We start from the raw sequence: 72,089 nt of genomic DNA, 5'->3' as shown, positions 1-72,089 counted from the left end.
GTCCATTGTGCCAGAAAGTTTTTGTCCAGTTGTATATCTTCCATTGTTAAGAGCGGTAAGGACCCCACTGCTTGCTCTATTTAACGTCCTATCACTGTGTCTTGTTTTGTTAGTAAGCTATTTCAATATGTGCTGCTACCGGCCATTAAATCCAAGTGCGATTTTACGCCCTTCGAGCTTGCTTTTAAAAAGGTATGTGCTGCGTTCAAGCTCACCATATTGTGGATCGGCTAATGAAACAAACTGTTGCTCAAAAAAGTTTCCTGTATTATTTGACCGTTGATATATCTAGTGTTTTTGACAATGTAATTCAGTCAAATGCTTTATTTTCTCTTGCAGCTTCTGGCGTTAACCTTTCTGTTGTTTCCGTGCTTAAGTATCTGTATGCTAATTCTTCAGCTAGGGTGAAGTGGAATGGTACTGTAGGGGAGCATATTTCTGTTAAAAACGGCGTTAGGCAAGGTGCCGTGTTATCTCCGAGTATATTTAAATGTGTTTTAGCTTTGTGTCTCCGACGTCTTCAACCGTCAGTTTTTTACAATGATAGTTTAAGCATTAGCCACTTTTGCTTATGCTGATGATGTTCTGCTTCTTAGCCGGATAAAACAAAGTCTAACTGCAAACTTTGACCTGCTTTCAGCCGCACTGTCTGCACCAGCATCGCCTCTGCTTAAGTTCTTCAAGTATGCCATGTTCAGAAAGTATTAAATGGTTTGGCCTATCTTTTCCACGTCACTTTCGTCTACTTGCTCCGCTATTACGTCCAGCGTGCTGAAAAGTATGCGGGTTGGTTACGGAAAAATTTCACCCAATCGTGGTCGGTACAACAAAAGGACTTTGCCATCTTTATTTTAGTTTTTGTGCTCCTGCTGTTTTTTATCTTTCTGGTTTTGCTTTCCTCCTTCGGAAAAAGGATAGGAAGAAAATACGCTCAGGATATTTTAAGCGTTGTAAATATCTGCTGCGTCTGCCTCGGTGGTACGGGAACCATAGAGTCGTTTCTAAATTTTACATCGTTGATGTGCCCTCGCGACTGAAACAAATATCTGCAGATCTATGTTTTAAAACTCAGCAAATGATTGGTGTTTTTGAACCTCTTTGGCCATTTTTAGAATTGAGTTAATTTATCTCTGCTGTATTATAGAATCGTATGTTTATGGTTGTTTTTTTTTTGTATTTTGTTGTTGTTGTTTACTCCACAGTTTTTCATTGTAATTCGTGGGTTAAAAATAAATATTATTTTATTATTAATGATATAATGTCAGCTGTTGTCCACGATTTACCCGGGGAGGAGTTTATTGAAACAATCTTAGGAGGAGTATGAAGGTACGTTTACATTTCTAGCTATTTGGAGGAAACTTTTCTTAAACTATTCCAGAAATATTCTGCTAAAAGTGAAATAAGTAGATATTAGAGAGCAAGGGCGTATCCAGGATTGTTGTTTGAGGGGATGCGGGAGGGAATCTACCAAAAAAAAACTCCAAATATGCATCAAAATTTGTTTTGATGCAAATTATGTTTTTACGAATCGTACTAAAATTTTGGAATGAAGGGGTTTCAAACCCCATACACCCCTTAGATACGGCGTTGGTGAGTAGGTTTCAAATAACGATAGACTTTATTTCTGTGGTGATCTAAAAAAAACGCAGTCAAAATTAACTGTTAGGATGTATGTATGTATGTATGTATTTCCAAAAAAAGCCATCGGGCTTTTTATTTGATTACCAAAACAAAACATAAACAGGGTTCGAACTCGCCTATAAATTCCAATAAATTCCTATATTTTAATGCACTCCTATAAAATGCTTATGTTTTGGCTAAAATCCTATTATTCCTATATTTTCGGCTGAAGAGCACCAAGAACATTGCTCATGATTTGCAATTTTCACTGGCTCTGCTTGTAGACTGTGCTGTCTTTCGGTGTAGATCGATAATTAATTACAACTGTTGAGCTGTTTGAACTTAACTAATGCTTTGTGTTAGGATTAGTAAGCTGCTTCTGCCTGGGCTATGCTGTTGTGTTGACTTAATAGCCTATGTTTTGTTTTTTTGTCATGTTGGGCCTGTCCGAAATGAGCGAAGATCAGTATATAGGCTAGTAGTCTCTACTTAATGAGGCTATGAGTCCTCGTGACTTATGCATTTCCTGACTGACGCTGCAAATGACTGATGCGAATACGGCCCAGTTTTATACATATCCACATTTTTTTCTTTTTATGGCCTTTTAATCGCGGGATGCTATTCTGCAGGTGATGCTTGGTAATTAAGCATAGGGCCTACCAAGTTCAATAGTTCATGGCTTGCTAAGACGGATTGCAGCGGTGGAAAGATTGGCGAATGATGTAAGACTGGGAACGACCAGTACTCGTTCTTTTGCAAACTGTGCTTGAAAAATCTTGGTTGCACAGCTGGGGTTGCTCAGCTAAACCAACATATGCGATCGGTAGAAGACAAAGCCGCAGTTACTGCTCACCTTCATCCACTACAGCTTCACCTGACCGGACAATCTCGAGTTGATTAAACAACCAAGGATAAACCATTAGTTGGTACAAACATGTTTTGTGAGCGTGATGCCGCTTATAAATCTGAGTTAATATGGGCAGTTCAGACGGTACAGAGTTCCATATCTGCTAACTCTTCAGACCATATTGTCGCAACCTTCCCTGCGATGTTCCCCGGTAAGATCCCCGACAGAATGTCTCTATGTGCGAAGAAACTCACGTATCTGATCACCGATGCGCTGCATCCTTAATCTAAGCAAATGCTTGCGAAGGACATTCAGTCATATTTAATACTAGAATATGACGAGACAACCAACAACGCTGGTATGAAAGAGTTGCAGATACATGTTCGATATTGGTCCTCATACGAAAACGAAATTCAGAGCAGATATTTATGCCCAAGTTTTATGGGCCACGTGACAAATGATGACCTGTATAGGAAGATTATGTCAGCCATTGACCAAAATCAGCTGCCACTTGAAAAACTGATCACGCTTGGGAGTGACGGACCAAACGTCAACAAAAGCGTTTGGAACAAGTCCAATGACGAAAAAAGAAAGTGACGGGAAAGGAATGTTGAATATTGGTACTTGCAACATCCATATAATTCATAACGCTTTCTTGAAAGGTCTTCCGGTGTTCGGAGAAGAAAGTTCCGACTTTGTTATTCTTGTGCATTCATTTTTTGACGGCTGGCCTGCACGTTGTGAAGACTATCGAAAGTTCTAAAAGAAAGTGGGAGTGCCAGAGAATTCTTTCATGAAGCATGTCCCAAGCCGCTGGCTGACGATCGGACGTGCCCTTGCTAGAATCATGCAGCAGTGGCCGGCAATCTTAGAGTACTTCCTGAACTTCGTGCCGAGAGATAAAAAATTGAAGAATCTTTTTTTGTCCACTCCCAAATTTCTGAAGATTGTGGCTTATATCAAAAGTGCGACGATGAAGGCCCAACTCAAGTTTGTTCTAGCCTCAGCAGAACTGTTCATGAGTTTCGCCCAACTGTTCCAGAAAGAGGAGCCTCTCATTCATGTTCTGCACTCAGAGATCAAAAGACTAGTTTTGGTGCTTTGTGGACGGGTCTTTACTCCAGATTTCGTGACCGAGACTGAAGATTTCTCACCAGAAATGTTGAACCTTGCTGAAATATTTGCAGAAAGGCCCATAGTTTCAGAAAATATGGAACGAGCTTTCGGTGAGAAAGCAACACTGAAAGACAAGGCCATTTTCTATGTCAATGTGCGAAAACATTTTATAGCGGGTATTCGCCATATTTTGAACAAATGTCCTCTGGAAAAGGATGGTTTTCTAGAGGTTTTACGCTGTTTGAGTACGATCAACATGAAGGATTCAAGAAGCATTGCAGACGTAGTGGTTGTGGCACGCGACATTGCGATTGGAGTAAGCTCAGACGTCGCCCAGGCTGAATGGCTACTTTTGCGAACGGAAACTGGACCCTGTGAGGACGTTACTCGGATAGATCATTTATGGAGCCATTATTTTGGACTGGTGAATGAGCGCAGGGACAACAAGTACCCGGAACTTACCAAGCTTATCAAAGCGGTGCTGACGTTGTCGCATAGCAGCGCAGATGTTGAGCGTGGGTTCTCGCGTTCTGGTAGTATTCTCGGTGAAGACCAGGCCTTGATGTCTGAATGCATTCCGGATGCGAGACTCATGGTATATGACACATTGAGGCTTTATGGAGGAAAACCAGAACGGTTTGTTATTACAAAAGAGCTGTTGAATCTTGCACGTTCCGCACGGTCTCGGTATCAAGAATATATGGATGAAAAGAAAAAAGAAAATCTGTCCAAAAAGGAGAAAGCAGCTTTCAAGGAGGACAGCAAGCGGAAGTTGCAGGAGGTCCACGACAAAAAGAAAGAAATAGAAGACCTGGAAAGCAAAAGGAAAAAACTTAGAGCATCAGAGCAAGAAAAGAGAACAGTACAAGATACTCTACTTCAGGAAGCGACCGACAGAATGAAGAAGGCTGCCGAGTCTAAGAGTTCCATAGACATTGCCCTAGCTGTTTCTTTGCTCGAAGCAGCTTTGAAGTCCAGAACAAGTGAAAGAGAGCAGATGGTGGGATCTGTGAGAATGGAGCAGTCTCTTGCAAAGAGAAAGACTGACCTCAAATCGAAATTGATGCCCAAGAAGCAGCAAGAGAGATTCCAAATATTTTACCTGTATCAGTCAATCGTTGGCACAGTATGTGTATCTGATTTTTTACTGTTATTTACTATTTGTACAATTTGTATTTGAAATAAAATAAATAAATAAATAAATGCAAAAACACAGGAAATGACCAATTTTTCTGAGCAGGCATCCAGCGTCATCTACCACAGATCTGATCCCGAGGACTTCCGAATCCTATATTTGGCCTATATTTGGGCCCGGGAAATCCTATAAAAATAGGACAGAGCCTATAGTTTGAAACGAACCGACCTGTCCGAACCCTGCATAAACATAACAAAATGTACATAAACATAACAACAACATAAATATAACAAACATAACAAGATGTTTAGACTTTAGAGTCTAACTTAAGGTGTTCGACCAATTAAATTTTCAGGGAGAAAATTACAAAACATGGTTGAAAGGCACTGTATTTCATTTTTCCTTTTTCCTTTTAGTTGTTCAACAAGAGATTCACGGAGCGTTTGAATCAGGGTCGAACTTCAAATATGCACTTGGATCTAATGGATTGGTAACAGATGATGGCCATAAATCGAATGAAAATTCGCTTGGTAATGCCGATGTAGTGACAAACTTAGTTGCTATACAGTCTATGGATCTCCTTGATAACTCTATCCAGTTTGAAGGTGGTTATTTTTTTAAGTTCATTTAGAAAAACAAAATACGACATCCAAGATTAAAAAAGCTCTGTCATTTTTAGCCTTCTTTTTTTCATTTCTACTAGTATCTTTAAGAAAAATGTAACAACTTTTAAAAAAAAGCTGAAATTTACAAAAATCAGTGGATGTTTCGTAAAAAATTCCTTTGTTGACATTTGTTCAATATATACAGTATCTTTAGCATATTGGCATTTATGTTAAATTTTAAAGGATTGATTATTTTCTGCTACATCTTGAAGGTCACTGCCAGTTTCTATAGCAAGCGCTACTGTGAAGATAAGTCTTTTATTATATCCCTGTGTAGCATCTACCCTAGTTTTATCATTTTCATCAGTAAGATTTTGTACTTCTACAGAATAATTGGCCGATCAAACAAAAATAGGACTTGCAAAATGTTTTCATTAGATCACACTTGTGGATAAAATCAAAATTATCCACGACTACACCCATTTATTTAGGCCGATCGCCACCGTGGAAACAATGGGGTAGCATAATAGCAATGCCACTTGGCAGCTTTCATGGCCTAATGAAATTTGTTGGTGGATTTGGCATCTTTCGGAATTCTGTTGAATTCTGCTGCTGGCAGTTTTGGAACTTTTTCCATGCCTGGCCGCTCGTATTTCCTCAAGTGGAAAAAGTACAAAATTCGTTTTGACCAATCAGAGTCAAGAGTGAAATCGAAAATTTTCAAACTAGAAAAGGTGGAAGTTTGCAACAGCAGTTCTTCTTTGTGCACGAATTTTCAATGATAACATTCCACAGGAATCTGGAAAATGTTATCAACACATGTCTTAGTAGTATTAGCCAATTCATAAATTGGCCTAAGTATGGGGAGCTTTTTTTGAAGAGCAGAACTCTGAAATGCACCGAAGAACATAAAACAATAAGCTAAAGTAAGCTGTTATGAAGAACATAAACGATTAAGCTGATGTTTTTGTAATCAGAAACTCACGAGGGATTTTCCAAATCAATAAAATTTCAATTTAGTTCGACGAAGGACCTCTTAAGGCAAGAAAGTTGGGTTCTAATTTAATAAATCAGCAAATTAATGGAACAAAAACATCTATGTAAAAATATCTACTGAATTTAAAAAGCCTACAACCGAATTTCGTTGAAACATATATGGGCCACGAAATTTTGGCAAGGAGTAAGTGCTAAGACTGACATCAATTTAACAATTTGTAAACATTTTCTCGTGATCTGATCGAATAGTTTTATTTTATTCCTTTTTTGGGCAAAAGAAGAACCCCCCCCCCTCGACGATACAGATCCGGGCTATTTCTTTGGGAAAAAGAAAAATTGTGCTGCGAAAATGCGCTTTTTTTATGTACCTCCTGTTATGAAAATCTCCTGACTGCTTCTAAAGACTGGACCTTTCTGTACTAATATATTATAGTGTAGATGCCCGGTGTCGACTTTTTATACAACCGTTAGAGGACTTTTCCTAAGAAGGTGGGGGCTCTGAAAGACCAATAAAGCGCAGTTTTATGCCACTATTTTGCAATTTTTTCTGGGAAGGTGGTTCTTCATACCAATCTATGGAGAGGAAAATTTTTGCTACCCTTCCAGTGTTTGGGTATCTTTATCAGCACAAGGACTGGTATCTCGGCATAAGCAAAAGTCAATTTCGGGTCTTTTTCAGGCTTCTTCAGAGCGGCAAACAAAAAGTAATTTTGTTGCTATCGCCTAATAAGAGCGACTCTATTGGATTGTCATATTTCAGAAGGAGGAGAGTAAATAGAAATCGCACAGGTCTTGCCCTGTCCTTCTCCTAGGTCACTTTCAACAAACCTGGGCCAGTGGAGTATCTTCTATGAGTTCATCTTCGAACTTCGAGAGGAACTGATTATTTGGTGCGAGGCCTTACACGAGGCAATTTCAGTAATGCTAAATTCGTGCAAAAAGGTGAAGAGTTGACATTTGTGTCCGTATTGAAATTAGTTGAAATTTAAACATTAATTCATGCCACTTTATCCCTTCGATTCATGTCGAAAATTTTGTGTGAATTGCGGTTAGGGCAGTGCAGACAGAAATAGCAGCCCTTAAGATTTCATCACATTCAAGAAACGGGCGTGATGTTGTGGTAAGCTCACGTCTTTGATTTATGACTGCAACCAGACTAGTCGTGCCAAAATTCATATGGGTATGGGGTGCGGTGATTAAATTTGTGCTTCAGGTAAGGTTGGATTGAACCACACTGTATTAACTGTAGTATAGGGTCCGTACATGCACGTGTGCAGATTTTTTTTTGGGGGAGGGGAGGTAGTGGTCTGAGAGGTTAAATATGAAAGAAGGTGATATTTAAACTAAACGAGGAGTGTTTTAAGGATCCTGGGATTTTTGATGGAGGGGTCTGATTGGTCTAGAGACGCTCCCTCCCTTTATATTATCCTAGGCCCTGCTACCTGTTTTTTTTTTTGTAATGAGTGAAACCTGCTACACTGCCGGATATCAACTCCAGAAGTAGAAAAAAATTAGAACTAGACATAGAATTGGGAAACACATTTTTTGAATAAAAAATAAGTTTGATTAATTTTGGAGAAATTTAAAAATGAAAAAAGGGTTTTGGAACTTACACATATTACCGAAATATTAAGACTTATTGTATTTTTACTGGTTTTTGACAGAATTCTCGGATGTTTTTTTGTTATTTTGGTGGTTAAGATCCCCCTCCCTGGCCAAAAAAGGAACCTTTTAAATACATACTCTGGAAATGAACCTTGGCTTTTGTCTGAATTAGCAATTAGTCGGGGCTAGTTTTCAAAGTATATACATCTAAAACATAATTTTAAATTAGAAACGTCTGTTTTGAGGAATTACACTTGAAGTATAGAACATCTTGGTAAGGTTTAGTTCAGAGTCATTGGTCCATTTTTAAGCTCCTTGTTCTTGACGGGAGTCTACTTTGATGTCCATGTGAAAAGAAGGTGAGACCGGATCCTTATGGAGTCGAGTTAAAAAATATAAAAAACATAAATTTAAAAAATCTTGTTTTCCGGCGAAGCATTAAGAAGAAATAGTAGAATTAAATAGGCAAAATATTTCTTAATCCTCATTAAGAAGTGGCTAAATTTGCCCCAGCGGACTGGGGAAAGAAGTTGCCAAATCAATTTAGAACTAAAACAAAAATATGAATTTCAGCGATATGATTTTTATTGAAGTTTCCAAAATATGCCTTCGATAAAAACGAGATGAACTGTATGTATTTATTTTGATGCAATGGCTCTTGGACGTTTTCTCTTTTGAAGTTGAGTCAAAAAATTTAAGTGCAACATAAGATTTACACTCTTTCTCTTCATAAAGTTACATTTTCTTCTAAGCAAAGTAGTCTTCACTCCCTTATTTCTTTAAGGAAAGACTGAAATTGTGTCAAATAACAAAAGTCAGTCTCTCATATACAGGTCGCTGGACGGAGCAAATACAAGAACACAATTAGTTTTCCGCTCACTCACCTGCCCAGTGAAAATGATAATAGAGCTTTAATTCCAGGATCTGATCTCATATCTGAATTTGAATCTCACGGAATGGAAACGGTTGATGTCAAGCTAGAAGAGCCCGACGAAGAGTCTCATCCTATTGTCTTTGTAGAAACAGGCGTAGTTGATTCGCTGCAAACCGATTTTCCTGATACCTCTGACCAGATTGAAAATGGTAATGTCTTGGTCTATTTCTGGGTTTAGTTCTATGGGATTTTATTTAAATATCTTGCAACTCAGCTGGGTAAATTTTTTGCAGTTCATATTATTGACTTAGAAATAAAGTGAACATACCACTCAATGCTTTTTTTATGCTCTTTACAAATATAACAATTGCTTCTATCAGAAATACAAATTTATCCACCCCCGTCCCTTAATGATCAAATATATACCCTGAATTGTAACCGCACAAAGAAGTTATCAACGCTAGTTAAGCTATTGAAAAGTGGTTGAAAACATATCACTAGTTTATAAATAATTTGTTCAAGACCAAAAATATTTATTTATAACAATTCAAACCTCATTTATTAGGCAACTCAATATAAAATGTTTTCCTACCGTTTTAAGTTTTTCGAATGCCATCGACAAAAATAGCGCTGAATTTTGCCATTCGAAACCTTACTGTGGACAATTCATGATATAGGCCAATTCCAATTCAGGGTAGCCTATATATTTGCACATTAGGGGGTGGGGTGGGTAAACTATAAGTTTCAATACAAGCGACTATTTATTCATAAGGACCATAAAAAAGGCATCGAGTGGTATGTTCACTTTATTTGTAAGTCAATAATATGAACTGCGATAAATTTACCCTCAGCTGTAGTCAGACAGTTTATCCCTAAAGTGCAATATAATAACGGAGCTAAGGGTAGTTTAGGTACTTTTTTGAGCGACCATATATCTAACCAGAAGCTGCTCGAAAATACGGTTTGATCCCACCATCCAAAGCTCTAATGAAAGAAAATTTAGGTGGTTAGGTCATATTTTACAGATGAAAGATAGTAGTCGGGTAAAAATCGTCTTTTTTGGTCGTTCAGCTGGACTCAAATGAAAAGCGGGCGTTCTCTAATAGTGTGGGAAAATTTTCCGAGAAAAGATTCCACTGAAGTTTGGAATTTTATCGTACGGCTTGAAGTGGTTACACCGATATGAAGGAGGAGTGTATGAAGCTGTGTTGACTTCAGGTAGCCTTATGCAATGAATTGTTAGTAGTTTAGGGTGGCGTACGTGGTCCAGTAGTATCATGTTTTATTTTTTAAGGTGGGTTTGCATAAAAATAAAGTTATTGATTGAAATGAGGGCTGATAATTTGCCACTGGGCCAAAGAAGATAGTTTATCGGGAGAGAAAGTTCAAAGGCTGGTCCTTATTTTTGTCCCATGTGTAGAGGTTTAGATGAGAGCGTTTATCACTTGATTTGTGAATGTGAGGAGCTGAGTGACTGGAGACTTGGAGTGTTTGGTAGGGGGGGGGGGGGTTATGATTTTGAGTGGTTAGTAAGAGTGTGTACGGATGAGTGTTTTATGGGTATCAGAAGCTTGGCACGGTTCCTTCGTCTCGCGATGAATCATAGAAGTAGATTTCTGTAGTATTAGGTTAGGATTTGTGTAATTTCTTTGTATTGGTTCTTTGTTTATATTTTTTTTTTTGCCATGGCCTTTGAGCTTTTAGCGCAAATAAAATCTATTCGATTCATGACTGTTTTAAAAATGAAACACATCAGAATTTGTATATTTGGCGAAAAGCATCCTTTAAAATGTTGCTGGAAACTTGAGGATTAAAAAGTGGGTCATAAGTGTCAAGTTCAAACCACGAATATGTGCTTTGACTCCATTTTATAAAGTGACAATAGAAAAGAAAGTTGAAAGGACAAGGTCACATTATCCAAGTGAAAGATATCTGATAAAAATTATCTTTTTTGGTTGTCCAGCAGAACTCTAATGAAAAACGAACGTTCTCTAATAGAGTGGAAAATATTTCTGAGAAAGGAGTCCACTTAAGTTTGGAACTCGATCGCAGGGCTTGAAGTGGTTATACCGGAATGAATAAGGAGCGTGTGAAACTGTATTGACCTCAGGTGGCCTTGTGTAATGAGTTGATAGTAGTATAGGGTGGCGAACTGGTTCCAGTGGCATCATGGTCATTTATAAAAAGGAACATATCAACATCAGTATATTTGACGAAAATTATCCAAAAAAATGTCACCGGAACCTTAAGGATTAGAAACTGCACCAGAAGTGTCAAATTCAAACCACAAAGATGTGCTTTGATTCGAATGTCTAACGCAGTAATTGAAAAAAAAAGTTAAGGGAGTAAGGTCGCAGTATCTAGCTAAAAGATAAATAAAGTCTGATAAGAAATGAAATTAAGTCTGGTAAAAATTGGGTTTTTTTGGTAGTCCAGCAAGACTCAAATGATAAGGGGCAACAAAATCACATGTTAAATGATGGATAAAATACACTATTAAGTAACCATGGTGTCTTCCCTTAAGAGATACCCCCGTGGCCCCTGAAAGGGTTGTGTGTATTTTTTATAAATTAAAAAATGATATAAAACATAAACTATAAAACTCTGTCAATTTCTAAACAATAGCTAAAACTATTTGAACAATTTTGACTTAATGGACACTGTATCCTGCTCCTCACTTGAAAAGCTTGACTTTGTAATGTTTCTGTGTGCTGGGGCTGTAATGTTAAATGCTTTTAACTTTTGAAAGGATTTAAGAAAAAACTAATCCGGACAAAGCTTACTTTAAACGAATTTAAGCCCTGTAGAACTCTGAAGTGTTTAAAATTCAGTAACGACTGCCTTATTTAAACACTTTTTTAAAAACAAACCGACGAAGCCTCCCCCCAAAAGATGAAAAGGAAAATATGAAATGGAAAATTGAAATAAAAATATGAAATGGAAAATGGAAATAAAAAGATGAAATGGGAATGTGGAAAATATGAAGCCCCCTCGCAACCAAAAAAAAAAGACGAAATTAAAAACTGCCATATTGAAGACAAAACCTAGATACCACTTTCCTCCAAAAATGAATAAAAGTTAAATTCTTTCCGGTTGCAAACTCAATAAAATTTTCGAATTATTGATTTAGGTCCTCATGAATTGAGTTTACACAGCTCATGGTGGATTCCCACACTTTGCACCCTTATGTTTTGCGTATTTACCTGAATGAGGAGAATGTCATTCTAAAATAAAAATAAAACCATTTAGTGTACCTAGCTTCATATGTTCGCAATAAGATTTGTTGGGCGTTCCAGATAACACAAGGAAAGATGCTCAAACTCCCTATCTCTCAGATTTCGACTTCAGTGGAAAGTGAGGATGAGGTTCTCTTGAAAACTAGAGATATGGTCGAGATAAATGTTAAGGGTATTAGGATAGTCTTAAGACGAAGTCACTTAGGTGAGGCTCAGAAGGAGACTGATCATCTGGGAAGTCAGATTTCTCAACCAGCTCGTATTTGGGACTGTCATATCCAATTGTGGTTGCCTTACCACGGCATAACCATCTCCAACTGTAATCCATGAGGAAATCACTCCCCCATCACCAGTTTAAATTTATTCTCCCTATATCTGTACTCCGTACTCAGTTATTCCCGCTACTAATTTTAAAGTCTACTGTTATGGCAGAGTTCCCCTTCTAGCTTAGGGTTGGTGTTATTTGTAATATGTGAGAGGTTAGGAGGTTTTGGAGTCATACCCTCAGAACTCCTGGCTCCTGGACGCTATTAAAATCCCAGTATAAGAATTCGATGCTTCGATACATCAGTCGATACTCAACCTTTTTATCTTTGTTCTCTTTCTTTTCAGATGGTACAAAATCAACCAACTTTCTTAATACTTTTACAAATGCAATAGATGAGTCCAGTATATCCTTGCAGAGTGCCGCAGACTATGAGTTGCTTTCTACTAAAGACTCAATCAATGTTACAAACACAGAGCTGGCTCAGGTAATTTTGAAATCCGAGGATAATACCGAATTTGAGGATGAGAACAGGGCTGAGGTTTTGTCTTCATCGTTAGATAGTTTGAAAACACCTGAGGAGACTTCTATGGATCAAGAGAAATCTCTAACAGCTGATGAAATATCTGATGAATACATAGGAAGTATATCATCCATCAAAGCAATGCTAAAGGGCCATGATCTTCCAAAACTGAAAGTGACTTATTCAGAAGACAAACAGAAAGTTTATCAATGCTGCTATTGTAATTTATGTTTCTCGAAACCATCTCATAGAAGATCTCATATTGAGTCGCACAACGTGAAGATCAAATGTCCAATATGCTACATTGAATTTTTTTCACATACAGTAGTCCAACATCTTGTTGATATCCACGGTAAAAACAGAAATACCAAGAGAGTAGCTCCCAAAGGAAGTATTCCGAAAATGGCAAAATCTCTGTTGAATGGCTTAGAACTCCCAGAATTGAAAACTGTTTACGATAAAAAGCTACATAAGAACGTCTTCCCTTGCTGTTATTGTTCAGATGTATTTTCTTCTAAAACAGAGAGGAAGAATCATCTTGAGAATCATGATGTTAAAGCACAATGTCCCTTGTGTCTTAAACAACTTGCCTCCCATAAGCTTGTCTCTCATGTGAAACGTGTGCATGTGAAAAGTGCTGCAAATAAACTGAAAGATTTTTGTGAGCTGTGTAATGGATTTTATCCAGATTTAAGCAGACATTGCACGGAAAGGCATTCGAAAAGCTCAGTTATTCGTCGGTTTTGTATATATTGCGAAAATGCTTCATTTGCAACTTCAAAAGAACTATTAAATCATTATGAAGCGAATCATGATGACGAAAAACTAGCCTGTAATATTTGTGACGAGCGTATCTTTTCATTCCAGCAGAAAAAACACATGATAGAACACAGGCCTAGGACAAAGAAGTTGTGTCCACATTGCGGGAAACTTTTTCGACGGGTTAAAGAGCACATAATGATCGTTCATCAGGGGCAAAAAAGGCAACCCGTGACACCTGTGCAATGTGATCAGTGTGCTAAGTTCCTTCACAGTAAACAGAAACTACAGTTTCATTATTTGTCATTTCATAGTCCTGATATAAAATGTGACACTTGTGCTCTAAAATTTGGCAGCTTAAGAGCTCTGAGTCATCACAAGCGCAAGTTGCACAAACCACAAGGTGACGGTAATTTGAAAAAACGAAATTATAACCATAAGCTAACAAAAAATAATAAAATAATGGTAATGGTACATTGTGCTGTGTGTAAAAAAGATATTGCTAGCGTTAGACTATTCGCTCATTTAGTTTATCATGTATGGAAGGAAATAGGACATATATATGATCGTCAACTACAGTTCGTTGAACAAGATGTAGCGTGCCCTACATGCAATGCACAATTTCAGTGCACACACCATTTAGCTAATCATATGACAAGACATCTAGATCCAGCAAGAGTCTATGAATGTCCTTGTTGCTTTAGAACTTTCAAGAATGCAGGACATTTCGATCTTCATAAGAAATTTTTTTGCAAAAACCTTGATGAAATAATCGCCTATACAATGCAATGTAGAGAAAAGAATCAACAATGTAAAAATAAACTGCTAAGACAACGTAAAGGCCTTGGTATTGACGCGAAGTGATTAAACATTCATTTCTTTGTTTCCAAATCCAAATTAAAATACCTCTGCTAATTTTTACTTTGGAATTGTATAAATTGGTCTGAAATATATGTGCCTTACAAAGGCCACTCTGATCAAGTCTACTTTTTACTTCTTTTCCATGTGTTTAGTATCAACTAACTTGATTGACTCGGCTATACGGAAATAAAATAAAATGTCAAATTTTTATACCTTCATTGACGATACGGTATGGTGTTTGCGTTACTTTAGACTACGCTCTAGCGTCGCCTGTAGTAAAGAGCCACAATCTACAATGTATTGTTTATCTTTTTTGTTATCCTATTTTCCCAGAGCCCCTGTATATGGAATGGATGGTTGTAGAAACTTCAGAGAGGGTTTATTTGATTGGAAATTAAAAGGTCAAATGTCTTTTTTGAGATTCGAGAGTGGTATGAGGGCAACCACCCCTCCCTTATTCTGTTTTGCAATTACCCTCTTAAACTCCAAAGACATCTAATCAAAATTTTACCACTTTTAGATGTATTAACAACCATTTTGTTTGCGAGGCACCACGAGCTAACTTTATGGATAACCCTCCGTGCTAGTGATGTTACGCTTGACTCATTTTCAGCGCAAAAAAATGTTTGTGTCATCCACAAGGATCACGAATCGTACTCTCTCTTATATACCATTTACTACGAGGTCGTTGATGAAGAGAAGAAACAGTAGCGGACCTAGAATCGACCCCTGGGAATATCCAATTTTTACAGGTAGACAGTGCCATTTGATGCCATCGATCTCTACATACTGATAACGATCTGAAAAATATGATTCAAACCACCGGAGCGAAACTCCTCTTATTCCATACTACTACTACTACTACTAACAACTCATCGCAGCACCAAGCCGCCTGAGGCCAACACAGCTACGCACGCTCCTCCTCCACCCCAATCCATTCATAGCCTCCTTTGTTACATCTATACACGGAGTTCCCATATCCTTTAAATCTTTCTTTATTACCTCCTCTAACCCAAGACAAGGACAACCTGCTTTCCGTTTCGCCCTAGACGGTTGGCCAAAAAAAACAATCTTGGGCAATATGTCATCCTTCGTCTATACAACGTGCCCTAACCACCTCAACCTTTTTTTCATTATAGACCTAGAAAGCGGTATTGAACCACATTTTTCGTATAGCCTATTGTTTGAAATACGGTCAGTCAGCCGGGTACCCAGAACAATCCTTAAGCAATTTCTCTGGAAAACATCTAGCAAATCTTCATCCGCTTTTCGGAGCGTCCATGCTTCAGAGCCATATTTGACCACTGTCATCACTGTAGCTTCTAAGTTTCTAATCTTGGTTTGCAGTCTTATCTTCCTATTCTTCCAGACTTCTTTTAGCTGTGAAAAAACACCCTGAGCCTTGGCTTTTCTACTTTTAACATCTTCACTGCTCACACCATCTTTACTAATAATACTACCAATGTAATTGAAGCTTCCCACCAGATCAATCTTTTCAGTACCCAACGTCACCTTTTTATCTTCACTTATTCATAGCATTAGTGACTTAGTCTTTTTAACTTTAATTTTCAAACCAATACTATCACCCTGAACTCGCAAAACCTCTAAAACTTCATTCATTTTGCTCAAACTTTCATCTAGAATGCTTAAATCATCAGCATAATCCAAGTCCAGGAGACTTTTTCCTCCCCATTTGATTCCGTGGTCTCCCATTGCCTTTCTTGTGCTCCTTAGATCAAAGTCCATCTAAATAATCCATATAAAGGGGGATAGAACACAAACCTGCTTAACTCCTGGTTTAATACAAAACCAGCTGCTAACCTCATTTCCTACCTTATCTGCAGCAGTGTTATTCTTCTACATAGCACTAATCACTTTAATGTATTTGACTGGTATACCATACAAGAATAAAACCTTTACTAAAGCTCCTCTATCAACAAAATCGAACGCTTGCTCGTAATCTATAAAACTGAGGACCAAAGGTGTTTGAAAACTTAGGCACTTCTCAATTATTAACCTAAGAGTGAAAATTTGGTCAACACATCCTCTACCTTTTCTAAAACCGCACTGCTCTTCTCTTAAAACTTTGTCGACGGCATCTCTCAGTCTAAAAAGTATCATATTGCTAAGCAATTTACTACCTACAGAGATCAAACTAATGCCTCGATTATTACCACACTCACTTTTATCACCATTCTTATAAAGTGGCTTACTTAAGGTGTTATTAAAATCGTTAGGTACTTCCCCGTTTTCAAAAATCATATTTATAATTTTCAGTAACTTATTTCTAACCTCAGAGCCACCATATTTAATAAACTCATTTATTACCCTATCAGCACCTGGAGCCTTATTATTCTTTAATCCTTTTAGTACTGTTGCTAATTCCTCCTCACAAAACAAATCTTCCTTCACATCCAAGGTATCACAAACTTTTTCATTTTCCTCTATATTTACATTCTAATTTCTGCAGCAATAACGAATGGTTGACCATATCGAAAATTTTGGAAAAATCCAGGAAAATATTGATAACTTTAAGTCCAATATCAAGGTTCCGTCTTATAAACTCAGTTGCATCTATTAGAGCGTACTCCGTGCTGAATCCAGCTCTAAAGCCAAACTGAGAGTCGGATAATATGGGGTTGCCATCCTCACACCTAACTGCCTAAAAAAAACGTACAAGTCTGTTATACATCAACTTTTCAAGAATTTTTGAGAAGACAGGTAGCAGAGAAGACCTATAATTTGAAATCCAAAATGGGTCATCCTTTTTGTGGAGAGGCACGACTCTTGCAATTTTATAAGCTTCTGGAGCACGACTAGAAGGGATTAAAAAACGATTAAGGAAAAAAAATACTCAACCAAATGAAATCAAGGAGCGATAACTGTTGTTTACTTTTAACTCATCAGTAATTTGCAGTCTTGAAATTTTCCTTTCGGAACAGAAAAAAGTAGTTGCTGATAACAGCACTTGTGAATATGTCTGCAGGAAGAAAAGCCAAAGTAAAACACAGACTAGTGATTTTGAAATATCGTGGTTTTGTTATGTTTTTTCTTGTCATTAACTGAAGTGGTTATTTATGTATTTTTTCAATTTTTGCACCTTCAAAGTTGGAGATAAAGTTGAAGGCTTTCAGGTTGAAACTCTTTTTTAATGACATAGGTTTTCCTGTTGCCTAATATTTTCTCAAATAATAATTTTTGGAGGAAGAAAGAGTCCTAAGCCTGGTATTACATGACAGTTTAATAAACTAATTCTGTAACTAAATAGGGAATCTGGAATGTAATCAAAAATCAGCTTAATTTTTCCATTTTTCAGAAAACTCAAAAAATAGGCAAAAACTATGAACTTGCAGAGATCAGTGACAATTTTAAAGACTAATTATATAATTTTTTTTCATGGTTAATTGGTAGATCATTCTTTGCGTGTTTTTGGAAAATAATTCCATAATTCCTTAGAGATTACTGTTGAGTCAACGTCCTATGTCCATGTTCTGCATCCTGTGCTGATTCATAATCTTTCCTTTTAACTGAATTAAGCGTACTATTAAGGTCAGAGCTATTTTCAGACATTTGGGGGGGGGGGTGCAAGGCAACTTGCAGCCACTATAGTAATAACGCGGCAGGCTTCTATATATGGATTCTCATTGTCGCTTGTCTTCTAACCTCAGACAATTTGAGCCTTTTCTTGATGTCATGACGTCACCACAGGTTCGACACAGGCATCCTGTAAAAAAATACGAATTCTTTCAAATTATTTCCGATATTGTGCATGGCTCTCAATTTTGTCTGTGATTACATTTACAAGTTATTTCAATAATTGAAAGATCTTGGATACATTGTGAGCTGAATTATCACCTTAATTGTTTACCTGAAACACATATTGTTTTTTTTTTACCAGTGCTACAGGGTCTTATTTGCTCTGGCCTTCTGAACAATAAACAAACAAAACCTTTTTCCCATCAAAATCTTAAACCTAGCTATTTTCAACTAGCTATGAATCGTCTTAAAGAATCAGATAATTACAAATCCCTATTATAGTAGGCTCATAGTGTTAGAATGTTAACTGGCCATTCCTAAACAACTTTTTGATGATAGTCGACGGTTTGGCAGAAGCACATAAAAGATGAACAGAAGAAGCATATCTCGAACACAGGCAAAAACATACCTTTTACTATGGGTTAAATCAAAGAAAGGGCGCTCCAAAAAGTGGATGAAGATTTGCTAGATGTTTCCCAAACAAATTGCCGACAGATTTTTCTGGGTACACAAAGCTTACTGACTGTATTTCAAACAGTAGGCTGTACGAAAAGTATGATTTAATCCCATTTTCTAGGGCTACTGTGAAAGACTGGTTAAGATGGCTAGGGCACGTTCTGTGGAGGAAAGATGACAGATTGCCAAAGATTATCCTTTTTGGCCAACTGTCCAGGGCTAAATGGAAAGTACATCGTCCGCGGTGGGGGTGGGAGGATGTCATAAAGAAAGTTTTAAAGGAAATGGGAACTTCTTAAGAGGGTGTAAAGAGGGACGCTTTGAATAGATTGGGACGGAGAAGGAGCGTGCAAAGCTGTGTGTGCGTAGCTCAGGCGGCTTGGTGCTGCAATGAGTAGTATGTTGGTAGTAGTAGTAGTTGAATTAAGAAAAAACCTACATAATTAGGTGCTTTTCTTACGCAGGGCGCAACATGTGTTAAAAATTTTGAAGGTTTTTCTCGAAGTTCCCATGTTCCTAGTTCCCATGAATAAAAAAAACACAATTGTTACAAAACCATTAATTTTCCTTTTTTCTGCTTATGAATTATATTAATACTTTTAAGGAAAAATAAACATAATAGGTCAACATTTTATTAAGTGTCGACTGAGGATACATGTGTAATTCAAGAAGATATGGAGATCAAACCTATTTTAAACGCATACTTACCTAGGAGTCCCAATTGGTACGTTATTGACGGCCACCCGTGAATTTATTATTGTCGATACCATTAGACAAGCTTGATCTGCTTATGGAAAGCTTTTCCCGAGCAAAGCAAAGTTTAGTCGCGATATTCTAACCCGACTGTATATTTTCGTGATCGTTTTACACGAACAGAAAAGAAAAATTTGTGTACAATTTTATTTTAGATATGCACTGTTTTTGCTTGTGCTTCCTGTATGATCCAAAAACCGGTATTTGGTCAAAAGATTCGGACTGATTGACCCCGCTTTGACAATTTTTACTTGAGTAGTGAATTTTCATAAAACGTCATTGACTCTTTGTCATCCTTGGGTGACTCTTCAGGGACAGACTTGAGATGAATCTGTCATTTACATGTCGCTGTTGAGCTAGAACAAATTGTTGTATATATTCGTTTTGAGCTGTAGTCTGTTTTTTATTATTATTATTTATTATTTTCTTTTACTCTGCCCCCACTGCATTTTGTAAAATTTTGGCAGGTAATAAATCTATATCATACCATCATATCATATTGTAATTGCACTGTTTTTGAACTAAAGGAAATATATAGAACTAAGGGAATAAATATTTTTGAATTAATGGGAAGTTTAACAAGTGATATTTAACATATTTGAATATAAAAATTTTCCGTGTGAACGAGCATTGAGCTTTTCCTTTGCTTATTAGCTATCTCTTTCCCCGTAAAAGCCACGATTTCAGTTTTTTTTTACAAGCATTCTTGTAACGAGAAGTATTATATTACAGGCTACAGACAGACAGCATTGGGGTTTTTGTTCAGTCATACATTAGATAGACATCTAGAAAGAAGAATAATCGTACACATAGACTAAATATAGGTAAATGCCATTTGAAAAGGATATGTAGCAAAGATTTTAAGAAGCTAGTTCAACCTAACCATTATAATATGGGCATTTCATCATTCAAATATTAGGGAGGGTTCGGTGCCCATCCCTTCCAGAAATCAAGAATCCCCTCTTCCTGAAATGTTTTTCTTGGCATTTGTCTTTTATCAGATATCAGATTTGTCTTTTATCAGATTATCCCTTCCATTTTAACCGTTTACCAGCCCCCCCCCCCTTCCTAACTTAATGCTTGAACATAATCTAAGGTTACAAGCAAACGTGTGTTGTTTTTCAGTAGCATTATGAATAGCTCCTAGTTAAAAATATTCTAACTACAAAAATGGTAGAAGCTGTTAAAGTGAGTTACTTTTCGATTATAGAAAAACCAGATATCAATATTCATTTATTAATGGTGTAAATTGGAGACAAGGCTACCCTCACTCCTTTGATTCTTTATCCCCTTAGATTTTGAAAAAAAGTGTTTTGAGGGATATTCATTTTGTGTAAAGCCCCTCGTCCTCTATAATTTTGGTACTTAATACCACACCCAAGGATTATGTGGGGGGGGGGGCTGCGGGGGACTGGGCATTGATTCAATCGGAGATGACTAGAAAACTAATAGATAACAATTTATGGGTAAAAGAATAGAATTGGGAATGTTCGAAAGGAAACACGTTACAAAAACAATTCTTACATCATAATAAAATACTCTTCCGCTGTAGATGAAAGTAGCTAAAATAGGTGAATCAAGTTCTCAGGAATCAATCCAGGGCTTGAAACCTATTTTTTATTCAACTTAATCATGACAAATCAATATTTGCGAATTGTGTAACTCACAGAATGGATTTATAATGCTAAAGTAAGTTTGAAACCAATATTTTAATAATTTTTTATAGGCCTACCCAAAAACAGATATCCACTCTTTGACTATAATTAAGTTTGCTAGGGAGGTTATTAATTAACTAGTTAGAAAAGGAAATTTCTGCTAGGCCAGCGTTTATTGGGAAACATAGATTTCTCCCATATAGATGGGCCAAATTTTCCAAATGGATGACTAAAATGATTTCAATTATAAGGAAATTGGATAGTACCATTCTAAATAAGCTCATAAAGTAATTTTTCCAATAGTCAAAGGGTGGAGGCCCCCCAGAAACTAGAGAAACAAATTGTTATTTTTAAGGGGCTGAATTTACAAAAAAGCAATTAGGCTATTTTGTTTTGAAAGAACATAAAATATGGCTGGTAAATTTGCAGGTGGCACTATAATTTAGCTAGGATGGAAGTGAAAACATCATTTGATGCATTTTTTTCATACTCTTTCATAATTCAATAATTGCTTCTGTTGCAAATTGCATCTTGAGCCCTTAAAGGACCAACAATACTTTAGTGCCCAGTGCCCAAGAACCCAAAACATTTATTTTAGCATCCTAAGTAAATCACAGATGGGGTTGGCATACATAAAAGAATTCTACTAATCACAAAGATAATTCAAATTATTTCAGCAAATCTAATGTGTCAGCAAACAAAGGGAACTTGACAAAGAGAGATCTTAAGAAGCTACAAGAGGGGAGATTTGGCTTCTGTCAGCAAACATATTTTGCAAACCATATCAAGTTACAGGAGAGATCAACTTTAGGTTCTTTCTGGGCATTCACAAATATTCCAAATATGTCATTCAGTTTTGGGTTCTGTTAAATTAAAAATGCTTATAATACATACATGGGGGCGTTGTCCTTGCTTGGGCTTATTATGCCCTATACAGTGTTTTTATGCCCTATACAGTGTTTTATTAAGTGAAAAACAGTACCCCTAGGATTTATCATAAAATGTAATATGTGCCCCATTGTTACAGCCCTTTGTGACTTTCTTATCTAACAAAATCAGTTTTTTTAGTGCCCAGGTCATAAAATTCTATCTTTAAGGTAAAAAAAATGAGAAAAAGGTTCCTATTCATCTCAAAGCATCGAATGCTATCTTCAGGCAGATGAAGCATTTAAAATGAGCTGTCACTTGCCACAATTCAGAGCAAAAACTCAATAAGTCAGTACAGAGGCAATTTTCAGGGGTGACACACTATTTTTGGAGACTAAACCATATCTGCTTGACTAGTAGCTCATTTGAAATCTTTTTTTTCTCTGATTCATAATATATATATGTCTTACAGTGTTTGAAAGTCTTGAAAGTCTAGAAGTCACATTTAAAAGTAATCAAAAATATATATTTTTGATGGCAGGTAGGTATTGGCCTTGCTTGAGCTTATTGGGCCATATAAAGTGTTTTTATTTGGTGATCTTATCCCTAGTAAAAATAGGATGGGGCTACTACAACAGGGTAGTTGTCATAGCAGTAGAAGCAGGGGCGCCATTTGGGGGGGGGGCAGGGGTGGGCCATTGTCCACCCTAATTTTTCTGGGGGCCCAAGCTTCCTCCCAAAAAGGCCTTTTTTTCTTTTACAAAATATACAGGAAAAAAATTATAATTAGCAATTAGTCAAAATTTTGAAACTGGTATCTTTATTTGTAGATTAACTTAGATAAGAGTGAGATTAATAGGGCAACTGGGTCGTGCAAGAGTTGAAGTGACAGATCAGTTTCTGATTTTATTGATTCAACATCTTTCTTACGTGCTATCATGAGCAGTGTTTCCACTTCTACTTATTTTGGTAGTAGAATACTTATTTTTGGACTATTCTACTTCCAAATATTAAATCTACTTATCTACTTATTTTTGGAGGCTTAAGTTTTTGTGCCAACCAAGTATTTTGGTTTTGATTCTGTTGAATTGTAATCCTATAATGTCTTATAGAATGGAAGGGTGCAATTGTTTTTAGAAGTGGCATCTTTGTTGGGAGAGGAATCTTTGTCGGGAGAGGAATCTTTGTCAGGAGCGGCAAAAAGGAAATTCGGGAAATTATAAAGATCAGTTTAAATGAATGAATTTGTTTAAAACCGTAAGACCATCCATATATAACCCATGTATTATTCGCCCAATTCGCCAGTTTACTATCTAGTATCAGCAGCTAAAGAGCCATTGAGAATTCATGAGTTTGTCAGGAGAGCTCAAAAGCGTAAATTGGCAGCATTGAAGAAGGAGAAAGAAGCAGAAAAGCAAGTTTCTCTGTACAGATGGATTAAGAAGCAAAAGCCAAGTGAACCAGCTTGGCAAGTAAGTAACCTACAGTATTTGTGTTTTATTAAGTCGTTTCTTTTTTTTCGCGATCTGGTGGACCAAATTTACTATTCTGAACCCCGCGGGGTAGTTTATATGGTGTTAATGGGATGCGGTACCTTAAATGTTAACCCTATCTCGCCCATTATAGAGTTTTTTAGTTTGTCTGGCCAAACTATTTAGAATTGATTGGGCAGTCTTGCCCTGGCTTGTAGAGCTTAGATAAGAGATTCGAATAATCGACACAAAACTAAAAGCCGCCACCTAATTTTCCGGAAATCTTAGAAAAACCATATAACTTCTCGCAGTTTGTCCTGGAGATAGAGATGTTCAGTTTTAATGAAACATATATCATCGTAAAGCCTATTTTTTATTTTTTCTATTAATCGGAGTAAATTTTCTTCTTCAAGTTCAAGAAAGGACAGTCCTTCAAAATATTTCAGCATACCTGCTAGGAAAACGCCAAAATCACCTCAAAGGAATTATCAGTTGACCAGCTTGGTCCCTTTGGGAACTCCCTATGGCGCTAAAAAAAGCTAATTCTTTTTTACTGTTGTAAAAAAGCTAATTCAGAGGTTAGGTAGCCTCTTTTACTTTCTAGTTTTCTTCTTAGATCTTTCCTTTTTTTTCTGTCGTGTAATTCTTCTTTAATAAAAGAAAAATTATAGCCCCTCAACCAATGCAGTATAGTTATCTTTAAAATTAACTAGCCTTTTACTGAAAAATAATAAATACAAAATAATACTGGATATGCAGTAGACCTGGTTTCCAATATTAAGATTACCTCTATGTTCTTTTGTTTTGTTCTTTTTTCTTCTGCAAAGCACTGTTAATTTTATGGATAACAATGCTACAGGGGTTGAGGGGCATAAGCCAAAGATTGTTTTTTTTTCTTTCTTTTTTTTTATGGATGGAACCACGCAGTCTGTCAGTGCTGTTAATTTTATTGATAATTAATCTATATGGATTAAGAGGCATAATCTAAAACTTGTAATTTTTTTTTCTTTTCTTTCTTTTTTTTTATTGATGGGACCACACAGTTTGGTAGTGTTTATAGCATTCGATTTGCTACAATGCCGGCTGGTGATATGAAGCCGCATTCGATTTGCTGTAGTCACGCTTCACTTTTCGACATTTGGTCCAAAATTATGAACCCGTTTGGCGGTCACATTATCAGTAGTTCTTCAGGCTAAATGGGGAGAACATCGCAGAAAAAATGCAAATAAGCCAACAACAGAGAAGGACGTAACTGAAACTACAGCAAATCGAACGCGCCTTTAGCTTATTCGCGATCTGTCCTGACACCCAAATCATTCATTCAAGGACTACTGCAAAGGCTTTTTGCGATTTGGGTTGCTATTGCATTAAGCCCAAAGTTTCTATTATTGTCTTTACGGGTAGATAAGGATCAACGCATGTATCATCCGAAAAACGCCCTCTTTGACTTTGCTGAAATTTCCTGTTTTTTTTCCGAAGTTCGATATACTTAAGTAAACTGTCACACCATAGAGGAGATCTAGCACTATTTTTCCCGAACTGCTGTGCCGAAAGCGGAAACTGCTACGCAGTTTGGACTTAACATACTAAAAAAAAGCAACTGTTTAAATGTTGAAAATTAGTTCAATAGTGCTTCAAAGTACAAGAGTGGCTTTTAACCTTTGGGTATATCTTTCAGGTGCCTGACTCAGCACCCGAACAATCCATTGCCGTTGCTTTGGGTCCTTCGAAGGACGTGGTGGTCGATCAGACCGAGCTAGTAGAAAACGAGACGACTCAAAGAGACACTGCGCCTGTCACTGCTCAAGAGGCACAATCTGGACGAGATACGACTCCAGATGAGGAGCACCATCGTTCAAGTCGTCCTACTGATATTTCTTCATCCTCCCACGACCATCCATGTCAACCACAGCTGCTACGGTACCCTGCACAGGTTTCAGCAAACGGCAAGCTAAGACGGTCATTTAATATTTCGTATTATGGAAAGCATCCTTGGCTTAAGTACTTAGTTAAGGACAATTCGGTTTTCTGTTTCTGCTGTAGACACTTTCGCGGCACTTCAACCCTTCGCGGACAGAGATACGGGGCGAGGCTTTTCATCAGGACCGGCGTTAGAAGATGGAAGGACATCTCAAGGGTTCTAGAAGAGCATACGAAAAGTGACCGCCACAGGGACAGTGCAGTTTTGTAGACGAAGTTCAAAGCTATACAAGCCAAGGAGATGCAACCCATTGCATCTGTTTTGTCAACGGACAGGAATAAGGAGATGAATGAAAACAGGGAACACGTAAAGGCTTTACTGAAAGTAGCGGCCCTACTGGGGCGACTGGGTACAGCCTTTCGCGGCCACAATGAGACTGAATCTTTGGCAAACAAAGGACATTTCGTCAAAATTTGCAATGTTCTCGCCGAATATTCTCACACGCCTCTCAACGATCTACAGACAATACAGTCACTATACGTCCCACGAATATTAGAACGATCTAATTTCAGTTACTGGATCTAGGCTTCGGACTAGAATAGCGCAAGAAGTTAAGCGTGCTAATTACTCCGCTGTTCCTGTCGACGAGACAAAAGATAATTCGAAGAAAGAACAGCTCGCCATTCTTCTGAGGTACTTCGACGAGGGAAAAGTACGAGAAAGACCAATAGGATGCTACCATTTGAAAAGCCTGGATGCTGAGAGTTTAGCCAGCTTCATTCACGACGCAGTGACGAAACTTGGTCTCGACTGGAACTATTGTGTTGCTCAGTGCTACGATGGAGCAAGCGTGATGAGCGGGCCCTTCTCTAGTGTTCAAGCGCGACTGAGAGCGAAAGTGCCCCAAACAATATACATTCATTGCCATGCGCATAGACTAAATTTGGTCATTGCAAACTGCGTTGAAGGTGTTGGGACTGTTGGCTCATTTTTTTCGTTAGTCCAAAATCCGTACACGTTCATTTCCAACAGCAACACCAGACATCACCTTTTTGTCGAGTCCCAAAAGGCTACTCAACTGCCAGTCCTGGAATTAGAAAGGAGTGCTGCGACAAGATGGTCATACTGGTATCAATCAATATCGAAGATAAGACTCCGATATGAATGTGTTCTGGCTGTACTGTCTGCAGTCAGCAAGGGAGCTGATAATGAAGCTCGAGCAGAAGTAGCTGGGCTCCAGAGAAAAATGGAATCTTTCACAGTTATATTCCAGTTGCTCTATATGGAAGCGATTCTGAGGACGACAAACTCCCTTTCTGAGCAGCTTCAGGCAGTTGATCTGGTAATATCGAGGTCCCGCACCTTCATTCAAGCAACAAGGAAGGAAATAGCTGAACTGCGCTCTGACACTTCATTTGCATCGCTTTTGGAGAAGGCAAAAGAGTTTGCTTAAGGTCTTGAAATTGAAGTACCCGACTTGAATGGACCTGCGACCGGACCCTCCTCTGCGGGTCAGTATGGACGACCTAGAAGAACCCAAAAAAATATTAAACACCTGAAAGAATTCATGACAACTTCGACGTTAGGAAAAAAACTTTGTTGAATCCGAGAATAGAGCTCCAACTCTAGCAGAAGAACTGAAAAGAGAATACCTGGATAATGTAGATCGTCTGATTGCGGAATTCGAAAGACGGTTTACAGATAACCTTCCAGTGCTCAGTACACTCGAAGCTCTGGACCCCAGCTCTACCAAGTTTATGGATGCAGGGCTCCTCAAGCAATTCTCTGAACTTGATTCTTCTGGAGGCCCAAGCTGGTATTGCCAAGTGGTTTTTGCTTGAGGAGGAGGCAAAGCCGAAGAACTTTATGGACGTCATCGATAATATCGAGACACTTCCAGTGGCCTATTCAGAAATTATCAAAGTTCTTTATATTGCTGCCACACTTCCTGTCACGACAGCCAGCAATGATCGCTTGTTTTCTGGGCTGGAAATAGTGAAGAACTATCTGCGCTTGACCACAGGAGAAGATCATCTTAGTCACCTGCTTTTGATCTTAGCAGAGAAGGATTTAGTTAAAAACTTGGATTTCGACCAGCTTGTTGACGACTTTGCGAAGATGAAACCACGACGGTTCCCCTTGTTGCCTTTAGTGTTCACTGATCTGTTTCAAAATTTTGTTGCATTTTTTGATTTTGTTAATATGCTTGATCGAGCAAAGTTTTGCATCGTCATAACCGGAGCATGACTTCGACTTGGAATGAAGAAATTATTGCAAGCAGCGAGCTGAAGAATTTGGCTAAGAAATATAGTAAAGTCAAATCGTTAGTTCCTACAGAGTCTTGCCTTCTGTCACTTTCCAGGTTTTGAAAAGTGAAATATTCTCATACGGTTGTTTTTTTAACATCGCAGATACCGTTTCCGCTTTCTTCAGATATCTGGCCTTTTCCGAACCTATGCCATAAGAGCGAAAGAAGGAAAGGCAAAGCAATTGAGACAATTTCCTTAATTTTTACGTTAACTCCCACGGAAGGCAGTATGTTTTTCGGATAAAGCTAGAGGCAATTTTTTTTTATATACAAGCCTGCTTTGGGGCCCATGTCGATTACGTGCCCACCCTAAGGTTTGGCTGAAATGGCCAGTGTTTCCACTTCTCCCGATTTTTCGGGAGATCTACCGAATTTCTAATCAATCTCCCGACAAAAAAGAAGATACCGAATCTCCCGAAAATCTTTAGAAAACTTAATCCCCGGAACATTTTACTTTGTGGTCATTCTTTTTTTTACCTGGCCGTTGCCTGTGGGCTTTTAGGGATTTTCCTAACGTCCCAGGCAATTGAGGCACCGCGATTTGAATTTATTGGCATATGTATGAACATTGCCATTATCCATTCCACAGTGGTTGCATTGATTATCTGTTTTTGATCATTTAAACACCTTCAAGGTTTGTAATTAACTAATTATTTTCAATTCATAAGCTAACCATAAGTGTTGGCTCTCACCAAGAAGACGGAAACTAGCACTATGTGCGTTCAGCTGATTTATTAGATTCAAAAGGATCCAGAGTTGCTACAAATTTAAAGAAATATGACAACAATTAGACTTTGTCTCCAGTTGTTTTGTAAAACTGAAGGAGTTTGCTTCAAATGATCCAATACAAGAAACAGAGGCGAAAACTGCAGCATTTTGACAACAACTTACGATTTTGCTGGTTGACACGTTAGTCTCATTTCTCAAGAATATGCCGCATAAGAATCTTACTGATAAAGTAAAGTTGGGTAAGCAGAAAGTGAAGAATATAGTCTGCCAGGGCCTGTCAGTGTATTATAAAACATAAAATTGCGAAGAAAGGATGAAAACGAGTGCAATTAGTGGTCGAGAAGTGCCATTGACAAAGAATGGCGGTAACTTTCTAATAGTGCCAATGATGATGAAACAGTGACTCTGACAACCGTGGATTACTGGAAATCGGCTTTGAGTGCGAGGGACCACAGTGGAAACCAAACATAGCAAAGTTTGTACAATACTTATTTTCCTTGCCATTTTCGAACGTAGCTTCAGGAAGACTGTTCAGCTTACTCAAGAAGTAAAGACAGACAGAAGGAATCATTTGGCAACAGTAACTTTGACTTCCACAATTCAGACGAAACTTGAAATGAAACAAGACGGAGTTACAGCAGACACACTGACGGTAGACCAGCTCCTCAAAAAGAGGCTAAAAGGAGGAGTAGCGTGTGCCAGCACAGATGAGTTAGTGCATGATCAGAGAAGGCAGCTCACTTAAAAAGCTATGCGATGGACACATATTATGAATGTAATGAGGTATATGTATCTGAAAGTTTTGCAATTTTTACACTTTTTTTTTCAGTTATATCAATACTAATGAGCTGTGACTTTGCGTTTTCTCTTTATCATTTGTGAATACCTCTGGGGATGGTGGTAAAAAAAAAAAATATCCACTTAACTCAGACACAATGGTCAAAGGACAGGTGTCCGTAATTCGCCCAAATTTTCTGTCCCCGTCCTGAACTTAGTGGCCTGTCGTCTGGAATCTGAAAGGGCGACAAAAAATAGGGTTCGATGAAGAAAAATGTCTTAATTAAACAGCTTTAGAGTCTGAATGAGATGTAACTGCGCTTAGTTTCAAAATTAAATACATTTCAAGTTTTTAGCTGCTTCCTTTTGTCATGTTTGACAATGTTGATCGACGAATTTTCTTCCCGGAATTGCAGCTGGCTCCAGTAAATCTGCACTCCAAACATTTAGAATTAGGTACTTTAAACTGAAATCGCTCGAACACCTCCAAAAACTCAATACAAAAAAATAAAAAATGAAAATTCTACAAATCCTGAGATCCATCTCCTGATTTTCTCCCGACTCCTGAGAGCCATATCCAGATTTTCTCCCGAAAATTGTCAAGATTTTACAGATTTTTTCAAAAGATAAGTGGAAACACTAGAAATGGCGCCTCTGAGTAGCTGTAGAAGTAGTATTAGCAGTGGGTAGGCCTACAGAGTGCCTTATTGTTAGTTCAACATACATGAAAGTTCTAATATAATGCCCAAAGTGGTTGACAAGGAATTGCTAATACTCCCCTTTGCAAAAGCATTTTAATGTGAGAAAATTGATCATTGCAAAAATTGTTTGGGATTTTTCTGCAACCTGATTATACACACGCACACACAAAATCCTGGGAAATCAAATATAGGAATTCCTAGGATGCCCCTGACAAAATCAGACAATACAAAAGAGGTTAAATGGATTTATCTGAAGCCTGAAGAAAAAAGCAGTATTTAGTTTTATGAATTGATGCTTAGGTATGCTAGTTGGGAGCTGTGTGTTCTGGGCACTGGGTGCTAAAGTATTAATGGATTTGGGTTTTTTGGGCACTGGGCTTTAAGGTATCATTGGTCCTTAAAGGGGCCCCAAATGTATTTCATTTTTGTAACTACACAAAGAAGTTATCAACAGTAGGCCTAGTTAAGTTTTTGAAAAGTTGTTAAAAACATATCACTAGTTTGTAAATAAGTTGTTCAAGAGTAATATATTCCAAAAACACTTATTTATAACAATTCAAACCTCATTTATTGGGCAACACAAATATAAACCCTTTTCCTAATGTTTCAAGTTTTCAAATGCTGTCAACAAAACTACTACTACTACTAACAACTCACCACAGCACCAAGCTGCCTGAGGCCAACACAGCTATGCCACTCCTCCTCCACCCCCATCTATTCAAAGCCTCATTTTTTACACCTGCCCACAAAGTTCCCATTTCCTTTAAATCTTTCTTTATGATGTCCTCCCACCCCAAACCAGGATGACCTGCTTTCCGTTTAGCCCTAGACAGTTGGCTGAAAAGAACAATCTTTGGCAATCTGTCATCCTTCATCTGTACAATGTGCCCTAGCCACCTCAACCTTTCTTTCATTATAGCCCTAGAGAGTGGTATTGAACCACATTTTTCATATAGCCTAGTGTTTGAAATACCGTCAGCCAGCCGGGAACCCTGAAAAATCCTTAAGCAATTTCTCTGGAAAACATCTAGGAAATCTTTGTCTGCTTTTTGGAGTGTCCATGCTTCAGAGCCATATTTGACCACTGTCATCACTGTAGCTTCTAATGTTCCAGTCTTGGTTTGCAGACTTATCTTCCTATTCTTCCAAACTTTTTTTCACTGTAAAAAAACACCCTGAGCCTTGGCTATTCTACTTTTAACTTCTTCACTGCTCCCATGATCTTTACTAATAATACTACCAAGGTAAGTGAAGCTGCCCACCTGATCAATCCTTTCATTACCCAATGTCACCTTTTCATCTTCACTTATTCCTAGCCTTAGTGACTTAGTCTTCCTAACATTAATTTTCAAACCAATTCTAGCACCCTGAACTTGCAAAACCTCTAAAACTTCATTCATTTTGCCCACACTTTCATCTAGGATGCTTAAATTATCAGCATAATCCAAGTCCAGAAAAGTTTTACTTCCCCATTTGATTTTGTGGTCTCCCATTGCCTTTCCTGTGCTCCTTAAGACAAAGTCCATCAAAATAATCCATACAAAGGGGGATAGAACGCAACCCTGCTTAACTGCTGAATTAATATGAAATCAGTTACTAACCTCATTTACTACCTTAACTGCAGCAGTGTTATTCTTGTACATAGCACTAATCACTTTAATGTATTTGTCTGGTATACCATACAAGGGTAAAACCTTTGCTAAATTTTTCTATCAATAGAATCAAATGCTTGCTCATAATCAATAAAACTGACGACCAAAGGTGTTTGACAACTCAGGCACTTCTCAATTATTAACTTAAGAGTGAACATTTGGTTGACACATCCTCTACCTTTTCTAAAACTGTACTGATCTTTTCTTAAAACTTTGTCTACAGCATCTCTCAGTCTAAAAATTATCATATTACTAAGTAATTTAATACCTACAGAGACCAGACTAATGCCTCAATAATTACCACACTCACTTTTATCACTTATGAAGTGGCTTAATTAAGGTTTCCCTTAAATTGTTAGGTACTTCCCTTTTTTCAAAAATCATATTCATAATCTTCAGTAGCGTGTTTCTAACCTCAGAACCACCATATTCAAGAAACTCATTTACCACCCTATCAGCACCTGGAGCCTTATTATTTTTTAATCCTTTTAGTATGGTACTGTTGCTAATTCCTCCTCACAAAACAAATCTTCCTTCACATTCAAAGTATCACAAACTTTTTCATTTTCCTCTATATCTTTTCCTGCAACTCTATCTTGGTTAAGTAAATTCTCAAAATGTTTGACCCATCTTTCTTTAGTTTTTTCCTTATTGCTAATTGCAGCCCCATTCCTATCTTTAACCGGGCCAAGTCTGGATTGACTACTTCCTCTCAATTTGTTAACATGCCAGTACAATATTTTACTATTATGTCATCTAGCTGCATCTTCCAGATCCTCAGCAATTTTATCCATGGCCTCCACTTCACACCCCTTTAGTTCATATACAAGTCTTTTCTCCTTTCTATTAAACATAAAGCTTTTCACTAATATTCTTAGCTGCAGTTCTAGCTTTCTTCCCTAATATACCTTCAGCAACTTCATTAAATATTTTTATAAAATGCTATCAATTATCTTCCATATTATCAAATTTTAAACTCTCAAATTTAGTATTCAACTGTTCCTGGAAAGTTTCTCTCAAATTCTCGTCCTGGAGTCTACCAACATCAGAAATTTTTGAGAGGTACTTAACTTTTTAATATTTCAGATTTAAATTAACCCTTGACACTACTAGATGGTGATCTTTACTTCTAACATCAATAACAGCACTCCTATATACCCTAGTATCTTGTATTGATACTAGAATTATTATTAAAAAAAAGTTTCAAAGAAAAGTATTGCCATACAAGCATAGGAACAAAGAGAAATCCCTATGAATGACATAGCAAAACAACAAGCACTTAAAACAGATCATCACATCAAATGTAAAGAAAACCAATGGTTCTATTAATAAATAGATGAATAATAAAATCCAGAAATTAATCTGAATAATTAAGTTAAATATAAAAGAAGCAGAGTACACCACAAATAAAAAGGGATTGCTGCCTCTCTTTTACTTATACAAATTCGTTGATTACAAGTCTGCTTTTGGGTCTTTAGAGACTGAGATCCTTTAGTGATTACTGCTTTCTGTCAATAATGTGTATTGCCCAATTTCTCATTGCTAGTCCCAAGCACTAGCTTTTTCTACCCTGAAATTAACACCAGCATGCTGCAAACTCAGTAGTTGACACCAGAAAGAAGAAAAAACTGGAGCCAGTACTTTAGAAAAGCAACTGATTTAAGATCTATAGTTTTTACTAGTGCTTTCAATAAAATTCTCCAGGGATAAGACTGTAAAAGACAGCACCATTCTGTTTTCAATTTTTTATTTCTCAAAGACTGAAATCTGTTTTGAAATAGATGATCCTGAAGCAAAATGGCAAAGTTTCATTTGTGCTTCATCAAAATATATCTTAGACAACATTTCTTTTAATGCTATAACATTGACAACAAAATCAAAACAAAATGCATTTGCAATGGTTTTTCTTTTTTTAATTGAATAAATACAAAACATAATTAAGAATTTAGGATGAATATTGACATATATATTAAACTGTCAATTTGCATTCCTTTTTTATTCAGTAATCTTGGTTATTATGGAGATTTTTTTTACTATTAGAAATAGAAACACATAAAATAGAACCGAATTTCAAGAAGTGATAGAGCAAAAACAAGTGTAATCATCAAAATACCTTTTCAAAAAGTGTTCAATACATTCAGATTTGAGAAATGTAAGAAACAACACATATTTTAAATAAAAGTAAAGAGCAACAGTAAAGCCTGAGACAAACAAAACCAGAAAAGTTAGGACTCAAGTGGCTTCCCTCTCCTATTTACAGTATCTTCTGTAACTACTTTTTCACAATACTTTTAAGAACTCATAGTATTTATTGCTGCAGAGTAGTATTTTCAAGCCAGATTATTTTAAACAGAATATGTAAATAAAACCAGAATAATTACCAACTGGCTGTAAATACTAATATGTCAGAATGAATAGCTTTTGGTTTTTGTGAAATGATTTAATGAAATAAAAGTTTTCTTAAAATTAGGGTTGGGGGGGGGGGGGCAAAGTTGGCAGCCCCTGTCATATTTAGTTTTTTCTCTTCTTTTGAAGTTTTCATGTTTCTATTTACTTCTGTTTGAAACAATTTATTCTTCAATTTAGTTTTTTTTATTATTTCTGTTTGTTACTAACTAGATATTTAGCTTTTTGTATACACAAAGAAGCACCCATTAGTATACTAGAGATTCACTTTTATGCTTTTAAATTTTAACACTGATAGTGGCATTTGCATTTCTTTATTTTGTGTTTCAGTTTATAAAGATCAAAAAGCACAGCTTAAACACAAAGGTTAAAACTTAACCTTACTTAAATTCCTTAATTAACTTGCCCTCACTTACTTGGGTAAAAAAAAATGATTTTCCTTAAATGAATTGCTTCATGCTTTTATATTCTGCTTTGTTAAAGGAGCCTGCTTGGCTGCTTAGCTATTGCTATTTATGCTGAAATTAATATGAACTTTGACAGATTAGCCTTTTCTTTTGCAGAGTATTATAATAAAAAGTTGAGCTTCTTAAAAAAAAAAGATGATGAGGTTGATGGTTTTCTCATTTTTTTTTCCATATTTAAGATGATTTTGTTTCTATTAACGTTTTACATTACTATTTTCTTTTATAACAAAATAAACTGATTGACGGTTTTTTGGTTACTATTGATGAGAACCTCCCCAATGTATTTCTTCAAGTGAAGAGTATTTAAGTAATGAATTTTCCTGCTTCCTCATATTAAACTGAAGAGACTCACACAGAAATTTGGAAAATAAGAGTCTAATAAATGCACTTTTTTAGAAATCAGTTACCAGCCGTGATAAGGAAAACCCTTCAAGACTTAACATAAACACTTTTCTGGGTAAAGGAGCTCTTACTATTTAGTCAAAAGTTGATTAACTCTCAAACACATCGCTTAGGCTGTAATTTTGTGTTACGGTACCTATTGTAAGAATCTATTTGCCTTTAATTATTTTATTTTTTTCACCTGGCTACTTTGTATGGAAGAGTTGGTCTTAGAACCTTTGGAGGGCTCATTCAACTGAAGACTGAAAGTTTTAATAACCTTTTAAGGGTCAACAGCAATTGGAGGTTAATCAACCTCTTCCCCTGTGTAGCCTTTTTTACTAGGTGCCCTTCCATAAGCCATCAGGACCTCTAACTAAAATTCTGAATTATACTTCTTCAGAAAAGTCAAAAATGCAGTAAATTTATATCAGGGAATGAAATAACCCTAACAGCCGTGGAGAAAGAGCTGTAGACTATGTAAGTTTCCAATTATTTACAGATAGATTTTATAGTAGAAAAAGGAGAGCATGTTTGATATTGGATGTTTGATTGGCTTGAAAATATCCAGAATTGTTCTCTGGACCAAGAAAATCATATATTCTGTTGGAGGAGGGGGATGGTGTTAGGGTGCTTAGAAATGGGCTAAGAACTATTTGTCCCTTATGAGTTTGAAAGTTACAACTGTGGTTCCTTGAGCCAAGAGAAATCTAATGTACAAAAGAAATTACTTGGGGGCATAGCCTCCCTATCTATCTAACCCAAAACAGGGCAAAATTTATTTTCTGTTTGCTCTAAACTTATATCATTAATTCCTTGAGCTAAGGGTACGGTACTCATATGGAGAGGGCAAAATAGAAAAAATTGTGATTCCCCTGAAAATGGGGAACAAAGTGTCAATATTTTTTCTGAATAACTGTAAGCTTAAAACCATAAGTCTCTGGGCTAGGAGGATCTTAATGCACAGAAAAAATTTAGGTTGGGGCATGGACCCAATAGAATGAAGCCCCAGAAAGGTCCATTTTTTTTAGATTGACTTTAAACCTGCATCCTGAAGTTCATTAGCAAAGAGGACCCAATACACAAGAAAATTGAAAGAAAATCTGTTTGCCCGAAAAGTGTTTGAAAGTCCTTTTTTTCTGATTGGCTTGAAACTTTCAAGAATTATTGGGAGGGCTAAGGGGACCAAATTTTTTTTTGAAAGGCAGAAAGTTGTTAGGAAGGACAGAGATGGGCTGAAATTACAATCACTGATCAGTTTGAAACTTTCAGCTGTAAGTTATTGGGCGAAAGGAAGCTCAATTTGTGCAAAAAAAACAAAAAAAAACAGGACAGTCCCCCTAAAATAGGGTCTAAAAAGACCCTAACACTTTTTCTAATCAGCTCTGAACCTATATCCTCATGTCCTTTGGTTGAAAGAACCTCAACAACAAGAATGAAGAGAAAACATTCTGAATCCGCAGGAAAATATTCCAAACGGTTTTTCAATGAGTGTCTTAAACTTTGCACCAGTAAGTTTCTTGTCAAAGGGAATCCTCATTTACAAAGAAGAATTTAGGTTAGGGTCATGAACCCCCCAAAAAATTGGGAGCAGGAAATGTATTTTTTAGTGGTATGACACTTAGGCAAGGATGTATCCAGGATTTTTGTTCAGAGGAGGGGGGGGGGGCTGCAAAAATAAATTTAAAAAAAACGCATGAAAAAATTAATTCATATGCGTTCTTATTATGTTTTTATGTGTCGGAAATATCGGGAGGAGGATTTCAGACCCCCTAACCCTCCCCCTGGATACAGCCTTGAGCTTAGGCTGTATCTGAAAGTTCTTGGGTCAAAAAAGGGAAAAAAGGGTGGTTTCGTTGAAAATGGGGATCAAAAAAGGGCCAGTAAACTTTTCTTTTATCTGAATGCCTTGAAAATTGTCACTGTTAGTCTCTGGTCAAGTGAAACCTAATGTATAAGAAAAATTATAGTTTGGGGACAAGGATTTTTTCAAAATTGTGGCCCAAAATGGGCAAAACTTTTTATTCAGATTTGTTTGCAACTTTCAAAAATTGGTGCCTGGGTTGAGGAGACCGCATATTTTTTTTTGTAAGGGGAGTTCATTAAGGGCCCTAAAACGGGCTAAAAATTGTATTGTTCTGATCGGTTTTTGACTTTCAGGTGTAAGTTCCCATGCCAAGAGGATTATAACACAGATGATCTATTAGATTTCACCAGATTTGTCACTCCTAGCAAAATACATAGGGCAAAGTGTTCCTCAATTACATTGGCTATCTAACAAAACGCATTAACACTTCACCCAATAAACGTTCTCTTCCTCAGGTGCTTGACAGCAATCTGTGTGTTTGCATGGGAAACTTTGTTTTTTACGGCAATTGCGGGTGAATTGTTTTGTCGCCACTGAGATCACTTTTAATTTGTAAAATTTTACTTTCTCTGTTCTCAGGCGGGAGTTAGTGAATCAGGAAAAAATTAAATTAATTAATATGGGAAGACATTGTTGTGCTTGCTCTAGAAAAGTGGCATATGGTGAAATGGTTTTCAGTTTCCCACTAGATTCGAGGAGAAGAAAACAATGGCTTGATAATGCTGGTCTTGAAAATATAAGAAGACTTTCAGAAAGCCAGATACGAAATCGTTCTCTCTGTGAGAAGCACTTTTCGAATGAATCTTTTACCAATAAAGACCGAGTGAGGCTGCTAAGGACTGCTGTTCCAACTATATTTTCTTCCGCATTAAAGAATTGTGCACTGTGCAGAACAGGTAAGCATACATTTTATTATACATTGGGCTTTAATGCATAATATAGCTTTTAGTCTGAGTATATTTGGAGGTTTCTTACGAAAATTTACGATGAAGAAAATATTTCACATACTTGTATTACCCGAAGCAAAAAAAACCCTTCTTGATCTCGCCAAAAAGAGGCCATTTTTTGGTCCATGTGGATTGATCAAGTTGTGCTTTTAAAGATTTCCAACGCGATTTGACCAGGGTTTTGACTACAAATTATATTTTTTTCCAAGCATTCGAATTTTGAGTATAGCTGTTTGATCAAGACCAGGAGAGACAAGCTGAGGTAAAATATGGGGGAGTCTTTTGGAGGAAAGAAAGCAAACCTAAATAAAGGTGAAATAGCACTTTCATTATTCCCTGGAAACGATTAAATATGATATAAGTATCTTGCTTGACTACCTCGAGCCAAAGTAATAGGTGTTTTGACTTTGACAAGCCCAATTTTCCTTCATTGTACTTGGGTTTGTTCTTTTTTTTATAATTATTGTTGATAGCATCTGTAGGAAGACAGTAAACGTCTGGTAAAGTGTTAAAGGGCGTATTTCCTTTAGCGCAGAGGCGCTAGCCAGCACAAGAGTCTGAGAAAATTGTCAAATAGCTGCCATACGTTATGCTACCGCCGACTTGTAGATAGAGACTAGTAAGTTATTGATACTTTATTGTTAATAATGTGTAATTAGGCTCATAGTGAAGAAGAAACTACAAGAAAAAAATCACAACTTGGCAATGCTGAGTTAGAAATTTGCCTCATATTACTTTTGATTACTTTCTTTGGTTGTATGCAATCACTGGGTGTGAGGAAAAACAAAATAAAATCCTTTAAGTAGTTACTTCATAATGATTCCGTCCCTTCCTGGCACAACCTGGTCTACTCTATGTTAATTTCTTGCACCATTTACTGGTTTGAAAATTGGCTTCACTTTTTTACCAGCACTTTTCATATCTAACCTCTGTAGGGGTCACAGAATGATTTCTTTTCCCCTCCCCTAGGATTGCCCCTGGATGATTGATTACATTGATAAGTTATTTTTTCTTTAACAGCACTTCTTCTATTTAACCTCGTTAGTGATCACCGAATGATTTCTTTCCCGCCTCGCTTAGGTTTTCATGAAATCAAGCCCTGGGTTGAATGATAGCATGCATAAGCTATTTTTTTTTAATGACACTTCTTCTATCCAACCTCTTTAGTGGTCACAGAATGGTTTCTTTTCCCCCTCCATTATGTCATCATGAAGTCAAGCCCTCGGTTGAGTAATAGCATGGATAAGCTGTTATGGATGATTGAAAACATCGGCATGTATCGTTGTAAGTAGCGAAATATATCAAAAGAGCAATTGGGACCTGACAACTTTGTTTCAGGGCGCAGGGAAAGGAAGTATGGTTTAAGGCACATGGGTGAAATAGGCCTATCCAATGCGCAGCGAAAGGAAGTATGGTTTAAGGCACATGAGTGAAATAGGCCTATCCAATGCGCAGCAAAAGGAAGTATGGTTTAAAGTACATGACTGAAATAGGCCTATCCAATGCGCAGATTTCGATCCTGATGCCTTTTTGCTCATGGTTCTAAAGCAAGATTGATGAATCCGATATCTTTCAATACGTGCTAAATATCACTCAATGGCTTTTACAGGGGGACAAGCTAGGCCATTGAATGTTACAGAAAATATTTGCCATTAAAGTTGAACTTGGAATTTATTCTAAATATAAATTTTCCTGCAGGCCCAAAGAAGCAGACGAGGTTCCCTTCGGTAGAAGATCATAATCCTTTGGAAAACCCTGTTTCTACGATATTAGGAGTCCCAGTCAGTAATGAGGAAGTAGGAAGAAATATTAGTAAGTATTCCGTGGTTCATAGCTGTGATTTCGTTAATCCTGTGTAATTAAAAAATATTAGCATATAGAAACATTATTAGAAATATTGGAATGTAGCAAAAGAGGAATCCAGGTTTGCCTATCTTATATCAGAGCATAGCAAAGTAACATCTCATATATTTATTTATTTATTGCCCGTCAAAAAAAGGTACAAAAGACGGAGTATCACTAAAAAAGAAAAAACACACACAAAAAACAAATTACAACACATTACACATAATTGAACAAATTACAAAGACGAGAAACAAAAACTCAATTATACACTGTACTGCAGGTACGTAAGAAATTTTACTTTTCAAACTCCCAAGTGCTGAAGAAAAATAAGCAATATGATTTATAATTTCAACTCAACTATGCTAAGCTACAAAAACACACTCGATATCTACTATTGAAAATCTACAGTCTCTATCAGCGAGTATATATATGATAAAAGATGGTAATATGACTAAATTCGACAAGAGATATTCAAATAAAATTAAATGGACAACAAGTTAGTGCGTTACCAAACGATACCAAGGGTGGGAAGAGACTTTCTCATTGTACCGTTTAATTTGTTCAATTATAGCTGCCGTTGGGTCCGCAATTTTAAAATTTTTAACAAGGTGCGAATTATTGTCCACGGCGAGAGCCGCAACAAGAACTTCGCATACTTAAAAAACGTGGATCTGAGCTTTCTCTTCTCTGGCTCGGAAAAAATTCTCCAAAACGGGCTTATATACAGGAAATGGGGAAGGAATACTACGTTGTAAAGGTGAGCCAGAATTAAACGGTTGAAACGGATTTTAGATGAGATTATTCTACTGTAGGCAACAGCCAGACGATTAAGGAGATGATTAATAAGAAGCGAGCGGGTAGTTTTTAAATCCCTTCCAATTGGGAAACCAAGGTAAGTAATTTTCAAGACAGGGGCTACAGACAGTTCTCCCAGCCTCAGAGACGAGACCTCTTCTTGGTGCCAGTTGAACAGCAGAATATCCGACTTCTGTGGGTTAAATTCAAGACCAATGCGACTGTAATTTGATTGTAGTGTGGAGAAGGTGGTCTCTGTACCTGCGACTGTGCGGCTGGGGTTCAGAATGTCATCGGCGTAAGCTATCATTGTAACGTCTATGCCACGAGCTATCCATGTTGTCTTGATAGTCGCCTGTGATTCAATAATACAATTATTATAGGCACAAGGAAACGTGACTGATCCTTACCGAGCCCCCTTTTTTTACTGGAACCACAGGAATCCCTCTGTAGGACAACATCATTTCAGGAGCATATTAAGTGAGGGCTCAACCATGGACAGGACGTAGGAATTCAGCCTACAGGTGGTCGTACATATCTTTAATGGGTAGTAGGATGTCCTTCTGTACACCTCTCTTTCCCATATCCAGAATGAGTTGGTCAGACGTCATGTAGACCTATAACAATGGACTCTTTTGATTCATCAGCGTCAATCAAGACTGAAGCGAAAGCAGAAATGGCGTGGGCTCTGGAACCCAAACTGGGAAGGGGGAGTCCAGCATTTTTCCTGGATTTCATCAATGACCGAAAGTTTGAAGATTCTGCAAAGAGTTGGTGCTAGTGTGATCGGTCTGAGCGGAGCACCTATTATAGTACGGTGTCCTTTTTATGGTAGTGGCATACCTGATGCAGTGCCAAATTTTACTGGTAAGAGCTCATCGGGGAAGATTATGTAAATGAGAAGAGTCAGATGTCCAATCCAATTCGGGCTACACTGGATTAGGCAGAGGGCAGATACACGGTCAATACCAGCCGCCTTCTTTTTTTTTAAACGTCAGACCGTGGACGCAACCTGTGCTTGGGTAACTATGAAATCTGTATCTGGAATTGATTAGAGGAGGGATGAAAGCTTTTCTTGAACAGAAATGTTAAGATCCTGTTTTGGGGCTGAAAACTCATCAATGTAATTGTTTATCCATGTTAAAGATGGGATATCTGACTCGGGACCCGCTGACTCCTTCTTATCAAACATTTTCCATAACAGATTAGGATTTTTAATTACTTTTTCAGAAAGCTCAGATTTCAATTGTACACGGTGACGAGCAATTTCCTTCCCAAACCTACGCTTAGATGCAACTCTAATCTCTTTAATTACTCCTCAGTTTGGTCTACCAAACTCTTTCCATATCCCGTGCCAGAAGGTAGCTCAGTCGCATGCTAGTTATAAGGAAGGGTTAGAAGATCATCCTTTTTTTTGAGTTTTTTGTCTGACAAGAGACTCGGGAATTTCTTGAGATTCGACAAACAGAAGAGCATGGGTCAGTTCGGTGTAATAAATATTAAGACGTAGACGATCATCTCTTTCATCACGATGAGAGAATTTCATAAGTAGGTCAAACGGTATTTTTGACAGAACAAGATCAAAAGAATCTTGAAACTTTTCTTTATCACTTTTACCCTAAACCGGAACCTCATGCCACCTCTGAGTGAATATCGAAGAATTATTCACAGCGGAAAACGAGGTAGGCCTACTGATAATGCACTGAACTGGGAAATGATCCGAAGTGAAATTATTCGCAAGGACAAAATCCTCCTGTTCTGAAAAAGATCATGAACCGAAAATGTGGTCTTGATTGGAGATTGGGCCAGATTTGCAGATACACGAAACGTCTAGACGTTTCCGGTAAATAGTAAGGTAGTTCTTAAGTATTTCTAAGCGTACACAGAAACGACTCTCTTGGGCATTAATATCGAGAAGAAGGGGAAATAGTATAAAGATTGAACAACAAAGGAATACTTACGGGGTTGGAAAGGGACTTTGGAGAATTACCAACTTTTGATTAGGAAAAAATAATAGAGGAAAGTCTGTTGGTAAGAATTTGATATACTCTGGCACAAAACCGGATCGGGAAATAAGGTTTGCGGGTGGGAGACCTAAAAGTAAAGTACAGGACAATTATCGCGTCTATAATTAGCCTACTCTATGCCCTGAAAGTGAACCTGATACATTTTTCTTTGGAAGCTGATCAAATGCCGCTTTCAAGTGAAAGCTAAAAAACAAAACTCCTGCAGGAAGCCATATGGGTTATTTGAGCCTGTCCAACTCAAATATTTTGATTCTGATATCTCTTTGGTTTGGATCTCAAAGCAAGAGACGGTATCTAGCCCGAACCGCTAAATTACATTTAATTCTACCAGGTTTGACTTATTCCAATTCAGGATGAATATACCCATTGGAGTTTCAAAGACTGTTTAAATCTTATAGGAAATATTTGCCACTAAGTTTGAATTTAGAAATTTTTTCTGCAGGCCCAGTAAAGCAGACAAGCTTGCCTTCGGTAGAAGATCTGAATCCTTTTGAATCTTGATGTTAGAAGTTTCAACGAGTTATTGAGTACCTTTAATGATCTGTCTACTGTTGCTACTGAGGAAAGTTCGAGCAGCGTTATCACAAAACACCAACAAAGCCATCGAAAAAGAGGTATTTTGCTGAAAGAAATAAAGTTCTCACCCCTATGCATCGAGCACTGATACTAGATAATGAGAGGCTGGTGATCTAAATCGAGCACATAGAAAAGAAAGAGAAGTCATTGACAGACAAAATCCGGAAACGACAGATAAATAAAAATGAGCTTCTTGAAAGAATTGGAAACTATTAGGCTCAGTTGGTCTTGCATTAGTTAGTAACAGGGTTTTTGCCTCTTTGACCCACCTCATCTGATTAAAAATGACGTAAATTATTGAATAAAGAAGCCTTGTTTTCCTGCTAAATACGAATGAGTCAGTTACTTTTGATTCTATCCGTCTCATCTACGAAAAGACCAAGCTTGCTATTGCTAGATTAGTGCCCAAGCTATCTGATACGAATTTTGAACTCACTAGCTTCATGTCTATGAGCGTGCAACTTAAGTCTTCAAGTGATTCTAGTTGTCTAATTAAATAAAAAAAAACAAGTTTTTTAAACTGAAAGTAAGGAGTGACATTAAAACTTAAAACGAACAGAAATTATTCCGTATATGAAAGGGGCTGTCCCCTCCTCGACGCCTCGCTCGTTACGCGAAAGTTTTTATTGTTTTAAAAAATAAAGTTGTGAGACAGAGTCAAACTTTAGCGCAAAGAGCGAGGTGTTGAGGAGGGGACAGCCCCTTTCATATACGGAATAATTTCTGTTCGTTTTAAGTTTTAATGTCGCTCCTTACTTTCAGTTTAAAAAACTTGTTTTTTTTATTTAATTTCTGATCGTTTTTTAGTTAATGCACCTTTTATTTTGGCTCACCGTCATTGAAGAAGTAAACAAAATTTGCATAAGAATTTTACTTTTCTTTTGCTAAATGACAGTCTCTAAATTTGGTTCTGACTTAATTTACAAATTAACTTATGTAACGAACTTCTATATTCTTATATTTTTCTTCTGGCAAAAAATACGTTGCAGATATAGTTGCAGAGTTTTGCAAATATTAGCTTGAAACCTATGTAATTGGGTTTTCTGATACACTGAATCTGACGGTGGGATTTTCATTAAAATTCTTTCACTTGTAGGGGATGTTTCCTCCCTCTTTAAAAAATCAGGTAAACTTTCTCAGGCTCTTAGCCTTTGATGAGTAATACTAAAGTTAATAAAATTTATATATTTAGAATCAACATTATAAGCCCATTCTTTTGATACATTTATTGACATCAAAATTCCGTTTTTAAAAGTTTCGATTACTATTGAGCCGTATCGCTTGTTTTTTTTTTGTTTTTTTTTATATTACGTATATGTTATTACGTATATGAGAGGGTTCTCCCCTATGTTAATATCAAGCTCTTTACGTTAAAAGTTGAAAAAATTTTAATTAAGAAACCCCTGAATCATAAAGGTTGTTTGATTAGAATAGATAGCTCTTTTGAAAGCACAAAGAAAACTGTAGCGTAAAGAGCGAGGTATTGACTTGGGGGAGGAGCCCCTCATATACGTAATAATTTCTGTTCGTTTTAAGTTCTAATGTTGCTTCTTACTTTCAGTTGAAAAAACTTGTTTTTTTTAAATTTCATTTCTGATCGTTTTTTAAATAATGCTTGGAAATCCAGCACCCCCTTCATAGAAATGTCCCTTACCCCAAAGAAACATCCTCCATGGAAAGAATCTCCCGAGTAACCCCCTCCGCCAGCCCCCCCCCACCAGCAAAAAATCCTACCTGAAAACGTCTGTATACGTCCCAATAACCAATACAATATGTAAACAATGGGCAAAGTTCATAACTTGCAGCCCTTCCCCTGGGAGCTGTGGGGGATTAACTCATCCTAAAAGGCATATTTATTAAGTTTTCGACTATACTGAACAAAATGGCTATCTCAAAATTTTAATTGGGTGACTTTGAGAAAAAAATGAGCGTGGGGAGGGGGCTTAGTTGCCCTCCATCTTTTAGAGGGCACGCATCGTGATCTTTCTTCGAGCAAAAAATGCAAGTTTCCACCTTTTTGCAGATAGGAGCGTGAAATTTCTTTAATAGGGTTCTCTGATAAGCTGAATGTGATGGTGTAATTTTCGTTAAAGTTAATTAAAAATGCATAATTCCACATTTTTGCAGATAGGAGTTTGAAGCCTCTTTAATACTGTTCGTTGATAAGATGAATCTGATGGTGTGAATTTCGTTAAAGTTAATTAAAAAAATTTGCAATTAAAACAAAATTTTATTGTTTGAAAAAAATTGAGTTGTGAGAAAGTCAAACTTTAGCGTAAAGAGCGAGGCGTTGAGGGGAGGACAGCCCCTTTCATATACGGAATAATTTCTGTTCGTTTTAAGTTTTAATGTCGTTCCTTACTTTAAGTAAAAAAAAACTTGTTTTTTTTTATTTCATTTGTGAACGTTTTTTAATTAATGCAGGTTTTGATTTTGGCTCACCCAGCATGAATAATTAAAACGAAATTTGCATATTAATTTTACTTTTATTTGGTTAAATGGCTTTCTCGTACCTTTTTGAATTTGATTTACGAACGTTTTTATTAGTAATAAATATACGTAACTTACGAATTGACTTACGTAACGAACTTCTATATTCATATATTTTTAATACGTATATTAGGGGGTTTGCCCCCCATTCAATACCTTGCTGTTAAGGCTAAAGTTCGAATTGTGTGCCAAATTGTATACAAATGACCCTTAATCACAAAGGCTGTTAATTAGAATAAATAGCTCTTATGAAAGTACTAAAAAAATCTTTGGCTTAAAGAGCGAGGCATTGACTAGAAGGTGAACCCAATCATATAGCTAATATTTTTTTGTTCGTTTTAATTTTTTATGCTGCTCCTTACTTTCAGTTGAAAAACTTGTTTTTTTATTTTTAATTTCTGATTTTTTTCTTAAAATAATGATGGGAAATCCGGCGCCCCCTTCATAGCAATGTCCCTTCCCCCTTGAAAACTTCCTTCTTGAAAAGATCCTTTCATATAACCCCCCACCCACCCCCACCCCCCACTACCAGAAAAAATTTCCCCTGAAAACGTCTGTATACTTCCCAATAACCAATACTATATGTTAACATTGGGTAAAGTTCATAACTTTCAGCCCTATCCCTGGGGGCTTCGAGGGATTAAGTCATCCTAAAAGACATAGTTATAATATTTTCGACCATGCTGAACAAAATGGCTATGCTGGAAAAAAATGAGCGTGGGAGGGGGCCTAGTTGCCTTCCATTTTTTTGGTTACTTAAAAAGGGCACTAGAACTTTTAATTTCCGTTCCAATGAGCCCTCCCACGATATTCTAGGACCACTGGGTTGATACGATCACCCCTGGGAAAAAGAAATAAAAAATAAATAAATAAACATGCATCCATGATCTCTCTTCAGGAAAAGAATGCAAACTTTCACATTTTTACAGATAGGAACTTGAAACCTCTACAGTAGGGTTTTCTGAAACGCTGAATCTGATGGTGTGATTTTAACTATGGTTATATAACTTTTAGGGGGTCTTTCCCCCTTTTATCAAAAATCAGCCAAATTTTCTCAGGCGCGTAACTTTTGATAGGTAAGATTAGACTTGATGAAACTTATATATTTGAAATCAGAATTAAAACCCGATTCTTTTGATGTATCTATTGGTATCCAAATTCCGTTTTTTAGAGTTTCGGTTACCATTGAGCCGGGTCGCTCCTTACTTACAGTTCGTTACCACGAACTGTTTGATATTCGTTTTGGAGAAAAGTATAGTAATCGAATTCATTGTTTAGATGGCGGGAAGATCGACATCAGTGCATGCATGCTTCTCTGAGAAGAAATTGCTGCAGAACTAGGTCAAAGACTGTCGTATATTCCTACTAGGCAGATTTCGCAAGATCCCCTAGAAAATACATTTATCATTGTATGAAACAAGGGAGGTTCAAACTACAAACCAGGAGCTATTCATTTCCCATCTATTATTAGGGACTTGATAGTTTCTAGTCTACTTGATCTCCCAGTGGACAAGCATTGTGAAAATTCAGAGAATGATGAAAATATCCTCTTGGCCATTGAATATTTTTGGTGGGAGCAGACGGAGCTGCCTAGCCGTAACTGCGCAACAGGCAGGATATTGATGGTTTTACCGCAACAGACGTTGATCAAGGAGGCACACTTGTGCCTGTTTAAAGAGACGACCCACCACAATGTTAAGCGATTTCCGGTCCTAGCGGTCGCAGAGAGACAGCAGTGATCGCATTTTGTAGGCCAAGCTCCAACTAAGAAACGTGCAAAATTTCACCCCCTCCGACTTTATCTTCATGGGTAAAAGTGGGTCGGAAGTTTCGACCCTCCGACCACAGCCCCTCTTTAACGTTGTCCGATTGGGGTGAAATTTAGAGGTTAAGTATTCCTAGGGCCCGGGAGCTTATTCTCGAAATTTCATCTCAACCTGATCACTCCTTCCCTGTTTTTCAAAAAACAAATATAGCCACACAATGTTCATTTCTCTTTTTTTTTTTATCAGCCACGCCTACAGGCCACAGTTGGCAACGGATCCAGGTTAATGAGGACTCATTCAAACAGGAATTCGACCTGTTAGGTCATCTTTATACTTTCAGACCGAAAAAAATTTCTACCAAATTTACTCTTACGAATAATATCGATTTCTCAGAAGAGCCATGTTAAATTTTCTCACAACAGTCCCCCTTTAACGTTGTTCGATCAGACTGAAATTGAGAGAATACGCTTTCCTAGGGCCTGGGAGATTATCCTCAAAATTTCAGCTCAATCTAATCCTGCCTTCTCTATTTTCCAAAAACCAAATATCAAGTTTTGTGGGGATTTGCTTGCGTCAAAAATAGATACTGCAGACTAAAATAATATTTCCGTAAGTGTCTCTGTGGTACAATGATCGCTGTTCCTGACTGTCAGGCGGAAGATCCGGGTTCGTTTCCCTGTCAGAGAAAATTTTTTATATACTGAATTTAAAGTTTAAAAAAGAAACTCAGTTTCTTTTTAAAAAAATAAATAAAAAAAACAAGTTTTTTTTAACTGAAAGTAAGGAGCGACATTAAAACTTAAACGAACATAAATTATTCCATATATGAAAGGGGTTATCCCCACCTCAACGCCTCGCTCTTTACGCTAAAGTTTGACTGTCTGACAAGTTTATTTTTTTTAAACAATAAAAAAGTTTAGCGTAAAGAGCGAGGCGTTGAGGAGGGGACAGCCCCTATCATATACGGAATAATTTCTGTTCGGTTTAAGTTTTAATGTCGCTCCTTACTTTCAGCTAAAAACTTGTTTTTTTATTTAATTTCTGATCGTTTTTTAGTTAATGCAGCTTTTATTTTGGCTTACCGTCACTGAATAAGTAAAACAAAATTTGCATATTAATTTTACTTTTCTTGTGCTAAATGGCTTTCCAATAAACCAAAACCAATACTATACAGAAATATCAATACAGAAATTATTCTGTATATGAAAGGGACTGTCCCCTCCTCAACGCCTCGCTCTTTACGCTAAATTTTTTTATTGTTTAAAAAATAGAGTTGTGAGAAAGTCAAACTTTAACGTAAAGAGCGAGGCGTTGAGGAGGGGACAGCCCCTTTCATATACGGGATAATTTCTGTTTGTTTTAAGTTTTGAATAATTTGAATAATTTTGAATAATGAATAATTACAACAAAATTTTCATATAAATTTTACTTTTATTAGGTTAAATGGCTTTCTCGAAACTTGTTTAATTTTATTTACGAACGTTTTTATTAGCAATAAATATACGTAACTTACGAATTAACTTAGGTAACGAACTTCTATATTCATATATTCTTAATACGTATATTAGGGAATTCGCCCCCTAGTCAATACCTTGCTCTTTAAGCTAAATTTCAAATTTTGTTCTTTAAAAATGACCCTTAATCACTAAGGCCATTAATTAGAATAAATAGCTCTTATGAAAGTACTAAAACATCTTTGGCTTAAAGAGGGAGGTATTGACTAGGGGGTGAACCCAATCATATACGCAATATTTTCTGTTCGTTTTAAGTTGTGATGTTGCTCCTTACTTTCAGTGGAAAAACTAATTTTTTTTTATTTGATTTCTGGTCTTTTTTTTTAAAGAATTCTGGGAAATCTGGCGCCCCCTTCATAGCAATGTCCCTTCCCCCATGAAAGTTCCTTCATGGAAAGATCCTCTCACATAACCCACCCCCACCCCCACTACCAGAAAAAAATCCCCCCAGAAAACTTCTGTATACTTCCCAATAACCAATACCATATGTTAACATTTGGTAAAGTTTATAACATTCAGCTCTCCCCCCGAGGACTTCAGGGACTTAAGTCATAATTAAATATATAGTTATCATATTTTCGACCATGCTGAACAAAATGGCTATCTCAAAATTTTGATCGGATGACTTCGGGAAAAAAATGTGCGTTGGGGGGGGGCCTAGTTGCCCTCCATTTTTTTAGGTCACTTAAAAAGGGCACTAGAACTTTTAATTTCCGTTCCAATGAGCCCACTCACGATATTCTAGGAGCACTGGGTCGATACGATCACCCCTGACAAAAAAACAGAAACAAATAAACACGCATCCGTGATCTTTCTTCTGGCAAAAAACTCAAAATTCCACATTTTTGTACATAGGTGCTTGAAACCTCTACAGTAGGGTTCTCTGATACGCTAAATATAATGGTGTGATTTTCATCGAGGTTCTATAACTTTTAGGGGGTCTTTCCCCCTTTTTCTGAAAATCAGCCAAATTTTCTCAGGCGCGTAACTTTCGATGGGTAGCACTAAACTTGATGAAAGTTGTATATTTGAAATCAGCATTGGATTCTTTTGATGTATCTATTGGTATCAAAAACCCGTTTTCTAGAGTTTCGGTTACCATTGAGCCGGGTCGCTCCTTACTTACAGTTCGTTACCAATCTATTAAATCCTTCGGCTCAACAGGCGTCTCCAGAATAATATCACAGTCGGCCTTCAGGTTACAGGTAAGTCTCCACTTCTTTGATAACATGCCGTATACCCGCATGCTCGAAAAAAAGTTGAAAAAAAGAAAATCTTACTGTGCATTTGATTTGAGTATTCAGGAATTAAAAGCCTTAACACAAGAATCTTCAAAAGTGGGGGGTTTGGGAGGTGGCCGTCCCCCAACTTCAACTACTGAATAGATCAGCTAACAGTTAGTTAAGCAATAAAAAGTAATAAACTGTACAAAAACGTGCAAAAATTATTTGAAAAAAACTACGTTTTCTAAAGAGTTAAAGAGACTGAGTCACAAGTTCGAACCTTAAAACGTACAGGGATTAGGAGGTGCAGTTGGGGGGCTGTCGCCCCCCAAACCCCCGCTTCCGTATATGAAAGGGGCTGTGCTCTCCTCAATGCCTCGCTCTTTACGCTAAAGTTTGACTTTCTCACAACTTTTTTTTTAACAGTAAAAACTTTAGCGTAAAGAGCGAGGCGTTGAGGAGAGCACAGCCCCTTTCATATACGGAAGCGGGGGTTTGGAGGGCGGCAGCCCCCAACTGCACCTCCTAATCCCTGTACGTTTTAAGGTTCGAACTTGTGACTCAGTCTCTTTAACTCTTTAGAAAACGTAGTTTTTTTCAAATAATTTTTGACATATAAAGCAAAAGAACTGCTTGCTGACAACTTTTATCAGATTGAAAGATGTGGCCCGGAATATGTATCTGGCTACTTAGTTAGGAAAATTTTCAGCCGTCATTCGCAGCGTGCTACATGCCAAGAAGCAATGGTAGGAAGCAACGGATCAGTTTTCATGTCCTACAAAACATATAGTCACTCTTCTAAATTGTGCATCCCCAGCAATGAAGCATTTGCTGTGGTACAAATCATTTGTGAAATTTACAAGAAAGACATTTAGGAAATTGCTTTCAGGGACCATGTCATGAAAAGCTTACTGGCTATGGGGTTAATCGGAATAAGGGGTATTTTCAAGTTGATATGTCGCAACAGACCGCCCCGTATAAAGCCCCAAATTGACTCCCATCCCTACTAAACATGAAAGGTACCCAAGAATTTTGTTGAATCGTATCATAGCCAGGAAAACTAGTCATTAATTCTATTTTTGTTTTTAAAATTTTTAAACCTAAGTTTTGACTCGTTTTATTTATGTATTTTGTACTGACGTCAACATCAGCGATGACAAAATTCTTCGATGCAATTTGTATTTACTAGGGCTATTTGTGACGCGAAATTCAAATTTGGCAACCATGCTGTGAAAGATATTTTTTATTAAATTCTGTTCTATTTCTTGAATCTAGAAGAAAAGTGATATCATTATGTGCTCGAGTTATTCTTTTCGCCTCGCTCAAACGAGTAAAAAGAAGTCTCAGCATTTGTCAAAGAGGAAATCGGAAGCTCTCAATCCTTCTGGACAAATAAATGCATATAGAAGAAAACAGTAATTGTAGTTTTCAGGAAAGGTGAAAAATTAAGGAAAGATAATGAATTTAGATTGAAAGGTGATTTTATAGAGACTAAAAAAGAATTCGTGTATTTAAGGGTCAAGTTTTTTTTAATGGTAAGTACGCACAGGAGGTTAAGCATAGAGTACAGAAGGGAAATATGTGTATTAATTTAATTTTAAAAAGTGAGGTTTAAAGGTTTATGGACTTAGCAATGCATAAATACTTATTTAGTACTAAACTCCTCCTGGTGATGCATTACGGGTGTGATCTGTGGGGCTTTAGAGAAAGTGAGGAGTTGGAGAGAACGCAAAGAAATTATTTTAAGAGAGTTTTTTGGGCCCATACATCCACTGACAGTATTGCACAGGAGGGGGATTTGGGACTAAGTTGATTAAGAAAAGACAGGTTAATAAGAATGGTGCATTTTAGGATAAAAATTTTAAGAAGCAAAAATGGGCTAGCGAAAGAACCATATTTTAGTTTGTTGGAGGATAAGATAAAGGTAGAGTGCCGCAAGAAATTGAGAAAATTTTAGATGAAGTAGGATATTTGTATTTTTGGGATGAAGGTCAGGGATTGAATTTGGATACAGTGGTTGATAAGGTAAAAGAAAGGTTAAATGAGCAAGGAATACAGCAGTGGCAGGCTCGGACGGAGGCCTCGGGATTTCTGAGTTTGTATAGTACGGTGAAGGACACGTGGGGGGGGGGAAGAAGTTTATTTTAAGTTGGGGTTGGAAGGGGAAGAAATAAAATGGATTTTGAATTTAAGTGGAGGGTCGATTGATATTGAGGAAATGGAAAGGAAATTTAGGGGCCATAGTGTTAACCCAGTCCCATTTCTGATGTGTGGGGAAGATGATGATGATATTTTTCATTTTTTGTGGAATTGTGAGGAATTGGTAGATTTGAAAAATGAGAGTTTTTCTTTAGTGTTGGCAGGTAGAAGGTGGGTGGAAGAGATTGTAGGATCACGAGCTAAAATGACATTAAGGAATTTGGCTAAGTATGTTGATGAAGGGCTGATACATCGTGAAAGATGTATCTCTTTATAAATATTTTCGTGAAGATTCATATATAAGTACGTTTTTTCTTTTTAATTTATTTGTGTTTTTTTGTTGGTTTTGTTATGTTTATGTTCTGTTTTTTTTCCTATGGCCCGATGGCTTTTTTTGGACATACATACATACATATAGTTCATTGCCTAATGTAAATAAAGTATATGTATTGCTACATAATGCCCTTACATCTTATGATATGTTGCAGGTCATTTTGTGACCAGCTTTTTATTTTTATTGTTACTTTTTTTTTCTTTTTTTACAGAGAATCGTCGGCTCGATTTTGATATTACATAGCATATTTTTTCTTTCCGATAAGCTTCTCCTTAGATTGGATCATGTAAATATATCACTCACTTTCATTGTAAAGTGGTTTAATATTGACAGAATCTTGAGTTCGGTAGGGCAGCAATGCTCAGGAAAGTAACAGGAGGTGGAGGGCTTGGAACCGCCTACAGAGAAATTTGCAAATGAATATGACTTTCTAAGATTGCTTAATTTTACTAAAAGCTTATCGAAGAAATAGACGCAACGAGCAACATACCTCTTAATAAGAAGTTTTAAAAAATCCCACCACTTTGAAGCAAAAAATAAATAAAATAAAATAAAATAAAATGCTGCTTTCTGAACTTTTGGTGGCCAAATAAAATGTTCTATCGTAGAATGCACGAAAGTTAAGCAAAGGCAAAGTATGGATTTCCCTGACTTTGCTGAACCATGCTACTTTACATTGTTTTTGATGATTTTATTTTATGTTACGAAACTTTTCAGGTATCTTGTGGTATCGAAACCTTTCTGACGTTTTCTAGCAAAGGCTTAAATACAGCAAAGTTCTTAACCATTCAGATAATAAATGATTCTTTTGAAACTATTTTTCAAGTAAATTGAGCAGTTGGAAAAACAACATCTTTTTTGAGAAAGCTGGAAAAACAGATATGGGCATTTTTGTCTAGATCAAACCGTTATCCCATTTTTTTCCACTCCCTATCTGTTTTGAAACTTTTGGCAAAAATGATTGAACGATTAAAACGTCAAAAATCGGAACATACTCCATCCAGCCCTGTTTTTTTCTCCATTTAGTGACCCATATCACTAAAATAATTTGTGCACAGAAACAAATAAAAGCCTGCTGTTACGCTTATTTCCCTAAACCTTTTAAGCATCCGCTTCCTTTGGATGCGATTTTAAAAGTGGTCAAAACAGAGAAACTTCAGTTGTACGCGATGCTCTGCCCTCACAACGTCTTTGGATATCGCCAACCTTTAGGCAGCCAAATCATAAAACAGAAAACTGATCGGATGGAATTTGAAATTTGCAAAAATATGAAGTGAGAAATCTGCGTAAGCATTAATAATTTGTGATGCATATATCATACAAAAAATTACCTTGGTTCGTGGTTCCCCGAAATCCTGCCTGAAAAGGTAGCATTCCTTGGGCCAAAGAGGAAATCAGTTCATAAAAAAATGTCAAAAATAGTGCTTTGCCTGAAAATAGAACCCAAAAAAGGGCTGAAATGGTGTATGTAACCATCTAGGCAACTCAAACCATGAAAATCTAATAGTGATCAAAAGCAAATTGTCAGAATTAAGTTAGAAAAAAACAAGCTGACCAATTTAATATACAAAATTTCAACCCGGCAAGTTCTACCTCAAAGTCAACCTGATCGAGGACACATCAATGAAGGAAATTCAATATTTCTTGTAATAACAGGAAACTCAATACGGACAGATCAACATATCAAAAGGTCAAGTCACTTAACTGAATTTATATAACCTATAATAAACTACTAAACACAGAAACGTTCGCACAGAAAGATCAATCGAGTCACCTACATACTGTGTGCTTGCACGACTCAATGCATGAAATTCTTTAAGATTTTATATTCATAAATTCATAATAATGTATAACCAACTAAACGTACAAACAACTTGAAGCAAAAGCGTCAAAGAGTCAATTGAAATCCAACAGAGCAGAACTCAATCTATTCATTTTAGCTGAGACAACTTCATCGTGACTCCGCTAATTGAAATTTCAATTGAAAACATTGACAGCACAGCGTTGCAAACATGAACTGGCTTCAAAAAAATAATAAAAAGGAAAACAGTATACGAAAGTGACATCGTTTGAGGTTCGAAGTTGATCATAAATTTGTCAGCTCTAACCGTGCAATTTTCTACCCTTTTGCTTAAACATCTAAGAACTTTAATTTCTATTTTTCAAGATGCATCAGACTTTTCGTCCTTTGGCTTCTGAATGTGCATTATTTGTATTTTTGTTTCAGAGTCTGAACACATTTATCCTGGTCCTACTTTCTGTGCCCAACTTTTCAAGCATAAAAATCCTAGTTTATCACATAAGATGGAAGACAATCCTTTGGTGAATCTTCCCAGAATATCTGTAAAGGTTGAGTATGATTTTAATCCTCTGAAACTGGAGCCACCTACTCCCAACAATAAAGGTATGAAATACCTGGAGCTCTTTATATATTTTATATATTTCTCTGCTACAAACAACTATCATATAATATTGTATGGAAGGTTAAGCGATTTAACGAAATATAATATACAAGCACGCCTAGGAGGGCTCGGAACTGAAAAACAGATGAGAAAAGAAAATATTAACCACTTTGAAAAATATGCGACTTAAAAACGTACTTTTGGATTTTTGAAATCACAACCATCCGGGAAATACCTTCAAGTATAAATACGGCTGTATAAGTCCCGCGCAAAGATACTCTAGGGTCTTCCAAGAATCATAGAAATTATACTTAGCCATTCTAATCTGAAATGATCTCTGTCAATGCTAGACTGTGTTATTAAAAAATTCACGCTCTTAAATGATTCAAATAAGTAAATTTGAAAAATTTTCTCTTCTGAAGAATAGGTTTTCGACTTCGAAAAAATACAGACAACTTTTTTATCTGCCTACCTAGTGGCTTGTATGTTTTTCTTAAACTACTTGATCTTTATCCTTTTACGCTTCACTTTTACTTTGGGATATTTTAGCTCTACCCAGGAAAGGTATATTTTTGAAGAAGCTTATTTTTAACTTTAAACTGAATAAGACTCTAGGAAGCTGTAGAACCATGTTTGAGTGTTTTTACACCTAGATGAAGGGCTCATGAACAATCTTGGGGTTCTTACGTGCACAGGAAGATCTGGAAATGCTCAAGAAGATATTGTGGGTAGTCTAAAAGTTGAATAGTTCTTTTCAAATTATTCACAGGGGGAGGGGGGGGGGCAATAAAAGTTGCAAGTGCAAAAGTTCTTACGGTTGAAAACCACTGTCTTTTCTATATTTAAAGACACATGACTTGCTTGATGGAGCTAGATGGGGTGTAATACGCACAGGGAGGGACGGACGCTGGGGGTGAACAATATTGGGATCCTTACATGGACAGAAAGATTTGGAAATGATCAGAAAAATATTGTAGGTAGTTCAAAAGTTGAACAGATCTTTTTACATTATTCACAAGAAGAGGGGGCAGCAAAAGTTTCAAGTCAAATAGTTTCTAGTTGAAAGGCACTACATTATCTCTGTTTTAAAGACACATGGCCCCTCGGAGGTCGGTAAACATATGTAAATGATTCTAGCTCTGGAATATTGCTTTCGTTACAACCAAAATATCCACCTCTAATGTAGGTATTGCCGACATGAAGACGAAGGCACTTATAGTCTTTTTGGTGGAAGGGAGAACTTAGGTAAAAATCGCAAACATGAGCTTTCATGCAAGATTTTTTTTCCCTGTATTTGCGATGGAGAAAACTACATTAAATATTTTGGTATTTCGATCGATTGCTACTTCTATTATTATTATTATGAGTGGACTCAAAGACTGAGTCGAGGCTAAGGCTACAAAGACCCATTGCCCCCCCCCCCCTCAAAAAAAGGAAAATAGTTTAGTACTAACACTAACTTGGCTATCCCCCCCCCCTATCCCGGGCGGGGTATTTTGAGATAGGGCTTGCCTATCGCTTTCTTCCGTTTTTACAAGATCCCGCCTTGGTAGTGTCAAGTTGTCCAAAATAGATTCTTCCATTTCGAGAACCACACCTTCCAGCTTCAGGCCGGCTTGGGCAGGTAAGACGTGCCCCAGAAAAGAGAGGGTAAGATCACCCACCTCTTGCTATTCATTAGTGGCTAGCAGCACCTGATCCTCGGAACCGGCACTAGCAAAAAAATTCTTTCTCCCACATCGAGATGATCCTCGAAGCAGGTTTTTTGGAGCACGATCGGTGCTTCATACGTCCAGGGGAATGACCTTCCTGGTATGATTTTGGCAGCCATTACTGGCTTCAATTCACCCAACTTGTACAGTGTATTCTGCAAAATACTCTGCGTTATGATTAAACACTGAGCAAGAAGACCAATGATTGGAAGGAGACTGCTATTGGCAAAGTTTTGTGCCTGTTTGTGCCTACTTCTCTCAGAGACACCATCAGAAGTTTGTCGCCGCTACCATCCCCAACAAATTACCACTGTGTATTACTATACCTACTGCATGGATATTACAACGTACTGTATATTGCTACAATTGACATAGTTAATTTTTGATTCAGGATTTTCTAAATATATTTCCAGCTTTGCTAAATATATTGTTGGATCTAGTTCTCGACTTCCCTTATCATTCCATTAGTTGGGATTACACTTGTATGTATAATAATCTTATGGGGTTGTTTGTTTGATCTGTAATTTTCTTGAGTCATAAAATGAAGTTTTTTTTCTATTTGCTGAAGAACTTCTTTGTAAAAACTTAGATTTTGCTCATTGACGTTGGACAGTAGTGAGGCGTGCAAGGGTCGCTTTACGGAGCTGTAATCGGTGGACTTAGATCAAGGATCAATTACGATTTTAACAGGTGGGTAGAGGTAATTTAAAGGATTTAACTACACTACACCCAAAAGAAAGAGATCAAACCGAAGTTGGATCAACAAAAATAGACGGCCAATCATTAGTTTGGCAAGCAGTGTTTACCATTCTTTTAGAAGGGTTGCTAGGGAAATGGAGGTGTTGACAGTGTTTGACTTAGCCTTGGATGCAAGTTGGGTGTTTAACTCGGTAAAAAGAACTGGTGTTATGTGAGGCCACACAAAGGAGAATAGCTGCTCATGTCACTTAGGGTGCTCAGCACTCCTTTCTTCTCAACAGACTTACATGGTGCACAGGGAGAATTTTTACCTTCGAGTTCAGGAAATGTTTAGCAGTGCAAGTGCTACCAAAACATGGTCCAATTGGTTATCTCTATCTGCGTACTCTTTCAGCTCCTTGCAAAAATTTCGGCTGCATCTTCAACATTGATTTGTGTTTGATTTAACCTTTAGACCGTACTCTGGGCAGATCTGCTTTTGTCTTGTCATTCTTTGTGTACTAACAAAAGTCAGAAATTGGAAAAAGGTCGATACTCCTGTAACTCACTGGCAAATCACTCTTCAACTTTGTAATATATTGAAAGGTCTAATACAATTGTTATGAAGCACCATTTCTATTATTAAGTACCGTTTCTGCCATTTTTTTCTTCTATGAAACAACAACTTTTGCCTAAATAGGGCCAATCCTATCGAGTAAAGATTCTGAGCTAGACAATCGGTTCAGCACTATCCGAAAGTCATTTTGCATAATTCCCCAGTTTTAGAGGTCATGCTGTTGTCAAATGACATATTTCTTATATCGATTCAAAATAAGTGGGCAAATAAACCAACATTTAAAAGCTTTATTGATTTATGATCATTTATGGTATTGTGCTTTGTTTTGATGCTAAACATTTTGTGAGGCTGTGGATTTATGTTGTAAGAGAAATAAGAAAAAAACAATAAAAACGATAAGTGTTTGTTACCCAAATGCCGTTCGATTTTCACCAAACGTATGTAGTATTTAAGGATGTTTTAAATTTATAATTAAAAATTTTAGGATAACATTACAGTGAATAAGTAAAAAACAAACAAAAAAATGCAGCCGAGTATCATTTTATTGTGACTAAAGAGAAAATCACGTCAAAATCCGGATCAGGAATCGAATAGAGAGACAGAAATATTGTTTTGCTTAATTTCAGAAGATGCATTAAATCCCCTCTTTTTCATTTCAGTTACTTCCAGACCTTAAAACGAATAAAAACTAAGCTATTTTTTACTTTTATGCCTTTTTTGGTTCTGTTAAGAATATTCATCTTTTATCACATGTGGGTAAATTAGACAAACTGATAAGATCCCAGTACTCGGACATCGCCTAAATTCGGCCAAGGATTTTACAGTGGTTTAGCGGCTGAAGTGCCGATTAGCTGTCTCACTACTTACATGTAGATCTTACATGTTGTGAAATCGGTAGCCAATTCAAAATGCTTAATGTGAACCTAATTTATATTTTTCTTTCAGAAGTTGAAGACGTATTCCCAAATCGTAACGAACAGTTTTTTTGGAACACAAATCCTGTTCCTCAGGTTAAACAGGAGTTTATGGAGTTTGGGCCTGATCCTCTCGAACTAGATTCAGCCATTAGCATGACTGAAAGTATGTTTCTGAGCATCCTGAGTTTTATCATATTTTTCACTTTTATTTTGTCAAACAGGAATTTAGTTATGTATTTATGAATAAACACGGGACTCACTGAGTCATTAATGTCAACAATGTTTTCCATCCCCTTTTCATCGTTTTTTTTAGACGAGAGGCTAAAAATTTGCACGAAATTTCATAGAATCTCTTTTATGCTTCTCAGCCTTTCAACTCCGAAAATGGTACAAAAGTGGTACTTTCGCTGCCATGTGGCATTTTATGATAGTATTATCAAGGTGAATTTATAAAAAAAAAACAAAGATATGATCGAGAGTTTTGAAATTAGTTTTTAAAAATCACTCGGATATTGTACTAGCCTGTTAGTTCTGCTAGCCAGCAGATAATTTGTGAAACTTACTAAGGGGGCTGAGAGGGGGATTGTAAATCTAATGTTAATTATTTTTGACTATGGAGGTTGTGATTTTATCCTTTTTTGCTTCCCAGACTTTCGACTCGAGAAATGACACCAAAATGTAAGTAATAAACATTAAGTAAAGGCGAAAAATATGAAAAATAAACTAATTGGCCCGCATTTAATCTTGTGTGAACCAAAATGACATCCAGTTAACATTAAACTATGCACGTAATGAAATAGTGTATACGCGTATCAAATATGTATCTATCTGTGCATTTACAGATTTATATTTTTGTATATTTGTACATTTATGCACGCATATATATTTGTATGCAGGCTCTTTAACACAAAATTTTATATTAGCCTTAAAAAGACTCCGTGGTCTTTAAAGAGGGAAAAGAAAATATTTATTTAAATACTAATTAGAAAAGTGATAAAATTTGGATAGTTTAAAGCCTGAAAAAAAAATAACAAGACAACAGTAAGATGTAAAAAAAAAAGCGCATGATCTCTTTCCAAAATGAATAAAAAGTTTAATCCTGTCCAGGTACAAGTTCAAAAAGATTTAAAGGTATTTATTAGGATCTCGAGTACTGACTTGTTACAATTTATATTGTATACAGACACAATGCATGTATTACATACATTTTTTCTAAAATAAATCAATTTTATTCTACAGCGAAATAATTCCATTTGATTATAACTACCTTCATTTCTTCTTATTGAAATTAATTTAATTGAGACTTTTATTTCTTTCTGGTTCCCATCTGTTTCTTTCTTGTGACGTGACCATCAAAATAAGCAAACCTGCATATTTTGTCAGCTATATGGTACAACATTGCTAAGAACTTAACTAATACTTTACGCTCTTAAACAAGAGCGCATTGTGAAGCAATATTGTGCTGTATTTTAACATTTTGTGCCATTCTGTGCTGTAAAAATATTTTTGACAACGCTTTACAAGTATAAGCTCCAAACAAAAATTACTTTTTCAACACGTAGATTCCAAGGCAGATCTTATGCTGGTTGCCATTGAAAATATTGGAAATTGGTGTACAGTTTGTTAAGAATGGGTATTTGTGTCCTTCTTAAAGCTATATTACTATTTATTTTTTCTATATGCTAGGTAAACATTGCCTATTCCTTAGTTAGCACTTGGTCCCGTACTTGTAAAACTTAATGTTGGACACGAATGGTGGCTGTTTCAATGGATAGAACTCAAGAGAAATTAAGAGCACATATATGTGTTTAGGTGTTATCGATAACTTGGTTAAAGTAAAGAAATTTTACTGTAGTATGCAGTGAATTTTTGATGAAAATGGGGCAATTTGATACACAACCTAGAATATTCGTATTCGTTTAATCAAATAGCTTTCGTAGCAAACAAAACTGAACGCTAAATTTATGCTATTTTTACAGTCATTTAAGAAAAAAAAATATCACTTATTTAATACACTAACAAAATATGGTACGAAGGAATTTGCAAATCTGTTTGTTCGGGACTTGACGGGTTGTAGTCTGTTCTGATGCCTGGTGAGTTTGGGGGTCGGTGCGGTTGGAGGAAGAATTGAGCGATGTTTCTCGTTTGACATAAGTGATTTCCCGAATCGTATTATCAAATCGTGTCTTCGAGCGAACAAAGTGGGCAAGCTCATAACCACAAGGGCATGCTCGTAACTCTCATGCCTGGGTCCAAGAATTATTTTAGTAGCACATTTTTGAACGTCTCCTAGTTCCTCTGACATGTAGGCAGTGTTTTGATCTTGGGGACCCCATACAGGACAACAATATTCAAGGATTGGCCTGATGTATGTCGTGTAAGCCAGTAAGAGCTGACGATCTGAGAAACCCAGCCTTCGCATACTCGTTAGACTTTGGATTGAGTAGTGTCCTTTGCGCACGATATTGTCTACGTGCAGTTTAAACGAGCAATCGCTTGTAAAAGTCACGCCTAGTATTGTCGCGGACGAAACAGTTGGAAAGGGAACTTAATTTCTGTCCTCTTAGATGGGACACTATAATTTGATAATTTTATTATTCCAAGGTGTCCCAGACTTAATCCTGTTTTTTTTTCATGGGTCAAATAATGACGCAACTCATCATTGTGTTTCTTAATCTTATCTTCAGTTCTATTTTTTAAAATTTGAGTTGCTCACCTCTTTGTATTCAATACGTTTTTCCAAAAAAGAGAATGACATTCTTTAATGAAATCAGCTGTTATGTTTAATATTTTCATTTCTTAAAATTAAAACTTTCAGACCTTAATATCTTTCTTATTCTTATCTTATTCGTCTAGTGAATCAAGAAAAATAAGCAAATAATGCAAAAAAGGGGGATGGACTTGGTATCACTGGGAATTAAAAAAATTATCTACGACGACTTTAATTGTTTTACAGGCATTGCATTTGAACCAATATGCAGTTAGAAAATATAAAATTTTCAGAATTTGGCGCTCAACCTTTTATCTTTTTTTCCAGATGGCATACATTCAATAACCTCGTTTGGTACTTTCGTTAGTGGAATGCATGGGTCTAAAGCATCCTCGCATACTGCCACACACGAAGGGTTGGTTAATGCTGAAGATAAACTTAATGTTACAAATACAGAGCCAGTTCAGATAATTTTGAAATCAGAAGATAACTCTGAAGTTGAGGATGAGACCAGAACTGAGCTTCTGTCTTCGTCGTTAGATAGTTTGAAAACGTTTAAGGAATATTCCCTAGATCAGAAGGAAGATCAAACAGCTGATGAAATAGCTGATAAATATGTACGAAGTATATCAGCCGCCAAAGCAATGCTAATGGGCTATGATCTTCCAAAACTAGAAGTGACTTATTTAGACACAGAAAACAAACAGAAAGTATATCTGTGCTGCTATTGTAATTTGTGTTTCTCGAACCCATCTGACAGAAGGTCTCATATTGAATCGCACAACGTGAAGATCATATGTCCAATATGCTACATTGAATTTTTTTCACATAAAATAGTCCAACATCTTGTTGATGTCCACGGTAAAAAAAGAAATGCCAAGATTGTCACTCCTAAAGAAAGTATTCCAGAAATGGCAAAATCTCTTTTGAAAGACTTTGAACTCACGGAATTGACAACTGTATATGATAAAAGGTCGAACAAAATTGTTTTCCCTTGCTGTTATTGTTCGGATATATTTTCTTCTAAAACAAAGAGGGAGAATCATCTTCAGAATCATGATGTTAAAGCACAATGTCCCTTGTGTCTTCAAGAATTTACTTCCCATAAAATTGTATCTCATGTGAAATATGTACATGTCAAGAGCGCCGCAAATAAGCGAAAGGATTTTTGTGAGTTGTGTAATGGATTTTATTCAGATTTAAGCAGACATTGCATGGATAGGCATTCGAAAAGCTCAGTTATTCGTAGATTTTGTGGATATTGTGAAAATGCTTCATTTGGAACTTCAGAAGAACTGCTGAAGCATTATAAAGCAAGTCATGATGACGAGAAGTTAGCTTGTAATGTTTGTGAAGAGCGAATCTTTTTATTCCAACAAAAGAAACACATGATGGAACACGGATCTAGCACAAAGAAGCTATGTCCACATTGTGGGAAACTTTTCCGATTCCTTGCAACGCACGTAAAAGCTGTTCATCAGGGGCGGAGTAGGAAACGTCCGAAACGTGTACAATGTGATCAGTGTGCCAAATTCCTTCATAGTAAACAGAAACTACAGTTTCATTATTTATCGTTTCATAATCCTGATCTGAAATGTGATATTTGCAACAAAAAATTTGCCAGCTTAAAAGTTTTGAGTGGTCACAAGCGTAAGTTGCACAAATCACAAGGTGACTGCAATTTGAAGAAACGAAATAATAACCGTAAGTCAACAAGAGTAAATAAAAAGGTAGTAATGGTAAAGTGTGTTGTGTGTAAAAAAGAAATTGCATGCATTAGATTGTTCGCGCATTTAGTTTACCACGTATGGAGAGAAATAGGACATATGTATGATCGTCAACTACAGTTCGTTGAACAAGATGTAGCCTGCCCTATATGCAATGTGCAATTTCGGTGTACACACCATTTAGCTAATCATATGACAAGACATTTAGATCTGGCAAGAGTGTATGAATGTCCTTGTTGCTTTAGAACTTTCAAGAGGATAGGACGTTTCGACTTTCATAAAAAATCTTTTTGCAAAAACCTTGAAGAAACCATCGCCTATACAATGCAATGTAGGATGAAGAATCAGTTGTGTAAAAATAAACTTCGAAGAAGACGTAATGGCCATCATAATGACGTGGAGTAGCTAGAAATTTTATTTTCTCGTTTCTAAATCCAACTTAAAGCTTTTTTTTGTTTATATTTTTCATATATTTAATAACTTATATATTCTTACTTATATATAACTTGTATATTTTTTCTAATTCTTAAACTATATATTTTATAGTTTGGTCTGATATGCATGAACCTATCAACTGATAGTCTGACCCAGTCAATGTTTTACTTTTTTTTGGTCTTAGTAAACTGACCTAGTTGGATCTGAGTCGACATAAACATCACAATTTGATACTTTTTTTTAAGGACGTGAAGATAATTGAAGATTTTAGGGGCAGCAACTCCTTCCCATTCAGATCAATTTATTTTCTTTTCAAGTTAATTCGTCAACTTTTATTTGAAAACCTTGTTTTCATTTTATTACAGAACCTATTTGAAGTCAAGAGGAGTCCATTTTAGATCTTAGGTGCTAATTTATAGAAGAAGAAGAATATCTCTTCATTTTCAATTTTTTATCATATTGTAAACAAAATGTCGCACAACATGTGGCATGAATTGTATTAGCCAGAACAATGCTGTGAAACGGTGTCCTGGTATTACTGTTTTAAATTGCATTAACTGTAAAGAAGGTACATGCATTGATTGGTAATAACAAGGACACACAAGATGCTCTTTGGGGGGAGGGATAAGTAGGCAATACGTGCGGAAAACATACGAAATTAAGAGAAATATTTAGAAATCCGGAGGTTTTTAGAAGAGGGAAGGACGGCCTTTCTCCCCTGCATGCATACGTAACAAAGATAATGTTATTGTAGTTACGTGGAGTTTGAAAAACTCAAAGAATAATGTTTATTTTCATTAATACAAAAAAGGGCACCCTTAGAATTTTCCGAGAGTAATAAGGGAGTGGAAAAAGTAATTACAGTGGGGGACTGGAGGGATGAAAAAGTTTGGGTCTCATTCAATCAATATATATCCATTTATGGTCGCGAGACTTTCTAGTTGAATCTCATTTGCACACACACACACATACATATATATATATATATATATATATATATATATATATATATATATATATATATATATATATATATATATATATATATATATATATATATATATATATATATATGTATATATACTACATTTTTTCGAAAACGGCTCCACTTTTCGGGAAAATTGGCATCCTGGGATTTTCTGGGATTATCCTCAAAGGCAAAGTTACTGGACTTTTCAACTATGCTGAACAAAATGTTATTTAAAAATTTTTATTAGATGAATTAACGGGAAAAAGGGGCGTGGGAGGGGTGCTAGTTGCTGTCCAATCTTTTTAGTCGCTTAAAAATGGCACTAGACTTTTTAAGTTTCGGTCAAGAGCCCTATCCCAATCTTCTAGGATCACTGGTTCGATACGATCACCCCTGAAAAAAAAAACACGCATCTGTGATCTTTCTTCCCGCTAAAATGCAAAACCCCACATTTTCGTATATAGGAGGTTGGTCATACTCTACAGTATGATTCTCTGATATGCTGAATCTGATGGTTCGATTTTCATTCAGATCCTTTGAGTTTTTAGGGGCATTTCTTCCCATTTTCGAAAATCGGACAAATTTACTCAGGCTCGTACCTTTTGATAGATAACATTAAACTTAATGAAATTTATATATTTGGAATCAGTGCAAATATTTAATTCTTTTAATGTATCTATTGTTATTAAAACTCTGTTTTTCAGAGTATAGGTTACTATCAAGCCGCATCGCTCCTTACTTACATTTCGTTACCAGGAACTATTTGAAAATGTTCAACAAAATTGCCAAGGTAAGATGTTATATATAAAGGTCTGTAAAAGTCTAGGTTAGATGAGTCCTTTCATGGTTTGGTATTGACGTAATAGATGGGCGAATTCACAAAACTGAGTCGAGGCTCACGCTACGAATACTCATTGCCTTTCCCAAAAACAAAATATAAATGTTTCATGAGTAGACGCTGGGTTATTGGTGACCCTTGAGCGGGGTATTTATATATCGGGATTGCCTATATCATTGTACTCTCTATAGATCAGCCTTCCATGGTAAAGTGAAGGTGTCCATTTTTGTTTTTCCCCGTTTCGGAACCCCACCCGAAAGCTTCAGATCGGGCTGTTCAGACAACACTCGTCAGTAAAGACAGGCAAGAGTCGCCCACCAATCGCCAGCCTCATTTAATTAACCCTCAGTGTCGGTGCTGGCTGGAGAACTTCATTCCCCCCCCCACCCATTAGGGCTGGTCATCGACTGATCTATTTTTGCACTATGGCTGGGGCTTCCTATGTACAAAGAAATTGAACCCCCGGGTATGATTTTGGAAACCATTACTGGCTTCAGTCTATACAGTCTCAATAGCGTATTTTGCAAAATACCCTGCCTCGTGGTCAGACCCTGGACAAGACAGTCAGAATCTAGAATTAGCAATAGTAGACCCCTATTGGTATCTATTATCCTCAAGGACACCATGAAAAGCTTGTAACCATCAACTCTTGTCGCTTTCTACATCAATCATAAACTGCTCTAGAAAAATCTTACCGTTCCCTACTGCAGGAGCTTCCAAGACGCAAAAAGTCTCCTACCTCCCACAAAAATTGTTAGAACTAGATAAGTTAAGAGAGTATAACGTTCGTTTATTGTTATAAGAGGAGGTTCGATCACTAAAACATGTAAAGATTTAAATAGAATATTGTTTGTCTCTTGTCTTCTGCAAAGTCTTAAACTTGGGCAAGATTAGTCGTGATGCCATGCCGCTTCTTTTTCCAAACCTGTCAAAACAAATATAAAATTACATATGAGTGGGTTTCACCTAAATAACGAGCAATGAAAGCATTAAAGGGAACTTGAATCATTCTTGTGGGACAAACAACGCTTTTGACTGCGTTTAGCAAAACAGTTTTATACTAAGGGGGAAGGGAAGTAAATTTATGCATAAAAAATAACAAAAAAATATGCTCCAACAGTTCGTTCAATTAGAATATGGCGAAAAGTAAAATTACTTATTATAAGTTTATTAAGTACATTTACATCACTGCATAGATAGCGTTGATGAAGACTATTCACCTATGGGAACCATATGGAGATTTGAATTGATAAGAATATTTATGTGAACATGGTAGTTGTTAATAAAGCGCATAACATGCTAAATTTTGTCTCCGTTAAACAACAAAACAAGCGACCAGTGAAGCTTTTAATTGCTCACTTTGCTTGGTAATTTAATAGCTTTAAATTTTTAGCATTTATTTTTCAACTTTTTGCACTCTCCTTGTGTTACCTCTTAAATTATAAAAATATCAAACAATGATTTATTTATCTGATAGGTTTGAAGTCCTTTAATTGCGAACACTTCCAACTACCAGAGGCTTTAAATTTCCTGATTATTTTTCCCATCATGAAAAGGTAAAGCTAATCACAGATATACTTCTGTTCTTCCACTATTCACCGAAATAAGCTACCGACACGAACTTTTTTTAATTTAATGGTAGACTGGCTTACATTGACACACGGCGCTACTCCCTTAAAGTTCTTCTGAGGGACCAGGCAAATTGTGTATAAAAAAATAGATACATGAAAGTTTCAAAATTTTGTATCCAAATACAATCAGTTTTGCAGAGACAAAACTGATCAAAAAATCCTTACAGGCGAATTGAATGAAAATTTACAAAATTAAATTTTTTTTAAAAAAAACTCGAAATTAAAACTTGGAAAAAATTGAGAGGTGAAGAGATGCGTCGCTTGCCAGCTTCAATGCATCAAAAAAGCTTCTTATTTCGAAGGCGCGAAATACGAAGGTTCATCTTGATTTTATCTCCACCAATGGAGAGGTAATAAAAAGATTAGATGAACTATTCCTTCTTAGTGTTTACTCTTCTCTCCTTCTTTGAGCACACTTTTATTCAGATCTCCCATGGGCCGAATATCTCAGGAAAGCGAGATCCTGCTACTCCAGGAAGCTAGTAGTTATCCAAAGACGCACAATTCTCCTCTCTTGAGTCCATCTCGCCTCTTTTCACATCGTGCATCAGACCAGTCATGGAATATGCATGCGCTCTTTTTGCCGGTGCTCCAAAAAGCCATATCGCTTTTCTGCAGCGTGCTCAAAATCGAGCAGCTCCCATAGCAACTTTCAGAGACCCTGATATTGAATTCTGTAATCGATCATAAGATAGTTTTGACGTGGTAACTATGTTAGTCTTTACAAATACATGCATTCCCTCTATCAGATAGGGATTATCGACGTTCATTCCTGAAAGTTTTCAGGAATGAACGTCGATAACTCAAAGGCAGATTCCCAACACACAGCCCAGCTATACTGCCTTGAGCAGGGTACAGCCCATTAGAAATGCCTAAAAATAAGCTTCGCTCTACGATTCACCCCCACCTGAATTTTAGACTAATCCCAGCAAAGGTAATCCCTAAACACCCCTCGTTTGAAACTTTCAAGCAAAGGTACAACAAATATATCAAAGCTGAAAATAAAATGAGGAAATTATCGGGAGTAGCGGCATGTATAATCATAATTTTGATGGAATCACCAAGATTGTAATGATAAAAAAACAAAAAGGGATGGGGAGGGGCAGAACATGTCTTCTAACGCAGAAAAAATTAAACAAAGGTTTGTTGGTTTGTTTTTCAGCGTTATTGTTTTTTTTTTAAACACGTATAGTGTTAAAAAAACAAAAACAAAAAAAAACGATATTTGGAACGGGATAGGGGAGGGACAGAATATGTCTTCTAACGCAGAAAGAATTAAAGAAAGGTTTGTTGGTTTGTTTTTCAGCGTTATTGTTTTTTTTTAAAACTTGTAGTGTTAAAAAAAACAAAAAAAAAAAAAAAAAAACTATGGAACGGGATAGGGGGGGGACAAAACATGTCTTCTAACGCAGAAAGAATTAAAGAAAGGTTTGTTGGTTTGTTTTTCAGCGTTATTGTTTTTTTAAAAAACGTATAGTGTTTAAAAAAAGAAAAAAAAAATATTTGGAACGGGGCAGGGGAGGGACAGAACATGTCTTCTAACGCGGAAAGAATTAAAGAAAGGTTTTTTGGTTTGTTTTTCAGCGTTATTGTTTTTAAAAAAAACGTATAGTGTTTAAAAAAAGAAGAAAAAAAACGATATTTGGAACGGGATTGGGGAGGGACAGAACATGTCTTCTAACGCAGAAAGAATTAAAAAAAGGTTTGTTGGATTGTTTTTCAGCGTTATTGTTTAAAAAAAACATAGTGTTTAAAAAAAAACAAAAAAAAAAACAATATTTGGAACGGGATAGGGGAGGGATAGAACATGTCTTCTAACGCAGAAAGAATTAAAGAAAGGTTTGTTGTTTTGTTTTTAAGCGTTATTTTTTTTTTTTTTAAACGTAGTGTTTTAAAAAGAAAAAAAAAACAAAAAAAAACGATATTTGGAACGGGATAGGGGAGGGACGGAACATGTCTTCTAACCCAGAAAGAATTAAAAAAAAGGTTTGTTGGATTGTTTTTCAGCGTTATTTTTTAAAAAAAACATAGTGTTAAAAAAAAAACAAAAAAAAACGATATTTGTAACGGGATAGGGGAGGGATAGAACATGTCTTCTAACGCAGAAAGAATTAAAGAAAGGTTTGTTGGTTTGTTTTTCAGCGTTATTGTTTTTTTTTAAAAACGTAGTGTTGTAAAAAAAAAAAGAAGAAAAAAAAAAAGAAGAAAAAAAAAAAAAAAAAAAAAAAAAACGATATTTGGAACGGGATAGGGGAGGGACAGAACATGTCTTCTAACGCAGAAAGAATTAAAGAAAGGTTTTTTGGTTTGTTTTTCAGCGTTATTGTTTTTTTTTAAAAACGTAGTGTTTAAAAAAGAAGAAAAAAAAAACAATATATAGAACGGGATAGGGGCGGGACAGAACATGTCTTCTAACGCAGAAAGAATTAAAGAAAGGTTTTTTGGTTTGTTTTTCAGCGTTATTGTTTTTTTTTGAAAAAGTATAGTGTTTAAAAAAAGAAGAAAAAAAAAACGATATTTGGAACGGGGCAGGGGAGGGACAGAACATGTCTTCTAACGCGGAAATAATTAAAGAAAGGTTTGTTGGTTTGTTTTTCAGCGTTATTTTTTTTTTTAAAAACGTTTAGTGTTTAAAAAAATAAGAAAAAAAACAACAATATTTGGAACGGGATAGGGGAGGGACAGAACATGTCTTATAACGCAGAAAGAATTAAAGAAAGGTTTTTTGGTTTTTTTTTCAGCGTTATTGTGTTTTTTTAAAAAACGTATAGTTTTTAAAAAAATAATAAAAAAAAAAAAATATTTGGAACGGGATAGGGGAGGGACAGAACATGTCTTCAAACGCATAAAGAATTAAATAAAGGTTTTTTTGTTTTTTTTAAGCTTTTTTTTTTAAAAAAAAAAATTTTTTTAAAAAAAAAAAAAAAAAAAACGATATTTGGAACGGTATAGGGGAGGGACAGAACATGTCTTCTAACGCAGAAAGAATTAAAGAAAGGTTTTTTGGTTTGTTTTTCAGCGTTATTGTTTTTTTAAAAAACGTATAGTGTTTAAAAAAGAAGAAAAAAAAACAATATATAGAACGGGATAGGGGAGGGACAGAACATGTCTTCAAACCCAGAAAGAATTAAATAAAGGTTTTTTGGTTTTTTTTCAGCGTTTTTGTTTAAAATATCACAAATGTTTAAAAAAAAAAGAAAAAAAAAGCGATATTTGGAACGGAATAGGGGAGGGACAGAACATGTCTTCTAACGCAGAAAGAATAAAAGAAAGGTTTGTTGGTTTGTTTTTCAGCGTTATTGTTTTTTTTAAAAACGTATAGTGTTTAAAAAAAGAAGAAAAAAAAAACAATATTTTGACCGGGCTAGGGGAGGGACAGAACATGTCTTATAACGCAGAAAGAATTAAAGAAAGGTTTGTTGGTTTTTTTTTAAGCGTTATTGTTTTTTTAAAAAACTTTTAGTTTTTAAAAAAAGAAGAAAAAAAAAACAATATTTGGAACGGGATAGGGGAGGGACAGAACATGTCTTCTAACGCAGAAAGAATTAAAGAAAGGTTTGTTGGTTTGTTTTTCAGCGTTATTGTTTTTTTCAAAAAACGTATAGTGTTTAAAAAAAAAAGAAAAAAAAACAATATATGGAACGGGATAGGGGAGTGACAGAACATGTCTTCTAACGCAGAAAGAATTAAAGAAAGGTTTTTTTGTTTGTTTTAAGCGTTTTTGTTTAAAAAAAAACATAGTGTTAAAAAAAAAAAAAAAAAAAACGATATTTGGAAAGGAATAGGGGAGGGACAGAACATGTCTTATAACGCAGAAAGAATTAAAGAAAGGTTTTTTGGTTTGTTTTTAAGCGTTATTGTTTTTTTTTTAAAAACGTAGTGTTTTAAAAAGAAAAAAAAAAAAAAAAAAAAAAAAAAAAAAAAAACGATATTTGGAACGGGATAGGGGAGGGACAGAACATGTCTTCTAACGCAGAAAGAATTAAAGAAAGGTTTTTTGGTTTGTTTTTCAGCGTTATTGTTTTTTTTAAAAAACGTATAGTGTTTAAAAAAGAAGAAAAAAAAAACAATATATAGAACGGGATAGGGGCGGGACAGAACATGTCTTCTAACGCAGAAAGAATTAAAGAAAGGTTTTTTGGTTTGTTTTTCAGCGTTATTGTTTTTTTTTGAAAAAGTATAGTGTTTAAAAAAAGAAGAAAAAAAAAACGATATTTGGAACGGGGCAGGGGAGGGACAGAACATGTCTTCTAACGCGGAAAGAATTAAAGAAAGGTTTGTTGGTTTGTTTTTCAGCGTTATTTTTTTTTTTAAAAACGTATAGTGTTTAAAAAAAGAAGAAAAAAAACAACAATATTTGGAACGGGATAGGGGAGGGACAGAACATGTCTTCTAACGCAGAAAGAATTAAAGAAAGGTTTTTTGGTTTGTTTTTCAGCGTTATTTTTTTTTTCAAAAAACGTAGAGTTTTTAAAAAAAGAAGAAAAAAAAAACAATATATGGAACGGGATAGGGGAGGGACATAACATGTATTCTAACGCAGAAATAATTAAAGAAAGGTTTTTTGGTTTGTTTTCAGCGTTATTGTTTAAAAAAAAACATAGTTTTTAAAAAAAAAAACAAAAAAAAACGATATTTGGAACGGAATAGGGGAGGGACAGAACATGTCTTCTAACGCAGAAAGAATTAAAGAAAGGTTTGTTGGTTTGTTTTTCAGCGTTATTGTTTTTTAAAAAAACCGTATAGTGTTTAAAAAAAAAACAAAAAAAAACGATATATGGAACGGGATAGGAGGGACAGAACATGTCTTCTAACGCGGAAAGAATTAAAGAAAGACACATAATACATGTACTTTTGGCCCTTCACTAGCCTACTTAATTAAAGAATCTACATCTAATAACGTTTGTTATCAACCACAGAAAATACAATTCGTTAAGACTTAATTCACATACAATTTGACCCCTTCCCCCCGTCTTAGTGCCGCATACAAAACTCAATTTTTACCAAAAGAAAAATTTAGAGATTGCGCATATGACAAAAACAGATGCATTCTGAATATAAGAAAAAAAAACAGGTATCTCCGCGTGATTTTTATTATATTTTTTTAAGGGGAACAAAGATAACTTAACATGGTATTCACATAATGGTAAAACAGCTAACCTTATT

The 72,089-nt window shown here is 36.3% G+C and overlaps 3 protein-coding genes across 15 annotated transcripts in view; 2 read left to right on the top strand and 1 right to left on the bottom strand.

Annotated features, from left to right (window-relative positions):
• LOC148948238 (uncharacterized) overlaps positions 1 to 14,714 on the top strand; it is a 25,681-nt gene extending 10,967 nt beyond the window's left edge. The window contains exons 4-6 of the mRNA XM_089094237.1: positions 5,135 to 5,323; positions 8,846 to 9,007; positions 12,647 to 14,714. Of these exons, the coding sequence (XP_088950363.1) occupies positions 5,135 to 5,323; positions 8,846 to 9,007; positions 12,647 to 14,445 (2,150 nt within the window). The 3' untranslated portion in view covers positions 14,446 to 14,714. The remainder of the gene's footprint in view (positions 1 to 5,134; positions 5,324 to 8,845; positions 9,008 to 12,646) is intronic.
• A 14,847-nt stretch (positions 14,715 to 29,561) lies between these two features.
• On the top strand, positions 29,562 to 63,728 carry LOC148948237 (uncharacterized). 13 transcript variants are annotated; one of them, XM_089094235.1, is made up of 6 exons: positions 29,562 to 29,592; positions 37,190 to 37,506; positions 39,256 to 39,369; positions 54,554 to 54,730; positions 58,641 to 58,775; positions 61,650 to 63,728. In XM_089094235.1, the coding sequence occupies exons 2-6, from the start codon at positions 37,230 to 37,232 to the stop codon at positions 63,452 to 63,454; spliced, it is 2,508 nt and encodes an 835-aa protein (XP_088950361.1). In that variant the 5' UTR covers positions 29,562 to 29,592; positions 37,190 to 37,229; the 3' UTR covers positions 63,455 to 63,728. The 13 variants fall into 13 exon arrangements, with proteins under 13 accessions (XP_088950361.1, XP_088950355.1, XP_088950356.1 ...); XM_089094229.1 differs by lacking the exon at positions 29,562 to 29,592 and adding an exon at positions 29,777 to 29,818 and having other exon boundaries at positions 36,904 to 37,506; XM_089094230.1 differs by lacking the exon at positions 29,562 to 29,592 and adding an exon at positions 29,777 to 29,822 and having other exon boundaries at positions 36,904 to 37,506.
• Positions 63,729 to 66,065: 2,337 nt separating this feature from the next.
• Positions 66,066 to 72,089, bottom strand: part of LOC148948236 (uncharacterized) — a 22,059-nt gene continuing 16,035 nt past the window's right edge. The window contains exon 3 of the mRNA XM_089093835.1: positions 66,066 to 66,217. Coding sequence (XP_088949961.1) covers positions 66,127 to 66,217 — 91 coding nt within the window. The 3' untranslated portion in view covers positions 66,066 to 66,126. The remainder of the gene's footprint in view (positions 66,218 to 72,089) is intronic.

Source organism: Artemia sp. Qi Xiang Cuo, chromosome 9 (assembly GCF_049724085.1).
Source record: "Artemia sp. Qi Xiang Cuo chromosome 9, ASM4972408v1, whole genome shotgun sequence".
Classification (NCBI taxonomy): Eukaryota; Metazoa; Arthropoda; class Branchiopoda; order Anostraca; family Artemiidae; genus Artemia; species Artemia sp. Qi Xiang Cuo.
This window is presented reverse-complemented; position numbering and strand designations above follow the sequence as displayed.

What these genes read in the sequence shown, in the direction of transcription:
- LOC148948237 (XM_089094223.1), top strand. An exon ending in TTGTGCACTGTGCAGAACAG is followed by an intron (nt 37,507 to 39,255) that starts GTAAGCATACAT and finishes ATTTTCCTGCAG; the next exon opens with GCCCAAAGAAGCAGACGAGG. An exon ending in AGCCATTAGCATGACTGAAA is followed by an intron (nt 58,776 to 61,649) that starts GTATGTTTCTGA and finishes CTTTTTTTCCAG; the next exon opens with ATGGCATACATTCAATAACC.